This window comes from Glycine max, chromosome 9, assembly GCF_000004515.6.
Source record: "Glycine max cultivar Williams 82 chromosome 9, Glycine_max_v4.0, whole genome shotgun sequence".
NCBI classification, from domain to species: domain Eukaryota; kingdom Viridiplantae; phylum Streptophyta; class Magnoliopsida; order Fabales; family Fabaceae; genus Glycine; species Glycine max.
Genome location: NC_038245.2, coordinates 37,213,117 through 37,285,205, shown reverse-complemented (window position 1 = coordinate 37,285,205; position 72,089 = coordinate 37,213,117). Strand labels below are relative to the sequence as shown.

At 30.5% G+C, this 72,089-nt stretch overlaps 3 protein-coding genes across 3 annotated transcripts; all 3 read right to left on the bottom strand.

The window, feature by feature from the left end:
• Positions 1 to 26,164: 26,164 nt before the first annotated feature.
• LOC102660692 (protein MAIN-LIKE 2-like) lies at positions 26,165 to 26,969 on the bottom strand. The gene is made up of 4 exons (XM_006588179.1): positions 26,898 to 26,969; positions 26,633 to 26,816; positions 26,278 to 26,537; positions 26,165 to 26,197 (listed from the first exon to the last, which is right to left on the bottom strand). The coding sequence occupies exons 1-4, from the start codon at positions 26,967 to 26,969 to the stop codon at positions 26,165 to 26,167; spliced, it is 549 nt and encodes a 182-aa protein (XP_006588242.1).
• Positions 26,970 to 33,833: 6,864 nt separating this feature from the next.
• Positions 33,834 to 36,108, bottom strand: LOC100790513 (BAG family molecular chaperone regulator-like protein). Its single transcript, NM_001255910.2, has 4 exons — positions 35,591 to 36,108; positions 34,978 to 35,234; positions 34,692 to 34,838; positions 33,834 to 34,576 (listed from the first exon to the last, which is right to left on the bottom strand). The coding sequence occupies exons 1-4, from the start codon at positions 35,817 to 35,819 to the stop codon at positions 34,148 to 34,150; spliced, it is 1,062 nt and encodes a 353-aa protein (NP_001242839.2). The 5' UTR covers positions 35,820 to 36,108; the 3' UTR covers positions 33,834 to 34,147.
• Positions 36,109 to 49,956: 13,848 nt separating this feature from the next.
• LOC100786421 (BAG family molecular chaperone regulator 3) lies at positions 49,957 to 52,612 on the bottom strand. Its single transcript, XM_003533181.4, has 4 exons — positions 51,718 to 52,612; positions 50,953 to 51,209; positions 50,666 to 50,812; positions 49,957 to 50,569 (listed from the first exon to the last, which is right to left on the bottom strand). Exons 1-4 carry the CDS (start codon positions 51,977 to 51,979, stop codon positions 50,213 to 50,215), a joined length of 1,023 nt encoding a protein of 340 aa, XP_003533229.2. The 5' UTR covers positions 51,980 to 52,612; the 3' UTR covers positions 49,957 to 50,212.
• Positions 52,613 to 72,089: the final 19,477 nt, after the last annotated feature.

Here is a 72,089-nt window from a genome sequence, read left to right as displayed (position 1 = left end):
GTGTAGAAAAAAAAAACAGTTTTCTTACATTGCTATTAGTTGAGATTTTTTAATTGAGTGTTAAGTACTTTTTAGAAGAAAAAAATGTTCCATTTTAATTATTATTAAAAAAAATTAAGATAATATTAATTATTATTTAATTAATATATAGTTATTTTTACCTAATTTTTAACTATTTTAAGTATTTATAGTGAAATAAAAATAAAGCATAATAAATGATAGATAAATTAATTAATAAGATAAACAAAGGGGTAGAAAATATTAGATAAAAAGTTATTTTAAAAATATATCATATTATATATATAGGATATGAAGGTAATATTTAATATCGTTTTATATTTTAAGTCAACATTACTTATTTTAAACAACATTGACTTAATTGGTCCACTCCAAGTAAAGACACAAAACATCAACACAGAGAAAAGATGTATGAAACAAGATGCAAGAGGACGGATTTAGGATAGAAGAAGTTATAAGAAAAACATTTGTCATATTGATTAGATAATTTTACTCTTTCACTTATATTAGCGAATAACCAACTCCTTCAATTATGATTATGGTGGGATCTCATCTTCCATTTCACTCCACCGCACTGAATGTTGTAACGCCTTATGGAAATTGGGATTTCAATACTCTTGAGTTTAGATCACATCAATATTAATTTTTTTATCACAATTGCCTAATGTCCTGTGTTCATTAAAAAAAAATGCCTAATGTCCTGTGAATGATCATTATATAAGATTACGAGAAAAACTATATTTCCTAGTTAATTAGCATGTCTGATGATCTTCATAAATTGCTTGCATGTGATGTTACTTGAACTTAAGTAAGCAACTTCATATTTTTATTTCAATATTAGTCCATTAATAGTCAAATGCAGAGAATTTTTTAATACAAATATCACAAAAAAATTAATTAATACGAACAACTATTACTAAAAAAAATTATAAAATGTGAAAAACAATGTAAAAGTACTAGATGATGTTGATTTAGATTTAGGCAGAAATAATTAATGAATATAACGTTGCACAGATCTATGACATTGCCACATAATTCAATTTTTATTATACCCATTTTAGTACGTGTCTATTTGCTGGTTCATCTAAATATTTAATTTTTTTCTAAAATTATTAGTTTTATATTAATAAGGAAATCAAACTCATCACCTCTTTTCGCAAGATTCATTTAAGAATGAAACAACTAAAATTTGTGTTTTAGGTCCACCAATAAAAAAATATTTATTATTGACTTTTATAAAATAAAAAAAGTCACACATATTGATAAAAAGATTCAACATATAACTCTTTCTTTTAAAATAAATAATTTTCTTTAAATTTATTTTAGACTCCTCTCATTGTTAGAGTAACTCTTTCTTCTCTTATTCTCTTTAATACCATCAAACTAACCTTATAATGCTTGAATATTTATTTAGTTATAACTGACAAATATTTTTTGGAAAAATTGGTTAAACAAGGTGCAGCCCACGAGCTCATTTCTTTAACCACGACCTACAGTTAGGACATGATATTTTATATGCCTATTTTAACCTATGTTTAAAATTCATCTGTGTAGAATCCATTTAGAGTGTACTAGTATTTTAATGTGTAATGCACATGGTATATATATATTTATTTAATATAATTAAAATTTATAATACATAATGTTTTTAAATATGTAAAATATATTTTAAATTTATAATAAATCATTTACATTGTGATACAAGTTTATTTTTAATAATAGATATTTTTTAAAACAAAATATTGAAATTTAATTTAGAAATAAAGATACTAGTAATGCTTAATTACATGTTTTATATAAGATTCGTAAATGATACACCCCTTTTTTTATTAATTTCAGTAAATCATACTTTACTCATGAGTTGCATAGGTGCAGAATCCAAGTTACAACTTACAAGCAATAAAGGGAGATGCCAGTCTTCTCCATCCCATCAATGTTCAAAATTTTCAAAGAGGTTGAAATGTTTCAATAACACTGACTATAATGCAAGGAAAACTCATAAAGCGCACGTTCAATGATTCAAACTAAGAACACTCTATAAACAAGTAATAGTAGGTTGGAAATAAAATGGATAAAAATAAGTGAGAATAAGAGTTGAAATTATAAATGTTTGGTTTAAGAAAAATAAAAAATAAAGAAAAGATATGAATAAATTAAAAAATGTAAAATAAATGGAATAAAAAATATAACTAATAAGTTTTAGAACTTTTTAGTTCTATCGTCTCCCATTTTCCCTCTACTGATTAAATAGTAAATACAGTCACATTTCTATTTTTGACCTATTTTTTTTTTCTCTACCCTATTTCTTTTATTCTTCAGACTAAACAAAGGGTACATGACAAAGTAGACACGATTGATAGCCGACGGCATGACAGTGTTTGTTGGGCACCGACGTACCACATAATTCGTGCATGGATGTCTCCGCTTTCCTTGCTGTTTCCATTTTATACTCAAATAGAGTTTGGAAAATGTTTTTCTATTTTAAAAGAAATAAATAAAAGGAGATAGTTTTGACTAGAATTACTTGTCATACTAACCTTTTAACATTATATAAAAATTTCATTATTAGTATGGATATATAAAATATTAATTAATTAGTATGACACATTGCACGTACCACTAGTATAAATTCATAAAATTTATATTAATAGTTTAATTTTTTATTAAAGGATATCCCATCACCAAAACATTTTCTGTCTGTTTCTAAATGAATTTCTTTTTGGTGTATTTTGTTGTCTCATTTTAATTTTGGGGGAATAATTATGAAATACATGTTGGAGAAAATATACAAAATAAGTGTATGATATATATATATATATATTCAATTAATTATTTAATATTCAAATAATATATACAACTGCTGTTATATGAGTATTTTACAAAACTCATACACCAAAAAAAGAGAGATAATGAATAAAAAACTCAATTGTTAATTTATGAGGTGTGATGAATATTCATTCAACTAGTATAGAGAACTAATTACATATAAAAAAATATAAGAAACCACAAATAAATAGTTATATATTAATTAGTATATTTCAACAAATATTACAAATATATTTAGAAATTAGATATTTTGTATTAGGAGCAGGGTCGTGCAAGCTAGATGCAAGGCAAATTACGCATCAGTCTAAGGCCCAAAAAAAATATTTTTTTAGGTCCCTAAATTTTTTTTATTACTAACTATTAACAAATTTTAACTGATCAAAATAAAATAATTTAGAATCTCTCTTCCCTAAAAATTAGTCAATTTATATCATCTTTTTAAAAATTAACCAATATCACAATTAATGTCATTTAAAGTATTTTATTTATCCCAAAAAAGTAAATCTCTATTAACTTTCCTTTAATCCATCCCAATTTCCTAACTAACGTATCTCACACTCCAGACTCCGTTCTTCACGTTTTTTCATCTCCTCATCTTCTGTTCATAAAAAAAATAATCTATTTTTCTCCTTCCCTTGAATGAAACCTATTGTCTATTGATCAAACTTTGTCTTTGCGGCTCAACCTCTCTGGATTTGACATCGTCTGGATTCCGAACGCCTATAAACTGTATACATCCCGGCGTCCCGCGTAAGAAGCCTTTCATCTCCATCCCGGTGAATTTGTGGAACGATTCATTTTACGGGCATAACTCTGGATACGCAGCAATACAACACGTATCACATAGCACCCTTGTACCTGACACAACATCTAAACAACAAAATCTCTGTCTGTTTCCAATTTCAGGTTCTATCGTTCTGTTCATCGATCATCATTTTCTATATTTATTTTAGAGTTTATTTTAGAGTTTAGTTTATTTAGATTTCTTCAATATTTAGTTAATTTTTTTATTTTGATTATTTACAAAAGAAAATGTCAAATAGAAAGTATGAATCTGGTTATGAAAAATTGAAGAAAAAACAAAAAGTTGAAAAGCTAATTGAATGTCAACGTGGTGCCCTTGATAAATTTGTTATTATTCATAAAAATGACGCAGAAGAAAGTTCAATAGGTGAAAATGTGATAGAACAACCACTGATAGATCTTATTAACAACGAGGAAAATGTTATAGAACAACCACCTATAGATAATACTGACAACGGTGTAGAACAACCACCTAGAGATGATATTGACAATGGTGAAAACGTGATAGAACAACCACCTATAAATAATACTGACAACACAAATAGTCATAATTTCAATCAAGAACTAGAAGATAATATTTTAGAAATAGTAGTAGAAGGGAATGTTGAGCATAATAACACTTCTAGTGAAGTACCAACAAATATTTATGACCCAGGACTATGGAAAAATATTGATGGAAAATTTAGAGATTTAATGATAGAAAAGGATCCTATCAGACATGACAATTTTCAATATCCAAAAGATGAAAATAATAGATATTTCTATTCATCATGTTATCAATGAACACTGTCAAATGGAGAAAAACATGATAGAAGATGACTAGTTTATTCTAAAGATTTAGACAAAGTGTATTATTTTTGCTGTAAGTTATTTGGTTCAACAAATGTTAGTCAATTAGCAAATGAAGGGACTAAAGATTAGAAGAATCTTGGTTCCAAACTTAAGAGTCATGAAACAAATCGTGAGCATATAATTAATATGACCAAGTAGATTGAACTAGAAAAGAGATTGATAGCAAAACAAACAATTGATAAGCATATACAAGAACAAATTAACAAAGAAAAGGAACATTGGGAAAAGGTTCTACATAGGATTATAGCTATAGTCAAATATCTTTCTAAAAATAATCTTGCTTTTCATGGAACAAATGAAAAGATGTATGAAAAAGGTAATGGTAATTTTTTGAGTTTGATTGAGATACTTGCGGAATTTGATCCAATTATGCAAGAACATGTTAGGCAAATAAAAAGTAATGAAACTCGTAATCATTTCTTAAGTAATACGATACAAAACGAGCTTATAGAAATGATAGCCTTCCAAGTTAAAAATTCAATCATAGAGAAAGTTAAAGATGCAAAATATTTTTTTGTTATTCTTGATTGTACTCCTGATGTAAGTCATCAAGAACAAATGACTCTTATCTTGAGATGCGTTGATACTTCTAAATCTCCAATTAAAATTGAGGAGTATTTTTTAGAATTTTTAAAAGTTGATGACACATCAGGAAAAGGTCTTTTTAATGAGCTTGTTAATGTTTTAAAAAAAATATGACCTTAATATTGATGATATAAGGGGACAAGGTTATGATAATGGTTCCAACATAAAGGGTAAAAATCAAGGAGTGCAAAGAAGATTATTAAGCATAAATCCTAGAGCATTTTATACATTGTGTGGGTGTCATAACTTGAACTTAGTTTTATGTGATATGGCTAGTTCTTCTCCTAGAGCTATTTCTTTTTTTTTGGAGTTCTACAACATATTTATTCTTTGTTTGCTTCATCTACCAAACGGTGGAAAATTTTGCAAGATAATGTATCTAAATTTTCTGTTAAATCATTATCTCAAACTCATTGGGAAAGTAGAATAGAAAGTGTCAAAGCTATTAAGTTTCAAGCTTCAAAGGTAAGAGATGCTTTGACTTAATTATCAATAAATTGTGAAGATCTTAAATTAAAAAGTGAAGCCATGTCTTTAGCAACTCATGAACTTGAAGATTTTGAATTTTTATTAGGAATGAATATTTGGTATGATATTTTGTTTGCTGTCAATTCTGTTAGCAAGATTCTACAATCAAAAGATATGCATATAGATGTTGCTATAGATCATTTAAAAGGTCTTATCACTTATTTAAAACATTATAGGGAAAACGGGTTTGCATTGGCTTTAGAATCCACAGAAAAACAGTGGAAAATTTTGCAAGATAATGTATCTAAATTTTCTGTTAAATCATTATCTCAAACTCATTGGGAAAGTAGAATAGAAAGTGTCAAAGCTATTAAGTTTCAAGCTTCAAAGGTAAGAGATGCTTTGACTGAATTATCAATAAATTGTGAAGATCTTAAATTAAAAAGTGAAGCCATGTCTTTAGCAACTCATGAACTTGAAGATTTTGAATTTTTATTAGGAATGAATATTTGGTATGATATTTTGTTTGCTGTCAATTCTGTTAGCAAGATTTTACAATCAAAAGATATGCATATAGATGTTGCTATAGATCATATAAAAGGTCTTATCACTTATTTAAAACATTATAGGGAAAACGGGTTTGCATTGGCTTTAGAATCCACAGAAAAAATGGCTATCGAAATGGATATAGAGCCAAAATTTCGTGAAAAATATAAAATTCATAGAAAACCTCATTTTGATGAAAATATTAGTAATGAGATCACACATTCACCTGAAGAATCTTTTCCTATTGAGTATTTTTTATAAATATTAGATCAATCAATTAATTCTATTGAGACACGATTTGAACAATTTTTACAATATGAGACTATTTTTGGTTTTTTATTTGATTCCAAAAAAATTAAAGCTTTAGATGAGGATGAATTGAAAAAATATTGTATTAATCTTGAAAAGCTTTTAAGGTTTAATGAATACTCTGATATTGATGGTCTTGATTTATTTTCAGAATTGAAAGTACTAAGAGAAGTGTTAAGAGAAGAAATTAGCACACCAATAGAAGTATTGAGTTATATTAAAACTTTAGATTCTTTTCCAAATGTTTACATTGCATATATAATTTTATTGACAATTCCTGTAACAGTTGCTACTGCTGAAAGAAGTTTTTCAAAATTAAAATTGCTTAAATCATATCTAAAATCAACAATGTTACAAGATAGATTGAATGGGTTAGCTATTTTATCTAATGAAAGTGAAGTGTTAGAATTGCTTGATTATAAAACTCTGATAAATGATTTTGCAGCTAAAAAATCTAGAAGATTAATATAAAAATTGATATTTTATATAATATACTAAGTCTCTTTAAAATTCTTGTAAAAAAAAGACCCCTTTAACATTTTTTCCTTAGGCCCCAAAATGTCTGTACACGACCCTGATTAGGAGAATGTTTGAAAATGTGCGAAACAATAAAAGAATCAACCCCATCGCTCAACTGTTATTACAAGAAAATTCACCACCAGTGTTAACATAAAATTAACTATTCAGAAAAGGATAAAAAAAACATAAAATTAACTCTAAGTTACAAAAGTTGATGCTACATTTGATTTTCATGTGAGTCCAATGTCGACCTCATGTCTTATGCTTCTTTTGTTATAGCTATATATGTTTTAGTCATGGTTTGGTTTAAATAAAGAAGAAATAAGAGAAAATTATTAATTTGTTTATATGGATCCAACGCCTTTATTATACTGTTTTAATTTAAATATCTATTTTTATTTTTTATTTTATTTTACTCCACACAACCAAACTCACATTTAGTGTCGACATTGACTTTTGTGTTCACACACAAAAAAAATGTTTTAGTGTTAAGTACATAATGCAGTTGATGCTAAAATAGAAGCTAGACAAAGACAACACTAACATAATAATTAAAAATGTCCACACTAATTTTTACTATGTAAATTAGTGTTTTCCTAACTATATAATTTTTAATTATATTCGTAAGATGTTTTAAGCAATGTTGAGTAAACATCATATGAATAATCTTCTCATGACAAAAATCTCATCAAAGTTTATCTTGCACACAAATTAAAATGGTAATACCTAATTAGTACAAAAGTGTAATTACTTAGTCGTCAAATATTGATAATCTTCTCATGGCAAAAATCTCATGAAACTTTGTCTTACACACAAATTAAAATGGTAATACCAAGTTAGTACAAAAGTGTAATTACTTAGTCTTCAAATGATGATAATTAAATACACATAACTTAACTCCAAATTTAGCCCATAAATCCTTCCTAGATTTCTCATGGTGTTGGGATGGTAAGGCCCTAAAACTATGTCTTAATGGCATGCCGAATTGCCTTAATGGCCAAAAAGGCAAGAAACCACCTATAAAAAATAACAATCAATATCATAAATTAAAGAGTTTAATATTTTTTTAACTAAACCTTTTCAAAATTTTAGTTTTAGTCTATAATCAAAATTTTGACTAGACTTAGACTTTAAATTATTTCTGTTAATAATATTGGTGTATGCTATTAAGTATCATTGCTAAGTGATGATGTGACAATTATGTAAATTGTTGCATCATTAACTAGTTTGTCATAACATTCACGTGTAGTATTTTTTTTTTTTTGGTTAAACTATAGTCTTTTATCTTTTTCATGAAATTCATTCTTAGTTCCTTAACATTTTTTTTACCAGACTTAATTTAATCTTTCATTTTTTTATATAAAATTCACATTTAGCCCATTTAACCATTTTTTAACTTGTTTTAGTCCTTCACCTATGTTTGTCATTAATTATTTTTAGCCCCTCTTATCAAATATCATCATTAAATGATGACATGATAATCAAGTAACTTTTCATGACTACTAATTTAATATAATTGTGGTGAGTGACTCAAAATTACAAATGGCACAAGTGAGAAGGCTCTGAGAGGTGTTGTCATAACTGAATTCAGTTATGATAACTGAATTGGTTTTGGCACCAAAAGCATAGCTAGAGTGTACATATACTCTTGATCATGTAATGCAATAGGAGTGGCTTTGAGAGAGGCTGAAAAACAAAGCTGTTGCAGAAAAACAGAGAGTTCAATAGAGAAAGAGAGTTAGGAGATTGAGAGAGGTTTTGAAAAAGGGAAACCAAGAGAGATCAAAGCTAGCTGCTGCTTGTATTGAACTTGTAATGTTTCATGATCAATGTGATGATGATGAGCTGCATTTCCTGTGGATGTAGACACATTGCCAAACCACGTAAACTCATGGTGTAGACTTTTGCTTGTTTCTTTGCTGTGTTTTCTGTTTTTCTTTTGATCTTGCAGGTTCTTTTGGTAGTTGAACAAAGGATAAGAACCAACAAGTGGCGCCGTCTGTGGGAAGATCAAGATCAAGAAAAATGGAAACAACAAAGTACGATATTGAGAAGTTTTCAGGGAAAAATGACTTCGGGTTATGGAGAATCAAGATGGAAGCAATCTTGATTTAACATGGTTGTGCAAAAGCTCTTAAAAGAGAAGAAAGGATGTATGAATCTCTAAGCTCAAAGGAGAAATCGGAGATGATTGATAGAGTCAGAAGTGCAATCATTCTATGCCTTGGAGATAAAGCTTTAAGAGAAGTTGCAAGAGAAAAGACAGCAGCCTCAATGTGGTTGAAACTGGAGTCATTGTATATGACAAAGTCCCTTGCAAATCGGTTACGCTTGAAGCAACAACTATACACCTTCAAGATGACAGAGTCAAGAACAGCCACTATACAATTGGCTGATTTCAACAAGATTCTTGATGATTTGGAAAATATTGAAGTAAAGCTTGAAGAGGAGGATAAAGCTCCCTTGCTTCTGAATTCCTTACCAAAATCCTTTGAACATTTCAAGGATGCAATTCTTTATGGCAAAGATCAAGACATTACCCTAGAAGAAGTCTAGACCTCAATAAGGACCAAGGAGATGCAAAAATAGCAAGACTCCAAATCTGAGGATAATGGTGAAAGCCTGAATATTTCAAGGGGAATGAATGAAAAGAAGGGAACAAGAGGAATAAAGTCCAGATCAAGGTTAAGGGATTCAAAGAATGGCCAGAAAACAAAGTTCAAATGCTTTAATTGTCACAAAACTGGTCATTTCAAGAAAGACTGCCCAGACAAGATCAAGAAACGATCTTTGGACTCTGTTGACATAGTTGAAGCCTCTGAAGGTTATGAGAGTGCAGGTGTTTTAGTAGCTTCTAATACCAAAACACAAACAGAATGGATTGTGGATTCTGGATGCTCATATCACAGCAACCTGAGAAAGGACTATTTTGAGACCCTAGAACTGAAACTAGCAGGAGCTGTACTACTAGGAGACAACTACCCCTGCAAGGTACAAGGCATTGGAACTGTGAGACTAAGGATGTTTGATAACAGAGAGTATCTACTGAAAAATGTAAGGTACATTCCAGAACTCAAAAGAAATCTTATTTCCATAAACATGTTTGATGATCTAGGATATTCAACTAGAATTTTAAATGGTGATCTTAAGATTTCAAATGGATCTTTAATCATAGCTAAGGGTAACAAGAATAAAAGTAATGGCTTGTTTATTCTTGAAGGTTCTACGATTATTGGGCATGCATCGGTAGCTAGTAATACATTGATTGATAAAACAAAACTTTGGCATTTGAGATTAGGTCATGTTAGTGAAAGAGAATTACATGAACTTGAGAAACAAAATTCGTTAGGTGGTAATAAACTAGATAAACTTGAATTTTGTGATCATTGTGTGCTTGGTAAATCACATAGAATAAGCTTTGGCACGGGTATTCATGTTTCATCTAGGCCTTTTGAGTATGTGCATTCTGATTTATGGGGACCATCTAGAGTAAAAACTCATGGTGGAAGCTCATACTTTCTCACCATCATAGATGACTTCTCAAGAAGAGTATGACTGTATGTTTTAAAAAATAAGTCAAAATCTTTTCAAAAATTCAGAGAATGGCTTACTCTTATTAGAAATCAACTTGGTACAAAATTAAAAATTTTAAGGACTAACAATGGCCTGGAGTTTGTTTCAGAGCAGTTCAATGAGTTTTGCAGGAAAATAGACATCAAAAGGCACAAAACAATCCCTCACACACCACAGTAGAATGGTTTAGCAAAAAGGATGAATAGGAGCATTTTGGAAAGAGTGAGGTGCATGTTACTAAGTACAGGACTGCCAAAGACCTTTTGGGGAGAAGCTGCAAACACAAAAAACATATTTGATTAATAGATGCCCTTCATCAGCCTTAGGTTTCAAGACACCAATGGAAGCTTGGAGTGGTGAACCACCTGATTATTCAAGATTAAAGGTGTTTGGATCACTGACCTTTGCTCATGTTAAACAAGGAAGGCTAGATGCAAGGGCTGTAAAGTGTGTGTTCATTGGCTATCTTGAAGGAGATAAAGGGTACAAGCTGTGGAAATTGGAACCTATTGAGACAAGATGCATCATCTGCAGGGATGTAACCTTTGATGAGAGCAAAATGGCAATGCTAAGTAAGGAGCAGAAGGATAACAACTCAAGTACTGAGAACCCCAATTTCGAGGTGGAGCATTCTGAGATTTCAGATCATGACAGTTGAGATGTTATTGATCACTCTGATCAAGGAGAAGCTGGAGATAATTAAGAGTTGGTTATTTAGCATTACTTGTCCAATTATCAATTGGCTAGAGATAGAGAAAAAAGAGTGATAAAGCCTCCAAAGAGGTATGGTCATGCTGATATTATCTGCTTTGCCTTGAGTGTTGCTAAGGAGATTCAAAATTCAGAACCAAAGACTTAGAGGGAAGCAATTGAAAGTGAAGACAGCCAGCTGTGGCTTCAGGCAATGAAGGAAGAAATGGAATCCTTAAGAAAGAATAAGACCTGGATACTTGTGGATCAATCCAAGAAGCAGAAGTTTGTTGGATGTAAGTGGATTTTCAAGAAGAAAGAAGGCATTCCAGGAGTAGAAAGCCTAGATTCAAGGCAAGATTGGTAGCAAAAGGCTTTACACAGGTTGAAGGAATTGATTACAATGAGATTTTTTCACCAGTTGTGAAGCATTGTTTAATTAAAATCATACTTGGTCTGGTAAATCAGTATGATTTGGAACTTGAACAGCTAGATGTTAAAACAGCTTTTCTCCATGGAAATCTGAAGGACTTGTTGCTAGCAAAGCAATTACCTCAAGAAAGTGGTGGAAAGGTTTAGAATGCATCAAAGCAAACCTGTTAGCACACCACTTGGCCATCATACAAAGCTATCTGTCACTCAAGCACCAGAAACAGCTAAAGAAAGGTCTAAAATGAATCAAACACCCTATGCCAGTGGTGTTGGAAGTGTAATGTATGGAATGGTTTGCAGCAAACCTGACTTGGCTCATGATGTAAGTATTATAAGCAGATTCATGGGAGATCCTAGTAGTGCACACTGGGAAGCTGTGAAGTGGACACTAAGGTATCTAAATGGATCTTTGAAAGCTGGATTAAGGTACAAGAAGACAACACATGAGGCAGCAATCACAGGCTATGTAGATGCAGATTTTGCAGGAAATGTAGATACAAGAAAGTCCTTAACTAGATATGTGTTTACTTTGTTTTGTACAACAATCAGTTGGAAAGCAAATCAATAATCAGTTGTTGCTCTTTCAACTACTGAAGCAGGATACATGGCCCTAGCTGAAGGAGTGAAGGAAGCAATCTGGCTTAAAGGCATGGTAAATGAACTTGGAATAGCACAGTCATGTGTCACAATTCACTGTGACAGTCAAAGTGCAATCCACTTAGCAAATCACCAAATGTACCATGAGAGGACAAAGCACATAGATGTGAAACTACACTTCATTAGAGATGTGATTGAATATGAGAAGGTGAAGGTGGAGAAGGTTTCAACAGAAGAAAACCCGACTGATATGTTCACAAAGTCCCTATCTAGTGTCAAGTTCAAGCACTACCTGGACTTGATAAATTTTTGAAGATGCCTAAAGCAGATTGGTAGAAGTGCAACCCTGAATCACAAGATAGACACTTGCTGATTTGGAGTCAAGGTGGAGATCTGTGGTGAGTGACTCAAAATCACAAATGGCACAAGTGAGAAGGCTCTGAGAGGTGTTGTCATAATTGAATTCAGTTATGATAACTGAATTGGTTTTGGAACCAAAAGCATAGCTAGAGTGTATATATACTCTTGATCATGTAATGCAATAGGAGTGGATTTGAGAGAGGCTAAAAAACAAAGCTGTTGCAAAAAAATAGAGAGTTCAATAAAGAAAAAGAGTTAGGAGATTGAGAGAGGTTTTATAAAAGGGAAACCAAGAGAGATCAAAGCTAGCTGCTACTTGTATTGAACTTGTAATGTTTCATGATCAATGTGATGATGATGAGTAGAATTTCTCGTGGATGTAGGCACATTGCCGAACCACGTAAACTCATGATGTAGACTCTTACTTGTTACTTTGCTGTATTTTCTATTTTTCTTTTGATCTTGCAGGTTCTTTTGGTAGCTGAACAAAAGATAAGAACCAACAATAATAATCACTCATAAAATATGACTTATGTGAAATATTTTATAATGATAAAAGATAAGAGATTACAAATATAGTTAATAAAAAAATTTACACGTGATTTATCACAATAATTTCATTGATAACATGATAAGTCTCTGACTATCATACATCATCAATCTATTTGTCAATAATAAATAAAATTGTTAATAAAGACAAAAAAATATAGGAGAGATTACACTAAAAATTTTGTTTAAGAATTAAAAATAAATTTTAAAAAATATTAAGGGAAAAAACATAATTAATTCTTTATTAAGAAGTATATTCATTTAATTAACTTAATTTTTCTTAATTTTTCTCTTAAAAGTGTTTATTTAGAAATATATATATTTATGCAATACTGGTCATCGAAAGAGCCTGAGAAAAATAAAGATTAGAAAAAAAAAATAACAAATGTGATCGTTGAAGATTTTTATATGTATAAATTATAACAGTGCATTGACAACTTATCAGTGTGGTTTTGCTTCAAAACTATGACACGTGCTACGTGGTAGGAGCCTAAGCCTATGTATACGATTATTACGAGATAATAACATATAAATGGGGATTGTGGTTGAAATTAATTCCTCATGCATTAATGCAATACTATAATGATTATGATATGATATAGATAAAACTAAAGCTGCATGGATCTGCGTCCTGTGTTAGCTCACCCTACAAAACAAGCAATATATGCGCATCGATCTTTGTATAAACATAATCTAACTTATCTTATATAGGAATTTTATAGTTCTTAATTAATTAATTAACATGAATTATATATTATAATATTTATATTAATAATTTATATTTTTTTATGGGTTAAGTGATTTAATTTAGTGAATTTATTAGATTATTAACAAAAAATTGATATCAACTTAATGACTAAAATTTAATTTGATTCATTAGGGAATAATGAAATCATAATAAATTTAAAATTTAAGACAATGTTATTGTCTCCAACACACCAAATTAAAAAATAATTTTTTCTCCTTTTCTCATCTAAAGAGAAAGCAAGCAACTGTTCTATGACAAATAAGATGATTTGATCGAGAAAGATCATTAAACTAATTGTTCATAATTATTACCTAAATTTCAATATATTTATTTAATCAATCACTATAAATTCAAATTCAAGTATTTTTCATAATATTTCTTAACAATCTAACATAATATATTTTTAATAATTATTAATATTTTATAAAAAATTCTCTAAAATTTCAACATTAGTCCCTAATAACATATTCCTGCAAACCAGTAATATATGGTTGTTCTCCGGGAGCGAGGGTTGGACCACTAAACCCAAGTTAACCTAAAAAGTATATGAACTTTCAAAGTATAGTTAAATATATCAACGGTTGTCATCATTTCATAGGAGAAATTAATGTTAGTTTATTACATCATTTTGCACTAAATATTATATTATATTTATATATATAGATTTCTGTGAAAGCCTGACTTGTGTGTAGATAGATGCCTACCTCATTTACAAATTTAATTATATAGTAATAGTAGTATCAAAGTTGATCATCATCTTGATCATCAAATGTCACTATTGTTTTCATAGTCATCTCACTATAAAAAGATAAAATTAAAATCAACTATCAATATGATGGTGATTTTCGTAATCATCTCTCACTATTAAACTGGTCAGGGGGGAAAAGTGATCCATTACGGGGTGAGTGGCAACAAATAACATAGGTAATGGCTCCCTCTAGTGTAGACATATATTTATCTAAGGAAAATTAAGTATATAGTATATATCTTGAGGGTTGGGCATCAAAGGTTATTAATTGGTCAACAATCAATGTTTGGAAGAGAAAGAAGGGTTCAAGTTCAACATCTAAGTTTGATCGCCACTGAATGTGAGACAGCTGCTTTTTCAGGGTTTTCTTTGGTAACCCACGTTTCCTTGTCAACTTGGATGTTCTAAGTACTACTTCTGAAAGTGACATACACTGTTCCTTGATGGCTTACATATGCAGCCTTTGCCACCACTGCATTGCACCTATTGAAAAGGGGACCCAACTAAACATTTTATTTTTACTTTCTTTTCTCCGTATTGAAAAATAATAGTAACTTAAGGAATTTATAATATGATATAATTAGTTGATAATCTTATTTATTAAATATATGATAAGAAATTTAATTTTTAATTTATGTGTATGAAAAAATATGTTAAAATAATTAACATTTTAAATAATTTTTTTTAATATCTTAAAAAATTAATCATTGATTCTCTATCGAAGAATATTTGAATTAAAAAAAAAGAAATTTAATTTGTCACGAGGATGAATATATAATATATCAATATAGATCTGAATATGATAGTTGATAAAATAATTATGTTTCTTAGATAGTTAAATATATGGTTAGAAATTTCATCTTCAGGTTATGGTGAGAAGAGTTAACTTCTTAAATCAAGTTTCGTATCTTGAAAAATTAATCTTTAGTTTTCAACTAAAAGAAACCTTAGGCAACCAAATAAAAAAGGAAATTTAAATATAGACTTTTTTTAAATAAGAAAAAAGAATATGTTAATGAAAAGCACGAACAGTGCCTCAATAGTACTGTTCTTGTTGCTAGTTCCTCAACTGTTTCAATGACAACAAAGTAGCCTCATAATCCTACAAAGTTATTTCATCAACCCAAACCTTAAGACACATACCCCTCTAGAATCTTACCTATTATACACTTTTTAAAATAAAATAAAATACTAAAGCTAATATAGACGTATTTGTGTAAAATATTTTAATTTAGATTAATGATAAATGTTGCTATTTTTTATTTTTTATATATACTTTTACTTTAAAAGAGACAAATTCAAATTTAAGATTGCTGTTTTGGCTTTTTGTTAAAAATGATATTTATTATAATGGGATACAAATTTGAATCCACTATTAAATATTGTTCATCAACAGTGTCTAATACCTTTTTTTATCATCATGGATTGCATAAGATTGTTAACTGTAATTGAACTTAATTAGTGCAATTTGTTCATACCATGACATGAAAATGTAGTGGAGTCTAAATTTAATTAGTGCAATTTGAACTTAATTAGTGCAATTTGAATCCACTATTAAATATTGTTCATCAACGGTGTCTAATACCTTTTGTATCATCATGGATTACATAAGATTGTTAACTGTAATTTAGCTTAATTAGTGCAATTTGTTCATACCATAACATGGAAAATAGTGGAGTCTGAATCAACTAAATCACTAATCTCGCATCTTGACTGTGTCAAGGAAGAAATAAATTCAATTTTATTAATTTTCTGATCAAGACACGATATGATTAATTTTATTCCTTTCTTGTTATTATGAAAATATGTTTCTTGTTAGAAAAACATTGAACAATGCATTTGAAAAGCTTCGGCTGTAAAGTAAGACCCTAAATATAAGTCATTATTGACTTCTGTTTAGATTCATTTGGTTTCAAAGCATGACTAATTAAAGAATTCACCATTTGCTTAATATCTAAGAAAATAATACCTATAGTGATTCTGAGAATATTCTGCTTAAGAAAATTCAATTTCAAATGTCGGGACGACTTAAGAGGGATCAAGAGAATTTGTAGAATGACTAGGTTACCTACCCCTACGTTGTGGGTAGGCTTCATTGAAGAAACTCTAAAATCCTAATTATTTATGTTAAAAATATCCACTTAAAAATTAATAGTAATTAGCATAAAATTATTAAACTGATCACTTGCAGTATTTAGTTCAACAAGTCCCAAGATTAAGGGTGTATTTAGAAGAATTTATCTAGAGTTTAAATTACCTTACGACATGCGTACTTGTGTGAGCATTTGGGATAACTTATAAAAGGAACTCATAATATGACTTTAAGTTGTTTACAGTTTACCCTAAAACAAAAATTGTTTACAGTTTATTTCAATAAACTATTTGGGATGCTTATGAAAAATAACTTGTATGGAAACAGTTTATCATTTCCTCTTTAATTATATTTTTTTTATGTATAAGTAGTTATAGATAACCACTTATATCATCTTAATATATATATATATATATATATATATATATATATATATATATATATATATATATTAACATCTAATTGTATAGAATATTATATGTGGTTAGATTATATTATTGAGTTTTCTAATTATTACTTTATGATGATTTTTTATTAGTTGGCAATATAAACTTTTTATAACAATGTATGAAAATTAATCTCTAATAAATATCTTAAGGAATATAAAATGAGAAATGGAGAAAAATGAATATTCCACTTCTGACATTTAATAAATATCTTAAGGAAGAGGAGGAAATGGGAAATCAAATGGGTTCACTTGCACAACTCAGCATGCAGCAGCCGCACGCAGAAAACTTTTAATATCAACTATGCCTGCGGTCACAAATGACTAGGGTTTCAATTTCAAAGTGTGACCAGTATTGTTGCACGTTTTTATGTATTGCATGCAATTAGTTTATATGATTTTGGTTTTGAATATTTTAAAAAATGAAATAAGACTGAATTATTGGTAATAAAAAAGAAAATTGAAGAACATTTCATAATCAATTACGTATTTCACCCATACACTTACATACAAATCCAATATATTTAAACAACAAATATGTATATCTCTGCACCCTTTTAAAAGTTATGGATCAGTAGCAGTACTATTAATTCTTAGGAGTGGTGATTTTGGATAAGGAAGTGGCGATGACGGCTTCAATTGTTTCCATTTCTCTCTTTGTGCACACAAATGTACAGTATTATAGAAAGAGTAGAATAGTTTTGTGAACAGTGTGCAAATTTGTCGACTATAGGTATAATAATAATAAGTACGCCATCATCATAAAGATCGTGACGATTGAAAAGAATGCTGACTATTCCCTATATAGGGAAAGTCACCTAACTATTTTGCTGCCTGATATATATGCATGCACCCTTTGCCCTTTACACGTTAGAGGTATAATTAAAATAGAAAGTTCCTTTCCATAGTCTATTAAGGTTTTTGAGCTGTTCGATGACGATTACCTGCATTAAATAAAATAAGGAGTTGAAGGATGGCGCAGTTCTTAACTTCTTATCGAAAAATTCAAAGTTTTTTTTTTCACATTTTACTTTATTAGTACATGAAAAAAAAAATCAGGATGAAAGTTTTTTGTAAGTGGTTTTCAATCCCTATGATTTGAGGTATTTGGCTTAATTATATTTTTATGTAACCTGATATTATAATTGTATGATTTTAATATCTAGGTTTCAATTGCGTTAATTGAATTTTTTTTTCATGTTTTTTTCTCGTTTATAATTGAGTGGTTTCTCTATATTGATTTTATTCAATATTTGAATCATTAATTTGCTAAAAAAAAAGGGCATTCCTTTTGTTATTCATTGTTATCACACAAATAATAATTTACTCACAAAATTACCTAGAAAACAATTAATTAAGTCAATATAATCACAAAACATTTTTAGGCTATTAAGTTCAAATATTCTGTATTAATTTAGATGGTGCTTTGTGTTTCTTCATTATCGTCATGTCATGTTCAATTTGTCACATAAGCTAATTTCATTAAATACCTGATAGAATCAAAATGGAGAGACATAATTGTAAATATGCCAAAAGTTGATGGGACTCAATTGGCCCAATTAGGGGCTATGAGACTTAAATATAATATTAAGTTAGGAAAAAAAATCTATATATATTACTTTATTTTCAAATATTATAAAAAAATATAACTTTAACCATTTTTAAAAATCTGAAAAATAAAAATAAATAATATACATATTAATAGTGTAAACATTATACACAAATATTCAATTATAAATTGTTACGTATGATAAATTTATTGATCGACTTTTATAATTATTATTTAAAATTTTATGCTAAAGTTAATTTTTAATTTTTTTTATTGATTGATAGTATGAAATATTTTATACTGATAATACATATATCTATTAAATTCAATCAGAAAACATGACAGGAATATTGAGAATATTTTTATAATTTTAATAAAAGCACATAAAAAAGAAATTAAAAACAAATAGCCTCTTTCGACTTTCATATTCCTAGTGATTTGACTGAAGGCTTTAAATTATAGAGTAACCAATACGATTAGATGTTAGCAATACTAGAGGCAGAAGGTATATATGCTTAACGGGAAAGAAAGAGAGTTCCATTCTCTGAGAATCAAATTTTGAACCACCAACTTGTTATATGTTTTTAAATTTGTCAACCGTTTAATGTAAGAATAAAGCCAACATGGATTTTTAAAAAAAATAAAAATCAAAGGACTTAAAATTCGAATCGAACGTCACAGTGAGGAATACATGGAGACTCTTCAAAGAGTGCACGTGTGTTTGCTCCTTTTTTACAGAAGATGGAAATTAATTGTGGAAAAGTAAGATATTTTTAATAATAAAAGAGCATATATGCTTAACGGAAATGCTAAACATCACGAATTTTTTTAATAAATCTCATTTGAGTTCAACTTGGAGTGCATTTATATATTAAAGAGAATTTTCTTTATCCTTGTCACTCATCAACCCCCACCTCACAGTGATTGGTAAACAAAGCTTCCGTAACACTTTTGTGAAATAGAATTTTACACACACACACAAAAAGTTCTATCCGTAACACTTTGGTTGCTAAGATAAATTTTAATTATAAATCGTTCGCCTATCGTGTTTGAATTCAATATATTTGAATTTGGTATTTTATTTATAAAAACGAACGGGTGGAATGTAGATATAATAATCTAATGATTCCAGCCATAGTGATATGCTTCTAATGGGTTTTTTATTCTTTGTGAAAAAAGTAGTTAAGATAAAGTTACATCAATATTAGTGAGAATTCTAGGGTTTAGATCGCGGGGGAGTCAAACCCACCTAGATCTCTCTTTTTTCCTTAATGATGATCATGAGTTCCATTATGTACGTAAAAAAAATAGAGATCGCATATGTGATATTGTATTAATTATTTTTTTTATTTTTTTATAAATTTTAATATACATACCCTCAAAAATTAAAAGAGACAATTTTTTATTGCCTATTTATCGTTCATGAAACAATTTTCTTTGATCATATATCTTATTCAACGAATCATTTTTTTTCATCCAAAGTTACTTAATTGCATTGTTAACACACTTTTTAGCATATGTTTTATAATTAGATGAAATTCACATAATATTTATCAGTGCGTCTCATCACCCAATCTTATTCATTAATTAATGAATTTCATATAAAGTTCAACCAATAAAAAAATATTAAAATGTCTCAAAAACTATGTTGCTAGTATTTATACTCAAACCCACACATTTAGCCATCTTTAAAAGAACAATGTTTCTCTTAAAAAAAATAAAAATAATGTTATAAGTAATTTATGGGGTGTATTGCATTAAGATTTTAAAAGATTATTTTAATAAAAAAAATTGTGGATTTTAAAAATTATGAATGAATGTTATAACTTATCAGTTTTTTTTTACAAGACATTTATGATAATTTGAATTTTAATAAATTTTTATCGTAAGAATTTGAAGGATTTGAATAGACTTTACAAATTTGTAAGATTTAAAAGAATTGTGTGAGTTTTTAAAAACATATCCAAAATTACAAGAATTAGTGAAAAAAGTAATAAGAAATGATGAGGTATGGATAAAAAAGTAAAACCAATATAATTTTTATAAACTCTTAATAACTAAATTGATTCTAGTTTTAGGTCCCCCTATACTAATCATTCTTGTAATAACATTTTCTCATTCTCCCTTTTGGATTTGAACAATATATTTAAAATTATATACTATTTTTTTGATTTTTTTGTAATTATTACAATTATTTAATGATAAATCCAATGACATGTTTAAATGAGGTGCAACGATCAACATATACAAGAAGTGAGTGATGAGAGTGAAAAATTTATAGGATGGTTACTAAATTATGGAAAGGACAAAATTAAAGAAGATAATTACAAAAACCTTACGTCGAGTAAGTGATGAACATAGTCAGTATAAAAAAAATATTATTAGCCTTGACACATAAAATAAAAATTAATTTAATTTAAATAAACAAATAGAAAAGTGCATATGAGAGGAGCATATTTGATATTTTTTGTTCCAAAAGAATAAGAGAAACATATATGATTTACACATCTTGAATAATATTATTTTTTTGTTAGGTGTTTGATACATCTTTCAATTGAATGGATCTCATTTTTGTGTTGGGTATTGAAGAGAGAAGAAAGTATGTGTGATGAGAGAAAAGAAAGTCTCATAATCAATAGAAAAAAAAATTAAAGAGTCTAACAAAATCTCAAGGATTTAAGTGAGATGGTTTGATAAATGTTTTATACAATATTTTTTAATACCAAAATATTTTTTTTAAAGTTATAAAAAAATTTAATTGAATGTTATCAGATTTTGGTATACCCTTAAAAAATCTTAAAAATTTAATTGAATAACAGAAGACTTATTTAAAATTTTTTAAAATTTTAATCCAATACACCTCCTTTAAGACCACATTATGCCATCATGATTTTGTGGAGTAAAATTGATTCTTATGTGTTATCCAAACACAATAGATGAGTTCTTTTTTGCTCTTCAATATGAACAAAGCACGTAATTTGTTCCTTGGAAGTTGTAAGTTTCCATAGAGTTCCACTTTTTTTTATAAAAAAAAAGTTTCTACAGAGAGGAGAACACATTTTTTATTTATTTCTTAATTCCTTTATTATTCACAATTTTTATGTGGAGAGATTTATTTATTTATTTTCCATTGGTTTTTTCGAACAAATTTCTTAGTTTTATGTTGGATATATAACGAGGTATTATAAATGGACTATGAATAGAGGACCCAAGATGCGTTTTATTTTTTCTCCATGAGAACCCCGAGACACTTATGAGATGGATCCATGTTTTAATAGGACTTTTTGGTGAAAATGCTTTTTCTTTTCAACATGGGCTGAAAGGAGAGTTCACAGAATCGTGCAAAAGCGGAAGGGAATTGCTAGGGGCACCCAGCAACATTGCTGGTGCACCCAACAATTTTTTAAAAACCCAAAAATGCCCCTGTACGTTTTCCTTTTATAAAAATCTGTTTTTTTTTCATTCTTCCTTTTTGCTTTCTCTCTCCTGCGTTTCCTCCATTCCGGTGCGCGTTTTCTCCATTCTGGTGCGTTTTCTCCGTTCTGGTGCTTGTGCTGTGCGATTTTTGTCGGTGCTGGTTGTGCTTGTGCTCTGCTTTGGTGTGATATTTGTCAACTAAGGTACGTAGCTGCTTTTGTGTGGTTGATGGTTTATTTTTGGTAGTAGAATGGTGTAAGCGTTTCAGATTCGACGCAAAAAAATTTCTTCCGGGGAAGACATTACAATTGCGGAAGAAAAAAACTTGTTCCGTGGAATCTCACGGAAGACGTCTTCCGCAAGACTCCACGGAAGAAGCTGTCTTCCGCAGTTGACATTACAACTGTGAAAGACTGCTTCTTCCGTGGAGTAATTCATTTTATGATTTTTTTGTTTTAAGATTATTTTGAATGTTATTTTGGTTAATTCTATTTGTAATTTATGTGAAACATAAAAATATATTTGTTGGTTGAATTGTTGATTTTTTTGCTTAGGTTGAGGTATTCTTTGGTTAAATGAGCTTTGTAGGTTATAATTTAGGATTTATGTAATTAAAAGTTGAATTTGGTTATGTATATGTAGATTAAATATTTGTGAGGTTGTCAAATGTTGAATTAGTTTGATATTGATAGTTTGTAAATTTTTTATGGTTGTTGTATTGTTCAAATTATTTAGTTGAATGTTGAATCAGGTGGTAGTTATACTTTGAATTAAGATGGACGAAGATCAATGGGCATATTACAGTGTGATGTCTGAAGAAGTTGATATGGATTTTCAAAATGAAGAAGATTGTGGTGTGAATGAAACACATGTTGATTGTTCAGATGCTTTTAATACTTCTCAGGTAATCATGTTGATCAGTTTTAATTGTTTGGTCTAATGTATGATTTGTGTAAAAATTAATATGTCGTGGTTGTGTCCTAGGTCTTTGAAACCCGAGAAGATGTTTTGAAGTGGGCTCGAACGGTTGCCCATGAAAATGGTTTTGTTGCAGTAATTGTGAGGTCTGATACATATACTGGCAGCAGAGGAAGAACTTCATTTGTCTTAATTGGGTGTGAAAGGAGCGGTAAGTACAAGGGTAGGAAGAAAGAATTTGTTAGAAGAGACACAAGTACTAGAAAATGTGGTTGTCCATTTAAGATTCGTGGAAAACCAGTTCATGGAGGTGAAGGTTGGGCGGTGAAGCTGATATGTGGGATTCACAACCATGAATTGGCGAAGACCTTAGTTGGACATCCATATGCTGGGAGATTGACAGATGATGAGAAGAATATCATTGTTGATATGACGAAGTCGAATGTGAAACCAAGAAACATCCTGCTAACGTTGAAGGAGCACAACAGCAGCAGTTGCACCACAATCAAACAAATCTACAATGCAAGAAGTGCATACCGTTCTTCAATCAGAGGAGATGACAGTGAAACGCAACACCTAATGAGGCTCCTTGAACGTGACCAATACATTCATTGGCATAGATTGAAGGATGAAGATGTGGTGCGTGATTTGTTTTGGTGTCACCCAGATGCAGTTAAGTTATGTAACGCATGTCATCTTGTTTTTTTGATAGACAGTACCTACAAAACAAATAGGTACAGGCTCCCATTGCATGACATTGTGGGGGTGACACCAACTGGGATGACTTTCTCTGCTGGGTTTGCGTATCTGGAGGGTGAGCGCGTGAACAATCTTGTATGGGCATTGGAACGGTTTCGAGGCCTTTTTTTAAGAAACGATCGTCTTCCTGTTGTTATTGTCACAGACAGAGACCTAGCCCTGGTGAATGCTGTGAAAGTTGTGTTTCCGGAGTGTAAGAATTTGTTGTGTAGGTTTCACATAGACAAGAATGTGAAGGCAAAGAGTAAATCGCTTGTTGGTCAGAAGAATGCTTGGGACTACGTAATGGATAGCTGGGGTAACCTGGTAGATTGTCCTTCGGAACAGGAGTTCCCTAAGCACCTTCAAAGGTTTCAAGTAGCGTGTTCCCCGTGGCCAATGTTCACTGACTATGTATGTGAGACATGGATTGTCCCACACAAGGAGAAATTTATCTTGGCCTGGACGAATAAGGTGATGCACCTAGGCAACACAACAACAAATAGGTATTTAAATGTTTTATTATATTAGTCAAGTTTCTTTTAATGATTGTTTGGAACATTATTGTTATTAATTTGTCTTCTCTGTTGTGTGTTTTAAATGTAGGGTTGAATCTGCTCATTGGTCTTTGAAGAGGATATTACAGAATAGCGTTGAAGACCTCTGTAGTGTTTGGGATGCAATGAACAACATGATGACGCTGAAGCACACTGAAATTAGAGCATCATTCGAAACAAGTATGCATGTCGGTTCAAAACAACAACACCTCAGTCAGACCCAGTGCATCATCTTTTGCACCACCGAAGCCAGCAAGGATGATCCCCATGTTGGATCAATTTCCACCATTTATGCATGATTTCATTGAGGATGTTGTTGATGTGAAAGTGAATGGTAATTGTGGATATCGGTCAGTTTCCGTTTTGTTAGGTATGGGAGAAGAGTGTTGGGCCATGATGCGTAATGAATTGATTAAAGAACTTGGCAAATGGTCGCAAGACTACATAAAGATCTTTGGTGGCACTGAGAGATATGAATAGCTGAGGTTGTCCCTACACGTGAATGGGTTATCCAAGGTATGTGTTTTATGCTTTTTATTTACATAAGTAATGTTTACATGACTGACACGTGTATTTGTTATGCGATTTAGGTTAGTATGGACAAATGGATGGATATAACGGATATGGGATATGTAATTGCGTCAAGATATAATGTAATCCTTGTATCATTGTCACGGCAACAGAGCCTCACATTTTTTCCTCTCAGAAGTCGACCACCGGCCGATTCTGCTACGCACCGCATAATATGCGTCGGTCATGTGTATGGCAGTCATTTTGTTCAGGTCCATTGAAAATTCGTTTACTTAAATAATTTCAATTATTGAATGTGTTGGTTTGTTTATTTAACTTATTATTGTAATTTCACTTACAACAGGTTTTTCTGAAAGATCGTTCTCCCTTACCGCCTATAGCGTTGTTGTGGTCAAGCAATGCGTATCCGGAGGCAAAACAATGGCCAACTACATATGTAGGTAGAATGCAGCAATACTTAAGCCTAATGACAATTAATACAACGCATGTAGACCTAAGCGGACACTGAACTTGTAATATTTATGTATGTATATGTACATTGGATTTATGTTCATGTAATTAATCAATTGTTCCGTGAACAAGTGTTACTGTGTCAAATTGTTATATTTGTGTTGAACTGAATGCTAGTTATATGTTTCTAATAGGCCGAAAACCAACTTTTTTTATTTTTGGTGCCTCCGTTTGAGGTGCGATTCGATGGAACGGGGCACTGCTTTTATTTTTTTTGGGTTCCTTAACATGCAAACATTCCAAATAGCGGCCCTGGACAGTCTCAAGCGGCTCCCACATAATTTTAAAAAAAGCCCGAACAGGGATACTTAGGCATGTTTCTAAAAGGCACAAAACCAATTTTTTTTATTCTTTAGTGTACGTATATATATGGTTAAAATATATAATTTCAGAATAGTTATAAATGTTAACATTTAAATTACAAATTATTTTATCTTCTTTATTTTATATATTCAAATGCCATTATAAATGTGACTCATGTGTGTGGTTTATATTTAAATTTCAAACCATATATTTATAGAGAGACAAACAAAAATCATAAATAATGTAAGTAAATGTGTTTTATGACATACATAAACAAATACAAAAATTAATAATTTAAGTACAATAAAAATATAAATCCTAATCTATGCGGCGTCTCTGGCGCGGCCTAAGACTTTCATATGCGGTGTCACCTCTAGCTCTCCTCAGACAACGAGTCATGATGTCATGTAAGTCAGTGCCCTCAATGACCATCCTGAGGTTGATGACCCGCTCCAAATCCTCAGCAATCGCTCCTAAATCCTAAGCCATCCCCTGACATCCTTCCCAGTGAACCTGTCACAGTCAAAATAACAAAGTCATTATCACATTTTAAAAAAATTTAAATTATGAAAAACTACAGAAGTTATGCTTACCACTGAATGCGTAGGGAGATTGATCGCGACTAAAACCTCGGGGATGGGTGGCTCGACGAACTCCTCATGATGAGGGGGAGGCGGATGTCTCGGTGTAGCAGTCTCCTCGGTCCACGTGATGAATGGGTGCGATATCCGAAAAAACCACTTCATGTAGTCTGGCGCCACCTGTCCAGGAACTACACAGAGCTCCCCTGAAGGCACCAAATGGTCTGAAAAATGCAGCCACCGGTCATCTATATCATCACCCGTCAAAGAACCTGCTCAGGTTGAACGTACACCACAATTTGACCTTATCTGAGCTGGCCGGTGTACGACGATATCAAGTCAAAGGCCCTGACTCCCCGGTGCTCACCATAGGGCATCCAGCACACGTCAGTCACATTCAGGGCATCCAAACGTCTCCGATACGGAACTCCCTTGATCCCCGTCATATGAGCCTTACCCGTAAGCCACCTGCAGGCCCGTGGGCTCCCGTCATCATAAGCATCATGGACGACGGATGTATGCACTATAGGAAAGTGCTCGTATATCCAGCACTACAAACACATAGTCAGCATCATTACAAAAAAATTAGATTCAATGCTACTTCAATTTAAATTATCAGTGATAATACGTACCTGGAGAAGTGTAATATAACCGCCCAGCTGTCGTGTAGAGGCCTGCGACGCGTCATTCAGATGGTCGTACATGTGGACTAATGTAGTCGCTCCCCAGGCAAATCCCCTTGCCTGGGCCAGGTCCCTGAAAGCCTTCAGGTGCACGACATGTACATGGGTTGAACTCTTGTTGGCGAAAAGAGTACAGCCCACCAAGTGGAGCAGATACGTGCAAGCTGCAACAACCCATCGTCTGGTCCTGCACTGGCTTTGATACAAGTCCCGAAGCCACCCCAACCGGACATGAGGCCCACTAGCCTGTCAGGTCTCAAATGTAGCCTCCTCATGACTGACCTCAAGAAGCTCCGTCAGTAGACCAATGGCGTCTGAAGTAACAAGCGGCTCGAACGTATGTAGCGCGCCAGTGATGGGAAGGTGTAGGAGTGACGCCACATCATCCAACGTGATCGTCAACTCGCCTACTGGCAAGTGGAACGTGCTAGTCTCGCAATGTCACCTCTCGACGAAGGCGGATATGAGTCCAGGATCAGTGGTGATAACAGAACACCTGATCAGTGGACTCAATCCGGTGCCAGCAATCAACCCTTCGATCTCAGGCGCTGGTCTCCCAATTTTATCTACTTTTCTACCGTGGGAGACCAACTTCAGATCGGGTCGTTCCTAAATTGAATAACAATTTATAATAACGTGTATATAAAAAACAATCCAACTACAAATAATTTTTATGTAATTAGTCAACATTAAAAACTTCGTACCTGTCCACTCCAGATGTTGTGTGCGACATGCTCGGCAAAATCGGTCAAAATCGATGGGTCGCGTGGTCCACCGAGGAAACCCTCATCTGCAGCAGGTGACCCCAAGCTCCCATCAGTAGCCACTCCCTCTGTCTGAACAGCATCGGCGGCGCCTGTCATCTCTTGGGTGGCATCAGACACATGAGGAACATCCTCATGCAACTGAGGCACATCCTCATGTCTCTCTGTCACGTCCTCACGCAGACGAACCCGTTGCCTACGTGCTGAAGCAGTAAGTCTGCGATGCAGAGGAACATCAACCTCATGCGTATCCTCACTAATGCCTCTACCTCTACCAGCTCCTAACGCACGACCTAAACCTCGTGTTCTAACCATGATCTGAAATCATGAAGAACATTTATTTTTTTCGGTCAAATTAAATATTCAAATAATTGGTAACAAAGCTTTGTCATTACAAATTTGTTCAAACACATGTTTTGTATGTTTCTTACTAATTTGCTCAAATTAAGTTTTCAATGTTTCTTGGACATGATGTTCTCATGATATATGTGACATTCTCATTTAGGATATCTGTGACATTATGCTTCATTATGAGGGACATGTAGAATCAAGGCATGCTTTTTGTTTTTTGGTTTAGTATTTTGAAAATAGGACAAAGAATTTAGGAGACACAATTCTCCTAAAAGCTGAAATTGAATAATGAAATTGTTTGCTTCCAAGGGAATAATCAAATCAAACATTATAAGATTTACTTCCAAGGGAAATATAATAGGCAGAATTTTTGGTTTTTGTTTGGATCATGTTTAAATTCTTTTTACAGCTCAAACATGATTAACACTTACCCTTATCTCATTAGTAACACAAAGCCCAAGATGAATGATGAGTGGTTCAAATCATGAGCGGATCCGAAGGGGGGGAAAAACGGCCTAGAGGATCACTTAAAAAAATCCCCGCTGTTTTATCTATACCTAACACATTTATTGTTTTCAATGAACAAGTTTGAGTTCCATATTGCTGTTGGTCTAACAATCAGAGATTGGATTTAAGTTGTCTTAATTTATATGATATTGTGGAGCGCGTGCATGTTCAGAAGGAATTCCAAAGTAAAGAAAAAAGCTCATGGCACTTTCTAGGTTTCTTTAGATCAGGGAAATGTGTATTTTGTATGTTTCTATTCTTTGGTTTTGTATTTTCAAGATTGCTATCTTGTTAGCATTCAGTGTGCATGCGTGCTTGATTGTAGAACTCTCATCAGCATCAACTATGCTTGTGTAAGTGCCGTTATACATTTTTAGTGAATGATCAATTGATCTTTTGACAAAAAAAGAAAAAAAAAAAAAAGAGGAAGCATTTACATAAAAGAGATGGAGAGCAGCAAATTGATGCTTTCAATTGCCAAGCTTATAACATTGCTTAGATTGTGTAGGTATCAGATTAGACAAATTTGTTTTCAATATCAAAAGAATTCCCATTGTAATTGACAGGTTGCAGGCTATTAGATTAGATTAGAAAAATTTCTTTTCAATATCAAAATAAATTTAGAAACAGAGTAACACAGGAACTTTGTTTTATTGTCTCATATTTTTTCTTAATTACAAGTCTAACAATGGTCTAATAGTTGAATATTAGTATCCTAACTTACCTTTTTTTTTTTCTTAACCCTCTCATTCATCAGGGAAAAAGAATCCTAACTAATCCACATAATTTATGCAGTGTATACAGTCATTTATACATCCTAACCAAATGACTGCAAATAACAATTCAATTTAGACATCCTAACCAAATGAAAGCAAAATACAATAGGTGATGTATCAAAATTAGGGAGTTTGTGTAAGTTAAATAACATATACACTTTGTAATAGCAAATAAATTAAAAATAATAATTACTAATATCAATAAATTGGTGGTTCAAACAAAATTTTCAAGAAAAATAACCAAAAAACACCAAAACATGCTCCGCGGAAGAAGTTTCGAATGTTCTTCTGCGAGAAGGATAGGTAGCCTGCGGAAGAAGGTTCCACAAGTTCTTCCGCGACCTCCCGCCGGAACCCGCAGAAGAACCTTCTCCCCTTTCTTTCGCAGGTTCCCGCGAAAGAACTCCTTCTTCCGCTTCAATATCCAACTGCCCCTTCCACATGCGCGGAAGAAGGTTCTTCTCGCGGAAGAACCTTCGTCTTCAACCTCAGCCACCACACATCACTCATGTCGTCTATCCTACGGCCATTAACGCTTCCAAATGAAGACACGAGGTTAGAACACTAACCTGGATGGCGGAAGAAACGAACAAAGCTATTCAATGGAGGATGCCAATGCCTGTGGAGGAAAAGAAGGGAACCAAATTTCAAAGCGCGGAAGAAGAAGCTTGCCATTGTATACACAGAAGACGAAGGAAGAAGACAAACCTTTTTGGAAGGAAGGAGAAGAACGAAACCAAGGAAGAAGAAGCTTGCAGGGAGGTTGCTGGGTGCACGGGAGAAGAAGGAAAGCGCAGAAGAAAACGTTTTTTAAAACGGAAGAAGAAGAAAATGTTTTTTTTTAAAATATATTAACTTTTATTTTTTAAATGAAGGGTATTTTAGGAAGTTCATTCAATTGCTGGGTGCACCAGCAATTTTGCTGGGTGCACCTAGCAACAGCCAAAGCGGAAACCCATCTAACATATGCTTCATCCAAACAAAGCACATTTTATTAATTGGGCTATTGCTTCCTGCACCTCCTTTATGGCTTCCAGAAGGTAAAAAAAATAATTCCAGAAAGGGTGCAAGAAGTAACATCCTATTAAATGCTATTTTCCCAAAACTAAATTCAAAAATAAAAAAGGACGTAAGTAGTGTTGATGAAGTTCAGGCCTGGCTGATAAGAGGCATATTTTTGTGTGTTTGACTTGGGAGTTATACTTCCAGCACCTAAAAAATTGATTCTTGAAAAGGCGAAATGTAATTTCATATTTTGGATTGATACTAGAAGCAATTCATGGGGGTGAAGGAAGCATTGATTTTCTTTATGTGAAACGCTTGATCACCATTTTTTAAAAGCTTAGAGACATGTAAGGAAGAATTGAAATCAGGAAAAAAATTCTTCCAATGTAAAGTTAAGATCCCCAATCTCAAGGAAGATTTATAATAAAATTATATTACTTACCAAGAAATTGATGTGAAACTGAACTCAAGTCCTAACTTTCAAGCATAGTTTTAAAACCCGGTTGGGTCCAGCCAAAATGGCCCCCTGGGGCCGGGGGTTGGTTTTTTAATTCTAATTTTAATAATATATAATACAATATTTTAATGTTAAATTAATTATTTTATTTAAAGACTTTGATTATAAAAATAATTTTATTTAAATATTAGTTATCTATTTTATTCTATTTCTTGACAAAATGTTTTATTTCCTTTTTTATAGTATTTATTGTAAAATTAATGACATTTTTTCTTCTTTTAGACATATATATATATATATATATATATATATATATATATATATATATATATATATATATATATATATATATATAAATATGATTTTTCTTTTTATAGTCTTCATCATTGAATTAATTACGTTTTTCATCTTTTTAAATGAAATATTTGATGTTATTTATTTTCTTTATTAATATTTTTTCTTTTTATAATGTATTATTGTTATTTTAAAGATTTTAAATATTTACATTTGTAACCAAATGAATTTATTATCCTTTTCTTTATACTTATTTGGTTATAATTAATTTGAGAAATTAAATGATATTTATAATTAATCTTTGTCTATGAGAAAAATTCACCGTGAATAAAAAATTGATAACCTTAATTTTAACACATACTAATAATTATTTTTTCTCTTATCTCATTGTTCTTCTCGTCAATGTTAACTCCAATCTCATTTCAATTTCAAATTTAATAAACTAAACATCATTATATCAACTTTGGAAAAATGAACTAAAATATTAACTTGTATCAGACATGGGTCGAAACTTACTTTAATAAATTTTGAGCTTTTTATAGAATAAATAATTAATTTAATTTTTTTATTATAAAACTATCTAAGTTATATATTAGTCCCCCTTACTTCTTATATTAGCTCTGCTCCTTATTTTAGTCTTCTTAAATTATGTTTGTTTTATTCTTTTATCTTTAAAGCGATTTAGATAATGTTTTAAACAGAAAAAAAAAACTATTATCTAAATCACTTAACAAACGGAAAATAAAACAAGAAAATTTATAAGAACAAAAAAAATTACAAAACCTAAAAACATATTTAAACATATAATCCACTAATTGAATCAGACTCAGTGATCCGTGCTTCAACCAACCGACCGGTCCAAGTTTTAAAACTTCACTTTGACGGAACAGTCCGGTGTCATGTGAAGAAACCACCCTTAGCACCAACCTTGTACTTTGTTATTTGAAGTTCATACAAGATTGTCTTTTGCAGATGTCATTCCCGGGGAGGATTGCTTTCTTCCACATTTGTGTATCACGATCATTACCTACAAAAAAAGTTGATGATTCTATAGGCTTATTAGGACCAATATGTTGATGCCCTCTACTACGTAATCATTGCATGAATTGTTGTTAGTTTAAATTAAATTGCAGTGCATCAAGCTCACGGCCTTATTCTTCACTCCACCGTTCTCATTGCCTTTGCTTGAGGTCAACCAAGGAAAGTTTCTAATTATGGAATAGCCTCTGTAGAGAGTGTAGCATTTGGAAAATTTTCTGATTTATTAATAGTAAATTTCTAATCAACAGTTATCATTTCATCTTCTCTGCTTTCAAAACACTTTTTCGTGACTTGGCTTCCTATCATTGGAAGGATTAGTAAAAAAGCCTTTCATAGATACGAGTCTTTTGGCCAGATATGTATGCGCCAAAAAATTGTTATTATGTCATCCACCAATGTTGCTTCACCAAAAAATAACACAAAAACCTATAGCAATCATGCATAGAGATGGAAAGAAAGCAAAGGCATGCTTTAAATGGGATTTTTGAATTCTGAAATACTCCTTTCCTTAAGATGCGGTTAACATGGCTACTACAAATGTTCTATGAAACACAAACACACCAGTTGAACAACGTCTTGGGATATGTCTGACACGTTTTCGATTCTAACACGCTACGAGCACGTTTTTGCAGTGTTTAGTTTATTTTATTGGCTTTGACACGGCGATAACACTGCCTGGACACACTTTTTTTTTTAATCAAAAGTTTAAAAAACTCAACCTAAACATTAAATTAATATTATCAAGTTGTTTTTTTTTTTGGAATTTTTTAATGATGGTTTCTCTTACTATTTTTTTCTGTGAGACTCTTTTTTAAAGAACTTAACAAATTGTTTTCTTAGATTCTTTTTGTAATGAGGGTTCTTGCATTGAGGAATATGATGACTCTTAATACTTTCTTGTGAGACTTATTATTATATGATAATTATAAAGCTTAACAAATTGTTTTAAGATTGTGTGTATGTGTAATTTAAATTAATCTGAAAACATTTTTATCACCCAAACTAATAGAGCCTATCGTCACCAGTAGGTTGCTTGGAGAAAGAGTTGGGGTATATGACTAATTTTTCAATTTGTAATTTTCAGTTTTTCTGAGTTGGATATGAAAATTTCAATAACAGGATCCAACCCTAAGTAGCTTGGAAAGTCAAAGTGTCAATTGGTCGAGAAGTTTAAAACTTCCCCACCTTATAGATTGACCCTTGTGATGGAATTATTTTACTTACAAAAGTTGTTGTAAAATCTAACTCGAGCCCCAACTTTGAAGGAATTGAAGTCCGATCACCTAATTACCATTAACATGAGCCTTGTACTTTGTTATTTCTAGTCCGTGCATGATTATTTTCCAGTAATCATTCCCGGGGAGGATTGCTTTCTTCCACATTTGTATATTACGATCATTACCCACATAAAAGTTGATGATTTTGTAGGCTTACTAGGACAAATGTCAATGCCACTACTATGTAATCATTGCATGAATTATCATAAGCAGTTTAAATTGCACTGCAGAAAGCTAAGAAAACTGAAACAGGCTTATTGTTCACTCCACCATTTCATTCTCACGGCCTTTGCTTGAGGCCAAAGAAGGGAAAGTTTCTAAATGTGTAATAGCTTGTGTCCAGAAACGGAACATTATCATTTTTTTTATTTGTTAATAGTAATTTTTAATCCATTGTTATCATTTAAATTTCTCTGCTTTTAAAACACCTTTTGCACTTGGCTTCCTACCATTGGATGGATTAATAACATAGTTACATATATCCATCAAAAATAGGCCCATACATTTGGTAAATGAATTCGGCGGACACAAAAATCACAGAAATGTAACTTTTTTTTTTTATGATAATCACTATCATAGCAACCCCATTTATTCTCAAGTAAATGACAGATTATAAGGGGGTTGCTAAACAAATCTAAATACAGAAAAGAATGTAAAACATATAACACTCCAAGTTGAAGACAAACCCAAATCACATCCACACAAGTAAAAACACGTGGTATGGTACTTAGTCGAAGAATTCCCAATTGAACTTGGGAGGACCTGAATTATTGGTCACTGAGGAGGGTGGGGGTGGTGATGTGGCTTGCACAGGGATTAATGGTGGGACAGAATCAAACAACTCCCAATTTGTGGTAACTACAACTCCTGAGGTGGAATTCCTTGAGGGTTGTTCTTGTTGCTCTTGATATAGTGCTAGAGAATTCTCACTTGAGTTCCTTGGTTGTTCTTGTTGCTGCTCCTGAATTGGTGCTAAGGCTAATCTATGACGTCCATTTGAATGCTTTTGTTGTTGCTCTTGAATTGGTCCCTTCCTTTGACCATTTGAATGCTTCTGATGGGGCTTCACTGGGGCTTGGTCTCCATTGCTACTAGGCATAGAATTCTTAACTTTCAGCACATCAAGAGTTTCAACATACTTTTGAACTCTTCTTACCTTCAAAATTAATGTTCCACTGCCATTAGAACCATGAGTGCATAACAAAATGCAATTTGAGATGTAATGATAACACAAAAAATGAGCAAAATGCATCTAAGTCTCTATCATTTACCTGCATTTTCCTCTGTAGTTTCACATCCCCATCAGCCATTATACCATCCAATTTAAGCAATTGATTCATCAATAACTCAATCAGATTAAGCACATCTGTTTCCACAACTTTCCCACCTTTGCTAATAATTGACTCAAAGGCTGATACCTAACCAATTCCAATCACTTATCATCTTCCAACTACTCAAGCATTTAATACAATCCTACCTCATTCATAATTAAGTGTTTGAAAATGAAAAGGAAATAATAATAATAATAGTAATATCAACAGCAACCATAATACATACCCTCCCTGCAAGCCTATCTACTTCCAAGCTGATTTCTGAGATCGACTTTGCAGCTTTCTCCATCTTAGCATTCTTCCTTCTCTCTAACAACCTCTTTTCTTGACTAATAGGGTCTTCCACTAGCACTATCTTGGATTTGTCCTTCACCCCAACTATGTCAAGAAAAGCCTTTGAATCCCTCTCCTTGTCTTTGTAAAACAGCTTTTGGTCTTCATGGTGTAAACCAGTTAGCCCTGACAGCATTTTCTTCAACTCCCCTGCAACTCCAGAAATTAATCACACACACACAATAACCGATATAACGAAAACAAGAAAGGACAAAACTTAGACAGTTCTTTGAGTGTTTTTGGTATTGTTCTCCAATCAGAATCGGAGTTTAACCTCAGTAATCTATGTTAGTCATTTAAATTTAATGCGAACCTTTATTACACAAATTACCTGAAGAAACTCTAATTTTGATCAAAGAACAACAATAGAACCAAAAAACACCTAAACATATATATCTAAGTTTTGTCAATCATGAAAAAGGCAAACAAAACCAAGAGAGAAACATAAGAGGCAAATAAATATAAATAACATTAAAACTTCAAAAAATATAAATGAGAAGAGTTACCAAATGTAGCTTGGGAACTAATGTTGACTTCATGGTAAATTGAACCAAACTTGACCTTTACTCTAATTGTTGGCAAAAGTGCTGGGTTCCGACCCGAATCAGCAGTTCTCATCTGAACCAACATTCCACCTGGCCTCATCTCCCATTCCTTTGAACCCGGCTCAGATCTACAACCAACTGAACCACCTCCATTCATGATGCTACTACTAATATTCTTCATCCTCATCATCTTCTCTCACTCTTTCACTTTCACAACTATGCCACAACAAAAAGGGTGTGTGTGATGAACAAAACACCAGAGAGAGGCTTAGATCTCTGAGGACTCAGATTCTCTACCACCTATGACAGAAACCAGTGACCCAATTCAACAAAAGTCTGCTAGAACATGTCTCAGAAGTCTCTGACCCCAGCATTCCACAAGTCCACAGCAAGAGAGAGAAAGACTCGGGGGGAAAACAACAAAAACTTTGAACTTTAGAGAGAGAGAGAGAGAGGGGAAAAAAAAGAAAAAAGAAAAATTTGGACTATTCAGTGGCTTATGAGGAAGAAAAACTCCAACCCTTTTGAAAGCTGAAACTGCCAAGGGTCAAGGCACGGATCTTTAGACCAAAATGTGGCTGAACTGAAACTGTGAGTTTGAGAATTTTACAGCATAATATTGAACAAGGAAAAAAAATGAAGAGCTAGAATAATCTGAAGCTATGGTTTCTATTTTATTTTTTTCTGAAGGGTATAGAAGAGAAGAGGTTGGAAGAAAGATAGATGAGAATCTAGAGAGTGAAAGATGAGAATTGCAGCGATGAGGAATTGATTCTCCCTTGCTGTTCTGGAGAAATCGGAGGGAGAAGAAAGTGGTGAAATGGAAAAACAAAATAATAATAATAACAATAATAATATAAAAACAAGTGGCCAGCTAACTATGCTGACACCCTGTGATATTCATATATACTATGCATTTAATTAACTAATTTTAAATAGTTAAGTTTCTAATAATTGTCCTTAAAAAAATATATCATATGATCAATTATTCTTTTGTTTCTTGTGCCCGACTAATAAAAATGAAGATGAAGCATCTCATGAGCCGCGGTGATCAAATTGTAATTATTTTTGTTCTTCTTTACTTTTTAGATCATTTTGACTTTTTGCAAGTCTGAATTAATTTGTTTTGGAAATAATTAACAGTAAGCATGCGCTTAATTTTAATTTTCAATTCCCTTGTGTTAATTAATATGTACCATGTGCAAAGTAACCTATTCTACACTTTAGAAAAAGCATCCATAGTAGCATAAAAATAAGAATTCGAATTTAATTTAACTGAACTCAAATTTTTATCTTACTTTTTAAATATTTTTTATTGTCCTTATTAATATTCTTAGAGTATATAAAGTGAGAGGCCTAACTTAACTCCAAAAGCTAGCTCAAGGGATGAGGGAAAAATTATTTTTTTTCTCCCCTTTTAAGCATCATTAGCTTATATAAAGAATTACAAGCTTAAAGATAAACTAAGAATAATGATAGAATATCTTATTTTATATTCTGATAATATATTCTATCAAATATAAACTGATTAGTTAGGCTAACAATACTGATAAAATATCTTATCATATATAAATTCTATCACACTCCCGCAGTCGAAGCGAGAGGTCGATGAACACGAACACTAGGACTGTCTCGAACTGGACCCGGGACCATGGCCACTAATTTTTTATTTTTTTCAGAATTCTTGTAATATCCAGACGGCTTCCCCCGTTGTTGTTGGTCTGAATGAGAGAAATTTGAGTCATAAATGGATTATGAGGTAGCCACCATTGCCGATCCGGCTTCCTCAAGTATGAGCATCAACCGAGCCTGATAAAACGAAGGTTGATGATCACTCTGCTGAATTAACATCCCTACACCTCGATATGCACTTGTGAGACCCGAAACAAGTTGAATGACGAGGCAGCTCTTCGACAAACATTCTCCATTTGAAGAGTGATGGAGATATGGTTCCTTATATTGGAAACTGCAAGAGACGAATGGAAAGAACTCTTATTGTCCGTCATGGCAGTGAGAAGAAGAAGAAATAAGAGGTGGAGGGAAGGTAAGGTAAGGGAAGTGATTTGAGAGAGATAAGGTAAGAGAAGAGATTTGAGAGAGATAGCGAGCAAAAAGGCTTACCGGGGTTTGAAAAGTTCAGCCCATGTCATGTATTGGACATTTTCCATCTCAAGAATGATTGAAACATGATTCTTGATGTTGGAGACAACAAGAGCAGTGTGAAAGATAGAGTTTGAGTGAGACATGGTGATGGAGAAGAAAAAGAAAGGGACTGAACGACGCTAGGGCCTATGTGCGAAAGTCAAAGGAAGGCGCTATGGCTCTGATACCATCTTAGAGTGTATGATATGAGAGACCTAACTCAATCCCAAAAGCTAGCTCAAGGGATGTGGGAAAGATTATTTTTCTCTCCCCTTTCGTTAAGCATGATTAACTTATATAAAGGATTACAAGCTTAAAGATAAACTAAGAATAATGATAGAATATCTTATCTTATATCTTGATAATATATTCTATCAAATACAAACTGATTAGCTAGGCTAAGAATACCGATAGAATATCTTATCATATATTTTGATAATATATTCTATCAAATATAAACTGATTAGCTAGGTTAAGAATACCGATAGAATATCTTATCATATATTTTGATAATATATTCTATGAAATACAGACTGATTAGTTAAGCTAACAATACTAATAAGATATCTTATCATATATTTTATCATTAGCTAGGCTAAGAATACAGATAGAATATCTTATCATATATTTTGATAATATATTTTATCAAATACAAACTGATTAGTTAGACTAACAATATTGATAAAATATCTTATCATATATTCTATCAAACATATTCATATACTATTTGATGGAATTTAATTTCACTCGAGACATGCTTTCAATTAGTTGACGATAACCACAGTAAAAAATCATCTATTTTTTATAGGTAATTTGTATTTATTAACAATTTCTTTAATCCATAATAATTTAAAAAAAAGATGAAGAATTGAGTCGTATATAAATGAAAAGAAAATAAAAATGGTTGTTGGAAAGAAAGAGAAGGAGAGAAGCAAAGCCGGCAAAGCAATCTTAATTTCTTCATAAATGGTTAAGAAAACCGACGGAGAGAAGTGAATTATGCTATGTTAGAGTTTTGGTGCTGTTTGGTTCAGCATAAACATGTTGTGACCCTTGCTATCTGGATGCCACGTGTCACTGTAGGGGTAGTAAGGGAATTTAGGGATAGACCAATCAATGTTGTTGGACAGTGGAGAGTTATAGTGCATAGTGCATTGTCTTTGCAGTTTAATTTTGATGAGGGGAGTTGTTCAAACAGTCAAGTTTTACCCGCCAAAGCTTCTTATTGGTCACTCGCACGTGTTCTGTCCCTCCTTGCAAAAGGACCAAGTGGGAAGGGTAATTTTTAACCCTTGGTGAAAACTTGAAAGTGAAACCATCAAGAGTTGATTAGTTGCTTCTAGGGTTTTTTTATTAGGTGCATACACGTGCTGTTTCCTTCTTTCGTGCCTTTTTTTTGTAACAATCAATAATTTAAGAATCAAAACTTTGCTTTTGATCCAATTAAATAGTAAGTCATACTCCTACTTTTCATGCTTTAAAATTACAATAGGGAAAATTAACCATTGACCCGTTTGTTTCATGTATTTAAAAATTAATTTTTGTTTTTTAAAATTAAAAAAAAGTAGTACGTAATTCTTGAAAATTATTTGTAAAATCAATATGTCTTTCTTTTAGTTTTAAAACCCCAAAACCATAATATTACTTATAAAATTGTTTTTTGTTCCATTTTCAGTTTTCTATTATTATATTCTTTCTTGAACTTTTATATATTTTTCTCTCATTTTCTAAAAATCAGTTTTTGAAATTTTTTTATAAAATAATGTTTAAAAAATAATATAAAAAACACAATGAAATTAACACACCTAGATTTATCAGTTCTTAATTTATTGTGCTTAGAATAGTTTATAAAAAAATATTTTCTTTGACAATAATCAACAGCAAACACACTATGATACTCAATGAGAACTAAGATCTATTACTTTGGGAAAATCTTGCTTTTGTTAGAAATGTATAGTTTGAACAAAAGAGAATGATCAGATCAGTCAAAACTTATGTTATTATATATTAGAATACTACATGAGATCACCCACGCATTATTTTCTTTAATTATATAATACTTGGAACAAGCTAGAATGAAGGGAAGAATTCAAAAATGGAGGCCAAGCACTTTGGTCCCTTTCGATTCGGGTAAAATTTCGTTTTTGATGGTATTGCCAATAGCTATCATTTAATGGAAACATTTGGTTAGCTTGTCTTTTCCTCTATTAAACAGACAATTACGATATCTGTCCCTTTTTTACCATTTTATAGTATTTTCAAAATCTCTGTAAACTAAACTACTTGTTAATAGTGTCTTTCTCCATCGTCGGTTAATGGTACAATTGATTTTATTTGGACTAGTTAGCTTTGTCGTTAAGTCCAATACTTGATCCTCATCAATGCTCAATCTAATTGTGAGCAATGCAAATTTGTCCATAGAGTAGAAAAAACAAGAAAGGGTGTTTATATATATAATTGCATGTTATTTTTATTAAAATTCTCACAATATTTTTATAATAAGAAAAGGATAAAAAGTAATGGGAAAATATAAAATAATTAAGATGTGTGTCGTGATTAAAAATATATATATATTATAAAAAATTGAAATGAAAATAATATAATTTTATCAATTTCTTGTTTAATTTCTTATGATGAAAACAGGGACTAGACATTATCATTTATTATTTATAGAACTCAACAAGTTTCGGTGTTTAAAAGCGAAATCGAAATGACAGGTCTTATAGATAAAATAGACGAGCACTATATGTCTTTTTGTTTCTTCATATATATTTATATTTTTATGTTATAAACAAAAATAAAATAATTTTCTTTCTGTAATTGAAGCGTAAACTCTGGTAGAATACATAGAATTATTTTCCAATGCAACCTAACCAGCAAGCTATTGGCTTTTGCTTTTTTCTTTCTGAATCAAAGATCTTTTTTTCACAGCTTTCAAAGATCTAAGTCTTCATGTAAGTAGAAAAAAAAAAAAGCAGCCTTAATGAAATTCAAATTTAAAACTAAGGTATTCTTCATTTTTGTGACATTTGTTAAGGTTTTTAAGCAAGCTCTTGAAATATCTAGTACTGAAGGTTTCTTATATAGATATAAAAGATTGTTAGTTATAATTAAGAAATGTTTTAAAATCATGTGAAAGAATATCTCAAGTGTGAGGGTATTTTTACAATACAATAGGTATGAATTCGTTGGAAAACTAACAAGTCTTTAATAATTAATAATTTGATACAGCTAATTGTTAAAAAAAAAAAGTATACATAATGTTAACTGTCATTAGTAAATGGGAAAACAGAAACTTTGAAATTCAAATTCAGGATTATTATAACCAAAAAACAGAGCACAAACTTAAAATATTGTAGGAAATTGCAATTGACTCCAAGTCGTCAAGATTTTAATTATTACCCTCATTGAAAACATATACCAAACTAAAATTGAGAGACAAGAAAAAGAAGATTCTAAGGACATCAAGGAATGCGGGTACACGTGGCGCGCATCGGAGGCGTGACTAAGATACGAAAAGATAAGCAAACTACATCTTTCTCGACATATTGTCACTGCTCAAATTCAAAGGATGTCTCCTCCATTTACGATCCACCGACAGTTTTGGCACGCGCGAGGTTCGTCGCACGTGAGAAAGTGCTACGGGGTTGTGTTCCTGTGCGTACGTATTACGACGGTGACGGTTCTACCTACTGTGGTTGTTGGCTAACTATGCAATTGCAAATTAAACAGGATATTCTTTTTTTTAGTCTTCCATATTTTTAATTTATATAATAACTAATACTTTGGCAGCCCATATAAAAAAAACAATAAAAATAAATTAATAAATACTAATATTTTAGCTTTTTTATTGTATATAATAATAATAATAATAATAATAATAATAATAATAATAATAATAATAATAATAATAATAATAATAATAATAATAATAATATAATTTGAACTTAAGAACTCGTATAAACTATTCAAGCTTTTATTATTAAGTCGACTCTAATAAATTTTACTATTTTAACTTATGCATTGCATAAGTCAAATATTTATTTTTTATATAACTAAAATTTTAGTGAATAAATATTTTAAATATCTGGTAACAAATATTTTAAATATACAAATTGTATTATTATTAAAATTTATAACAAAATAACTATGTTTTATATAAATTATATTTTAAATTTACAATAAATAATTTAAATTATGATATAAATTTATTTTTGGAAAGAGATAAAAAAAAACATTAGATTGAATGGGATCGGCAATTAAAAAGATTAAATATATAAATAAAGATAAAATGTAGTTGGAGAAAATTGATCAAGATACTTTGTTTTCTTTTGTTGATTGTAGGGATGGTGTGCTAAATGCAAGTTCCAATAAAAGAAGAACAAAAAAATCTAATTAAGTAAAAAAAAAAAGTGATAGTCTCCCTCTATGAGTTGTATGTTATAGTTTAAAATATTGTGTTTACAGTTGTTCATTTTACAATAATTATACTATGAGTAAAATTTATGACTTTCATGCATATTATTCAAACCTCTCAACATTATGTTATTAAGTTATATTTAAGAAAGTTAAAAAGATAAAATTGAAAAAAAAAATATGAACACCAAAATAATTATCACCAGTATACGTTTATATATTGTTATTATAGATTACAGTAAACACGAAAAGTATTATTATTATAGATTACAATACATAATGACACCGCAAAATAAAGATGTCGGTGTATTTCAACAAAAATCTTTTTTTATCAACAAAAAGATATATCTTTTTAATTTCTTATATTAGCATATGAAGTACAAGGGATAGGTATATTCGGTCAAAAAATGATAGGTATGCAACTTAAGAATATTATATATATATATATATATATATATATATATATATATATATGTATATATCATTATTTTAATACGTCTCTGAGTATTAATGGAGATTAGATATATGCTTTTTTTAAGCATCCATGGGAATTAGTTTAAAATATAGAATCGTTGTTTATGGGATTGGGCAGTTGACAATGAGACATCTGATGGCGGACAAGGTACCGACCAATAGCAAATAAGTAAAGACTTATACACGATTTTTTATGAAAAAATATACAAAATTGATTTTCTTAACATAATTATCCAACAAGTTGTTGGTTTTAATAATTTTCGACTCGATTTGTTTAAATAATAAATAATTCATATTTGAGTATAAAAAAAGTTAAATTATTCACTTATTAATAAGAGTATATTTTTAATGGAAGGAATTAACCTCTCAAGTTCTAAAAAAAAAAAAAAAAGAAAACCTAAAAACAAAAGTGAAATGACTTATTTTTTAAATATACTATTAATCCTTGTAATTTAACATTTTTTTCATTTTTATTGCTGTAAAAAATATTTTAGTCTTTATAAAATATATTTGTTTTATTTTTTGTCCTTAACATGTTTTAGATAATGCTTTAAATAATAAAAAAATGTTTTAAATAATAAAACATTATCTAAAATACTCTAAAGACAAAAAAATATATTTTAAAATGACTAAAACAAAAAAAAATTACAAAAATAAAATGAAAAAAAATACTAAATTACAACACCAAAAATGTGTTTAAGCCTATAAATTATTATTACTTTGATACACGATTTCCTTTTTCTTTTTTCCTGCCTAGATAACTGATGATAGTGTAGTTTATAAAACATTAATTAACATCACAAATATTATGGACTTGGTGTAAATTTTCTACTTTAATCGTTCGAATATTTTTAAATATTATCAACTTTATTTTAGTTTTATAGATTATGAAAAGAAAATTATATTTTGTGAAACAATCGTTTTACATTGACCCTACTGACTCTCCGTGATCGTCACCATATTATTTAGGAAGAACTAGACTGTCACAAGTCAAATTAAATTATTATATCATGGCCAATAACTAAATTCATTTTTTATTATTGAAATAATTAGTTTATTATTGAGATAATAAAGGTATATAAGGAGATGGGATTCTCTAACATTCTTTTCCCCTACATTATTTCTCTTATTAAGTGAAATTTATATAGGACTCAGTAATTTGGAAATGAGATTTAGCAACAAGAGAATAAGATCCACAAATCCATTGGAATTCACATAAATTTCATCTAGTGGGAGAGTATATATATATAATGTGTTATTAACATTTCTCATAAAAAATCATAATTATTTTATTTTTAAAATTATATATAATATATATAGTATGTGATTGAAAAAATAATTAAGTAGTTTATAAGTTTTTTAACTAGTTTATTTGATAAAAAATTAAGTTATCAGAAGTATATGATTAGAGAGCATTACAAAAAATAAAAAAACTACTTTCCAATTTGGAATGTTCCGTAGATAATAATAGTATGCAACTTAATAAGCTAAGTATTGTTGTCAGATATTAAACTTGGTACTAAATGTGATTTTCAAGTTCAGATTTTGACGTTGAATGTTACGAAAGAATGTTCACGTTCATGTGTCATGTTCTGATTGGACGATGAAAATATTATTATTTTTAACGTCCGATCAAAACGTAATACATGTGAGTCAATGTTCATTTGTAATAATCAATGTCTAAATTTGAAAACTTGAAGACCACATTTATCGAATTAGATATAATTGGAGGACTAAATTCGTGAATAAATTTAAATAAGGATTAAAATTGAAATTAAAGATAACTAGAGGAGAAAAATACAATTTTATCTTTTTTTTAATTGACAAACAAGTTATTTATACCCTACTAATACAGCAATATCATTTGAAGATAGCTAGCTTTTTTTTTACTGCAAAAAAAAAAAACTACCTATATTTTTTTGTTGTTAGAGTAACGGTACCGCCATAAAGCTTTATTTAATAATGAATATCCAAGCATTCAACATAATATACGTATTTCATCTAGGCAGAAACAATAGAGTTACAAAATATATGTTGGTCTAACTCCACTTTCATAGCTAGTTCAATAGTTTTGATTTGATAAGTTAATAAAAATAGGGAATGATTTATAAGTTAAAAGCTATGTGAGATTTTTTTCTTCCTATATTCTCCCCTTATTATTATTTTTTTAAAAAAAAGAAGAATGTTTTCCTTCTATCAATTAATATAATTATTTTCAACATATTATATATACATACTTAGTTATTTCACCTCTAATTTTTATGAAATATACATTTCCTAATAATAACAACAATAATTTTATATAAATTATTATTTTTTATTACTATACAAGTATATGTAAATAAATATACCATCTTACATCATTTTATATTATTAACTTGTTTAATTAATTAATCTTAGCAACTCCAGTTTCAACTTTCAAGACTTAAGTTTTCAGTTATCAATATCTTTTAGCTTTTAATTATTTTTTTTAGATACTAAAGGAATTTAAATACACTAAGCAAGGATAACTAGAATATTAAACAGGTCAAATTAATTTTTTATATTTATGATAAATCATTAAATTCATTTTTAATTATTGAAATAATTAAGATGTATGAGCTGAGGGTACTTTTGGTTAGATATTTCGAAGAAAAAAAAGTGCATAAAAATAAATGATTGTAAAAGCAACTGTTGTTTGAATAACTAGATTTTGAACTTGAATTTGGTTTAGTACTATTGTAAAATATAACTAATTTTCAAGCGTGACATAAAAATTTAATTATTATAACATACGCGTTATATAAAATGGGTCCCATATGGAAGATATACATAAATTAAAAAAAATGTGGCAAATGCTTCTTATTACATAGACAAAGGGACTTAGTTCCATTCGATTACCAGGGCATATAGTTCCATGCGGAAGAAATGTGCCATACACACACATAAAAAGGTTAGGAAAAATGAGAGAGAAAAATGAAAATTAAAGAAGACCTAAGAGAAAAATAGAGAAACTGCTTTATGGGACAATACTGATAAAGATAATAATAAGTTAGGTAGAACTAGAATGTTTGTATAGCTTTTGTGCTAGCGTATGGTTAGTGTCGAAGCCATATGCATGTGTGAGCATGTGGAGTGGGGTGGACTGTGGAGTGTGGTCAAAGGGAAAACCAGAAACAACAAGTCTTATAATTTAAGGGAATAACAAGGAAACCTCTGCACGATGCAGAGGTCAGTGTATGCATGTTGGTGGTGTTGTTGTTGTTGTTGTAAGGTGTGTTACTGTTACTGTAAGTGATTGTTGCTTGTTTTCTGATTCACTATCACGACAACTATACAAAACTTGGAAACCTCTGCACTCACTTTCTAAAAACCATTATCAGTGTCCAAGGCAACATCACGGACATGTCTAGGTCTTCAGTCTACTTTGTCCATTCTTCCCCCCTTAATTGTATGATTATTAGTCTGGGTATGTGAGTAACAGTTTATTGATTGTCTATATCGTTCGTTATAACACATATCACATGCTCAAATTTGTTTATTCATATACATATCGGTTCTCTCCCTACCAATTAGAAAATAATAGGGAAAATTTTATTTTGATTCTAAACTATAACATAATTGGCTAGCAAAAGAAAGTCGGTATAGTTGACAAGAATAAGACTATCCCACAAATAAGGTTGAACAGAACTGTTTTTATAAAGTGATTCAATTTAATTTTTTCTTAAAATGATTCAAGTTTTGTGGGTTGATTCGATTTATTTTCGTTTTTATATCTATGCATGGTTCGATTTGAATCATTTTATGTAAATAATTTGCATAAAATTTGGTTGAATCTTTTTTATAAAGTGACTTGGTTCAATTTTTTTTTAAATCAATTGATTTTTATGATTTGATTCGATTTTTAAACCGTCCAATATAATTAATTTTTTACACACTCCTACCTATCCTATGAGGATGTAGTTTTAAATTAAATTTCATTACCAAATACCAATATGAGAATTTTATAGGAAGTAATCTATAAACATATTTATATATGTAATTACTATTTGAGGTGTGTAACTTATCCTAACTTTAAGAAACCTCCAAAAATTTAACTCACCTTTACTTTCACATACGAAAAATAATAATTGGTTGAAAATAGCATGTTAAACATTTCACATAATGTATATATAGCTTTGGGGTGGAAATTAAGCTACATTTTCTAGAGTATTTTAACAAAATTTATCTTACGATACAAAACAGAGTGTTATACATTTTGGAAAGACAACTTTTCCTCTTCATTAGTGAATGATTATTTGTGCTAAGTTTGATTAATTCGATATACACTTCGATCGGCTAAAAAATGTTAAATTAAAGCGTTGTGAAGCTAAAGATATGGTAGGGTGTCTATGTACTTGCAAGTAGTACTGTCACATTTGAAAAGAAGAATCTAAAAACTTTTTTTTAACGAAATATGAAGACATAAAAAAACAAAAGTAGAAAATCACCGAAAATAACATTATAATATAACAATAATCATAAAATAAGAAAGAAACAGAGTATACAGACTCATTATCATCTTTTTTTGCTGAATGACTCATTTTCATCTCTGTGTCGCCTAGGGAAACTTGGGTTAAATAAAAAACTGTCGGCAGAGAAAATTCCAAAAAAAAAAAAAAACACAAGACCAAGAAGGGGGGAAAATAAAGAAGAAATCCTTCACTTTCACAAAGGAAAAAGAGATGTTTGATTTCAGTGGACAATTCCTTTCTTTGTGATGCAGAAACTAATGACTGTGTATATGTAATTTGCAAACATTCAAAACGATGCAGGTCCAAGTGGGTACTTTTCAGATAGCTTCAATGATCATGAGTTACAATGACGTTTCTAATAAACTTGGAAATTTAAATTTTTTCACCAAAAATGGTTCTTAATTGCTATGTATAACCAAAACCCAGCTGCTATGAAAATGATAGAACACCATGCAATTGCGAGGCTAAGATGCTTCCTTCCCATAAAGGCATGCCCTATCCTTATGCCATTATGAATACGCAATTGGCATCATATTATTATTATTATTAAGTCAAACACCCACCGGATTTGATACTCACTTCCATTTTGCAAAAAAATGACATATTAATATTTTTCGGTCACAAATTGACACATCCACAAACAACAAAGCTCTTTCATCTACCATCACCATAAGCAAATAATGCATATGGATCACACTTTTGGTTCATGCATGCTCCTTATTCTTTAAAATGTAATATGCGTGACAATTTCTAGCTAGTCCCATCTTAAGTAGGCACACATACGCGTTACTTATATATCTTATCGCTTATTACCTAAAAAGAAAAGAGTTTTTTTTTTTGTTAATGAAGAAATGAAGTTTGAATTTAAGGTGTCGGTTTATGACTAGCTTGCACTAAATTTCAATTTGGTTATAAATGAAAGTTGCATAAAAAATACTTAAGCTCTCGGCCATAGACTCGTAAACATTCTGATAACATAAATGACCAAGTAACATAAAAATTAAAGTTCTCAGAAGCAGATGAATCATAAACGTTTTCATATTTTCAACAACTTTGAAATTAATTTTCAAATTCTATAAAAAAGGAATTAATAAACATATCAATTACTAACATGATATCCTTTAAGTATAAACATATAGTGAGGATTGATCTCGGATATGTGCATATGTGCATATTAAAAAATATCTTTTAAAAGAGACTTACATCTTAAATAAATTTTCTTATTTAATTTCGAAAAATTATTCATTGACTCCCGATTGAGAAATACTTCAGATTCATATCCAAAAATAATAATAAATATATCTATTACATCTCAATAATATAATAAAGTGTAATTATTTGGGTATTATGCAATTGTAGAAGGGACATTGTGAAAACTTATGTTATTTTCATATCAAGTTTTCAAAAGCAATCTATAAAATGCGTTATTAAGTGTTTAACTTTTTTTCTGAATTATTAAGTGTTTAACTGCACATGTAACACATTATTAGTTTGACATTAATTTTAATATTTTTTGTTATCGTTAAGGCTTTTTTAAAAGTTGAATGATTGATACGTCTATAGTTACAATACAACAATAAAGTTTACTCCAATGTGATGATTTTTTTTTAAGATTTGTTAAGAATATATTATTAATACAAACATATCATTTTTTTAGTGATTTTTTTTTTTGCAATATATATAATATATAGAGATCCTCACTTCCCCTGGTATATATAATTTTATTGCAATCATTAAAATTTTACGATTGCGTCATTTTTTACTCAACAAGAAGTGACATGGATGTGAGATCATTAGTAATGCAATTGGATGCTTAAAATGTTTACTCTTGCACTTTCTTTTTAAAAAATAAAAGTATAAATTATAGAGAAAAATTCTTCCCATGTAAAGTTAAGAAAGGTCGGTTTCAACGAAGATTTAAGATGAAATTTTTTTACTTACTAACAAGAAACAAGTTTTCGTAAAATCTAACTCGAGTCCTAACTTAATTTGTATGAATAGCAGTAGGATCATGTAACTACCATAAGCATGAGCCTTGTACTTTGTCATATCAGGTCCATACATGATCATTTATGCAGTTGTAAATTACTATCATTACCTACAAAAAAGTTGAGTATTTTGTGGGTTTGCTAGGACAAATGTCAATGCCTCTACTACGTAATCATTACATGAATTATCATAAGCAGTTTAAATTGCACTGCAGAAAGCTAAGCAAACTGAAACAGGCTTATTGTTCACTCCTCCATTCTCATGGGCTTTTCTTGAGGCCAAAGAAGGGAAAGTTTCTAAATGTGGAATAGCCTGTGTCCAGAAACACTAATATTAGCAATCTTTTTTATTTATTAGTAGTAATTTCTAATACATAGTTATCATTTCATCTTCTCTGCTTTTAAAACACTTTTTGGACTTGGCTTCCTATCATTGGATGAATTAGTAAAATCCTTTAATAGATGCTAGTCTTTTTGTCACTTGTAGCCCCCACAAGAAGCTAAGATAATGAATTAAAGTTATTATGTCATCAACCAATGGTCCAATGCTGCTTCACCAAGAAATACAACCTAGAGATTTTTTTTTATCATCAAAAATTAGTTGTTAGTATTATTAATTTTTATTGATAGTGAGATTCAAATCTATGACTTTTCTTCCCTTCCTTTCTCTTTTCACCACTAAACAAACCTTATATCTCCTCAAAACCTAGATTAATAATGGAAATGAAAAGAAAGCAAAATCATTCTTTAAATGGGATTTTAGACTAAGAAATATACATGTTCTTTAAGATGTTTCTAATAACAAAGTTACAAATGCTAATAATAATATTATATATATCCATAAAAAAAATAGGCCCATACATTTGGTAAATGAATTCGGTGGACACCAAAATCACAGAAATGTAACTTTTTTCTATGATAATCACTATCATAGCAACCCCATTTATTTCTGAAGTAAATGACAGATTATAGGGGGTTGCTAAACAAATCTAAATACAGAAAAGAATGCAAAACATATAACACTCCAAGTGGAAGACAAACCCAAATCATATCCACACATGGTAGGGTACTTAGTTGAAGAATTCCCAATTGAACTTGGGAGGACCTGATTTATTGGTCTCCGAGGGATGTGGGGATGGGGATGTGGATGGCACAGGGATTAATGGTGGGACAGAATCAAACAATTCCCAGTTTGTGGTAACTACAACTCCTGAGGTGGAATTCCTTGGGGGTTGTTCTTGTTCTTGTTGCTGCTCTTGAATTGGTGCTAAGGCTGATCTATGATGTCCATTTGAATGCTTTTGTTGTTGCCCATTTGAATGCTTCTGTTGAAGCTGCACTGTGGCATGGTCTCCATTGCTACTAGACATAGAATTCTTAACCTTCAGCACATCAAGTGTTTCAACATACTTTTGAATTCTTTTTACCTTCAAAATTAATGTTTCACTACCATTAGCAAATGCAATTGAAGATTGTACTAATAACACAAAATGAGCAAAATGCATCTAAGCCTCTATCATTACCTGCATTTTCCTCTGTAGTTTCACATCCCCATCAGCCACTATACCATCCAATTTAAGCAATTGATTCATCAATAACTCAATCAGATTAAGCAAATCTGTTTCCACAACTCTCCCACCTTTGCTAATAATGGACTCAAAGGCTGATACCTAACCAATTCCAATCACTTATCAGCTTCCAACTACTCAAGCATTTAATACAATCCCACCTCACTCATAATTAAGTGCTTGGAAATTATAAGGAAAAATTCAAAAAAACATTAAAACATATTAAGAACCATAATACATACCCGTCCTGCAAGCCTATCTACTTCCAAGCTGATTGCTGAGATTGACTTTGCAGCTTTCTCCATCTTAGCATTCTTCCTTCTCTCTAACAACCTCTTCTCTTGACTAATAGGGTCTTCCACTAGCACTATCTTGGATTTGTCCTTCACCCCAACCATGTCAAGAAAAGCCTTTGAATCCCTCTCCTTGTCTTTGTAAAACAGCTTTTGGTCTTCATGGTGTAACCCAGTTGGCCCAGACAGCATTTTTTTCAACTCCCCTGCAACCCCAGTAGTTAAAAGTTAAAACACACAATAATCAATGTAACCAAAACAATAAAAAAGGACAAAACTTAGATACAGTTATTGTTTGCTTTTAATGTTGTTACACTGTCAAAATAGATGTTTCACCTCAACAATCTAGGTTGACATAACAATATTACATATTTGCACAGATTACCAGGTACCTCTAATTCTGATAGAAGAATTGTTGGGATTTTGATGGGAGTATTAAATCACTCAAGTAACAATAGTACATAACATGGACTTATGTAATAATTGGGTAACTAATAGTAAAATTATATACTCTGAGAATTGAATAATTAAGAGTAACTAAATTTAAATAACAATTTGCATAAAGATAAAGAAATTAGGAGTAAGAAAATAGTGATTCCATGTTAAATTCGTATCCATGTTTTGTCCAACAAGAAAAAGGTAAAGACAACCGACAGAAGAGAGAACATAAAGGGAAATAAATAACAAAAAAAACTGAAAAAAGTGAAGAATTACCAAATGTAGCTTGTGAACTAATATTGACTTCATGGTAAATTGAACCAAACTTGATCCTAACTCTAATTGTTGGCACAAGTGCTGGGTTCCGATCCGAATCAGCAGTTCTCATCTGAACCAACATTCCACCTGGCCTCATCTCCCATTCCTTTGAACCTGGCTCAGCTCTGTTACCATCTGAACCTCCATTGTTCATGATGGAAGAATGACCATTTGTCTTATTATTGTTATTACTACTACTAATATTCCTCATTCCCATCATCTTCTCTCACTCTTTCACTTTCACAACTATGGCACAACAAAAGGGTGTGTGCTGAACAAAACACCAGAGAGGCTTAGATCTCTGAGGACTCAGATTCTCTTCTACTCATGACAGAAACCACAGTGATCCAATTCACCAAAAGTCTGCTAGAACATGTCTCAGAAATCTCTGACCCCAGCATTCCACAAGTCCACCAAAGAGACAGAAAGAAAAAAAACAAAATTTTGAACTTGAGAGAGAGAAAAGAGAAACTTGGAATAATCAATGGCTTATGTGGAAGAACAACTCCAACCCCTCCAAAAGCTGAACCTGCCAAGGGTCAACGCACAGATCTTTAGGCTAAAATTTGCCTGAAACTGTGAGTTTCAGAATTTTAAAGCATAACCTTGATTGAACAAGAGAAAATGAAGAGCTAGATATATAATATGAAGCTGTGGTTTTTTTGTTTTTTTTTTTCTGAAGGAGATAGAAGAGAGGAAAGATGAGAATCTAGAGAGGGAAGAATTGCAACGATGAGGAATTGATTCTCCCTTGCTGTTCTGGAGAAATCGAAGGGAGAAGAAAATAATGAAATGATATAAAAACGAGTGGCCAGCTAACTATGCTGACCCCCCCCCCCCACTGTGATATTCATGTATACTAAGCATTTAATTAATTTACCTTTAAAAATATCATATGATCAACTATTCTTTTGTTTCTTTGTGCCTGACTAATAAAATGAAGCATTTCATGAGCCAATGATCAAACTGTAATTTGATATAAAATAAATTACTTTATAAATATTTACACTTAAAAATGCCGTTGTAAAATTTTATAATTATTATATTATTAGTTTTCATAACATACTTAACATGATTTCTTGTTATTGACAATATAAAAATATACCTATATCATTTGAGAAAAAACAATTTTGCTCAGGTCATGCTTTCAATTAGTTAATGATTACCCAAATGAAAAATCATCTACCTCTTGATTAACAATTTGTTTAATCCTCAATGAGATAAAAGAAAGAAAATGAAATTGAGAAGAAGAAAAAAACGAAAATGGTGGGTGGAAAGGAAGAGAAGGAGACAAGCCGGCAAAGCAATCTTAATTTTTTCATGAATGGTTAAGAAACCGACGGAGAGAAGTGAACTGTGTGGTGTTAGAGTTTTGGTGCTTTTTGATTCATCATAGAGATGTTGTGTCCCTTGTTTTCTGTATGCCACGTGTCATTGTAGGGGCAGTAAGGGAATTTAGGGATAGACAAATCGTTGTTGTTGGCCAGTGGAGAGTTATTGTGCGTTGTCTTTGCAGTTTAATTTTGATGAGGGGAGTTGTTCAAACAGTCAAGTTTTACCCGCCAAAGCTTCTTATTGGTCACTCGCACGTGTGCTGTCCCTCCTTGCAAAAGGACCAAGTACGGAGGGTAATTTTTAACCCTTTGTGAAGCTGTCGAAGTGAAATTGAGATGAATCCAACAAGTGTTTGATTCTTTGATTACTTGTTTCTAGGGTTTTTTAGTAGTGCATATACACGTGATGTTTCCTTCTTTTGTGCCTTTATGTAAGAATTTATAATTTAAGAATCAAAACTTTGCTTTTGATCCAATTAAATTGTTAGGCACTCTCCTACATTTCATGTTTTTGAACTACAATAGGGTTCTCTAAAAAACTACAATAGGGAAAATTAACCATTGACCTATATGTTTCGTATATTTAAGAATTATCATAGTCAACCTAACATTAAAAGAAAGAATTATAATATCCGACGTGGGTTTAATTTTCATTATTATAAATATTCTTTGAGCTTTTAAGTCATCCTCAGTTTTGTTAAACTCCCTAAAATCCAATTTAAACTTTTTATGTTAGAAAAAAAAAAGAATTATATGTTGAGTTTTTTTTTTTATCATTATACGAGAGTTATTTTGCTTTATAAAAGCTAAAGCTTCAATTTTACTAGCCTTACTATTTTTTTTTTGGTTGAATAGAAAACATAGACAAAACTACCAGAACGTTAAATCAAGCTCAAGAAGAGCTAGAGCTACTCGCCTAACTATTAGACTATCCCAAAAAATTATTTTTGTTGCTGAAAAAATATTTGAAAAAAAAGTGGTTTTTTAAAATCTATAATCTATAACAATTATAACGAAGATTTCTCATTTTAGTTTTTTTTAGGTCCAATACAAAATTGCTAGTAAATAAATTATAATTAATTTATTAATGAAGGTAAGTGTTTGATAACACTTTTTAACATTCAGATAAAAAGAAATAATAGTTTTTACCTTCAAGAATCGATAGAAGAATAATATAATATTTCATTCTATTATTTACATGTCTAAGTTAACTCTATAGTATGGTATTGTTATCAAATTCAAATAAATTAGCATATGACTTCAAAAATTATTTTCTTGTTTCATTCAATTGTCATGTCCAAGGTATTAGAAGAGCTCAAACTCATTACCTATAATCAATGGATTTTTCTTGATTAACCATTAACTTCATAGATATTTAATCATATCAAATGTTCATTCAACTAACGTCTTAAAACATTAGGAGTCTAAAATTAAAATACAATAAATAACTTATCTATTACTATGATAATATCGATCCAAAGAAAATTATTATGTTTATTCTTGAAAATTTCCTATTAACAATTTAAGATAATACTAACCATTAAGAATTATCAGTCTAGTTAGCTCAACAATCAGATTCATCAAGTGGATTATCTATATATATAATTTAATAAATGAAATTTATTAATCTATATTCAATAAAGACCACTGCATATATATTGATTTATCTGAATTATAGATATCCTACTCACAACAATTCTTTATCAAGAATAATTTATATTACAATTATAAAGGACTTGTTTCTCGTTATCATAATCTCTATTATGATAATAAGTCTATAATTTTAAGCAAGAACCTTATCAAATCAAGCATTTTATAGTAGAATATGATAATGAAACTCTAACAATACTTTTTTATTAGAACACAAATTGGTTATATGATAGATTGAATCTTGGGCTTATACATTTATTCCTAACATGTGTTATGTTAAGTAAGCCCTGAGGGACAACATGTTTAGGTTTTCGAGGAAAAATAAAGTATAGCAGGACTAGTAAGGGTGCTCGATGAGAAATAACAAAGGAGGAAACGACAATTAAGGGGTTTGATTTATTAAAGAAACAAAGATGGAGGGTTTCTACGACGATGCAAACTCATATGGGGGTAAGAAGGTCAATTTTGCACAGGGATGAGGGAGGACGATTGAATGAACTGAAACATAGGAATTCAATGGCAGAGATGATGCTCTTTCAGATGTGAGGAATATCTGATGGGGTTCGAATAGAGACAAAACACTTTTAGATGTGAGAAAGAGAGTGACTTCAGGGTGTTGTGTCTACAAGGAGGAGGATGATTGAAGCAATTGGAACGGGGTGGCAACATTATGTAGAAGCCAAATTAAGGAGCTTCCCAAAATAACAATGTTGAGAAGGAAGCCAAGCATGCATAGGAGAGATGGAAGTTGTTGTTGTGTATCATTAATCCGCTATTCATAAAACAAATGGTGTTAAAAATATTTTTCTTAATATACAAAATGATGTGCCAAGTAATGTATTTTCATTGAGGGTCTTATGCCTGTAGAATTCTGAATCTTAGTTTCGAGGACTAAGGGCCTCCGAATTAGAAAGGTAAGAGAGAAAGGCTTATAATTCTTTTTTCATCTCATTCAAGCTGCAGCTACATACATATATATAGTAATTTTTAGGCACTAAAAGATAAAAATTAAGCAACAATAACAACCCTATGCCACTATAGGCAGCACTACTTTATAATAGAATTGCTAATAGGCAACACTACTAACAAAATATCAGACAAGATATTCTTCCTAATTGGTGCTAATCAATCCTAGTAGGCCAGCACATTGTTCCTTTAACCAAAATACAGTTTGCTTTAGACATAATCTTTTAGATATTTGGGAGGATTAGTCCTTCTTATAGGCCTACTTCTTGTGTCTTCCAGGTCTGGGTCTTTTGGCCTATCATCCGCCACCCCTTTAAACAACACCTTGTCCTTAAGGTGGTAAGTATCTTTCAAACTCTTCCATTCTTCCCATGATGTATCATCTGGATGCAACCTTTTCCACTACACCAACACCATGAGTTGCTGACCAAATTCTATGTTGTCCCAACAAGTGTCAATTATTGCTAGAGGAGTAATTAATGGTTTGTGGTCCACATCCATTGCTGGTAACTTTGCTGGTCCTATTGCAAATGAGGAAGCTTGATGAAAAAGTTTAAGTAAAGAATGAAAAATTGGATGTATGTGTGAGTCTTTATGCAATTGTAACTTATAAGCAACCTTGCCAATTTTAGCCACAATCTGGAAGGACCCCATAAAATCGCTTTGTTAGTTTTGAATAAGCAGTGCCAGTAGCAGATGTTTGTCTAAGCGGACATAACTTAACCAGGACCCAATCACCTACTGCAAAGTTCACTTCGCGTATGCGTATCTGTTATTTATTTCATATGTTCCTGGGACTTCAAAAGTTTTTTTCTCAGACCAACAAGGATAGATTCCCTATCAGTGAACATATCTTCAATAGCTGCAATTTAGAAGTTCCTGATAAATATTGTGGAAAGCTTGGAGGTTTCCTTCCGAAAGTAACTTCGAAAAGGGAGATTCCCATACTCAAATTGACTGAAGTATTATAGGACCACTCTGTCCACATCAACCACTTCCCCCAAGTGGATGGTTTACTGTGCACAAAAGCTCTCGGATATTGTTCTACAACCCTATTCAAGACTTTAGTTTGTCCATCCGATTGCGGATGATAGGTTGAACTCATTTGCAACATATTGTTGCTTAACCTGAATAATTCTTGCCAGAATTTGCTAATGAATAAGGGATCTTTGTTTGAGACTAGACTTTGAGGCATCCCATGATGTTTACCAACAATCTCCATAAAGATAAGTGCGGCCACATGTGCTATATAGTTTGTTGGTAGCATACCCAAATGTATCCTTTTTGAAAATCGATCAACCACTACCAGAATTGTAGTGTTGCCTTGATAGACTGGAAAGCCCACTATAAAGTCTAATGAAAGGTCCTTCCATGGATGGAAAGGTACTAAAAGTGGACACAATAGACTTGCAGGTTTGCGTGTTTCATATTTCGTATGTTGACAATCACTGCAAGAAGCAATGAATAGTCGAACATTCTCTCTAATGCTGGACCAAGTGAAATTTTCACCCAATCTTGCTAATGTTTTCTTAATACACATATGACCACCCATAGGGTAATGTGAAATTCTTCCAACAACACCTTGATGAAGGTCAAACCACTTGGTAGCCAGATACGACCTTTGTGTAGAATTAAGTTTTGGGTTAACATGTAATTAGGGTGGTCTAGAGGATTATCTCGGATGTGTCTTTGCAGGGCAGTGTATTCTGGATTAGTTGAAAACTCGCTCTTGAGTTGTTCCAGAAATCTAACGTGAGGTACTGATAGCAACAAGAAGGATCCTTGTTGGTTCTTCTTGTGTGAGCTTGAACAGAGTGCTTGTGGGATCTTCATAATGGGAAAGGGCAAAGCGCACCTCCAAGGCCTAAAGGAGACCGGGCCAAGAGGTGATTTGGTCGTTGCGCATCGTCCATTGATACCACATGAGGGTCAGCCTATCCATGTAAAAAGAGGCTATCGTCAAGTGTTCCAAGTCCGGCGTTGTGTGATACTCGAAAAATTGGGTGATCTTGAAGATCCACCCCATAAGATCGGAACCATCAAATTGTGGCACCTCCAACTTCATACGATGCGGCATAGAGGACTATGAGGAAGTGTGCGGGTTTGCTATGGACGAAGTTAGAGAGTGGGGGTTGGCTTCCATTTATAGGAATTTCTAAAGTAGGTCTTCCATTTTGATGGACATGGAGTTATGGGAGGAGGTGAGTTTGGCAATGGCTTATTCCATATGATCCATATTGGACTTCGACCGTGTAGATTCCACCATCAACTCAATGAAAACACCAAGTTGTTATGCCTACAGAATTCTGAATCTTAGTTTCGAGGACTAAGGGCCTCCAAATTAGAAAGGTAAGAGAGAAAAGCTAATAATTCTTGTTTCATCTCATTAGGCACGTATGCTACATACATATATATAGTAATCTTTAGGCACTAAAAGATAAAAATCAAGCAACAATAACAACCCTATGTCACTATAGGCAGCATTACTCTATAACATAATTGCTAACAGATAACACTACTAACAAAATATCATACAAGATATTCTGTAGGCCAGCACATTATTCCCTTAAACCGAAATGCAACTTGCTTTAGACATAATCTTTTAAATATTTGGGAGGATTAGTCCTTCTTATGGCTTGTTTCTTGTGTCTTCCAGGTCTAGGTCTTTTGGCCTATTAGAAGGACAAGAGATGGCACAAAAGACTTCCATCCCTCTTTCTGGGAGGCCATATGTTTAAATTGAATAGAATTATTATGAGCACCAAAATTCAACATCTAAATATAAGACAAAATCATTCTAATAAGATGGGCTTGATTGTTTAAGTTTATAATAGGATTTTGGTTCTCCAAATATTGGCCTATATAAATTGTAGTCTTTCGAAAATTATTTCATTGCATTTAGTTGCTAAATTTTTTTAAAAATTTCTTTTTAAGTCCTTTATTTAGCTCTCTTAATATTTTTTGTTAAAATTATAAGCTACCTCCACTTGTTGTAGACAATGCAACTAAGCTTAAATTATTACGGTTAATGCATCTACGGATGCCTGTTCCCATAATTAGGTTTTACCAACAACAAAAGGTAATATGTTAATTTAATTGTATGTGTTTGTTTGGGAAAAATAAATTTGAAAACTTTTTTTTTGTTCTTGCAAAGCACCCTAAATGATAATGTTGAATATCAAATTCTAATGTTGGAACAATTGTTCTAGTAAATTTTTAATTGAAAATTAATGGTATTAAATAAAGGATTTAAAAGGAGAATTTTGAAAATTTGAAAGATCAAATACAATTAAATTGTAGGATTAAAACTAATATAAATCAAAATTTGGAGGACTAAATATATATTTGAATTTTTTAAAATAAAATAAGCAGTTTTCAATGATTTGATGTGTTTTTATAAACTATTGTTTTTTAAAAGTGTTTTTTTCAAGAAGTAATTTTTTATCCTCTTCTTAAAAAAATCATTTTTTTTGGATTTTTTTTAAATTAAACAAATTGGCCCAATAAATGACCTATTAACAAAAAAGGTTTCTTGGGTGCATAATTAATTAGTTTGTTTAAATTTAAAATAAGTTATTTTAAAAAACACTTTAAAAAAAATATTTTTTTAAGAAATAGATAAGATTTATTTCTTTTAAAAAAACATATAACTAAAAATATAATTTAGACAAATACATCATAAAACTCAAAAATTACTTATTTTATTAAAAAACATTTTTTTACAAGATAAGTTTAAACAAACAAATCCATTATTTTCGTTTTCGTATTTTCAACAATTTGAAATTAATTTTCATATAAAAAATGGTGAATTAACAAATATATCTATTACATCTAAAAAAATATAATAAGGTGTTATCATTTGAGTATTATTAATGGTAGAAGGGACAATATGATTGGAGGTGGGATTGCCTTGTGTCACTTTTGGATTTGTTGCACTTTATAGTCATTAATGTGTAAGATGATGATATCATTTCAGGTCTGAATTAAGCTATTTTGTATCGCGATGGACATTAAGCACGTTGTGCACCAACTCATCCCCAAGGAGAGATATGATGGATTTTTTTAATCAGCCCTCCTTAAAAAACCTAAACTAAAAGCCTTTCTCTTCCCTTTTTTTTTTTCCTGTTTATTATTATGGTGTGTCGCACATTTGCACGTATAGGTTTATTGTTATATATGCTTCAACGAGGACTTATAGATTCGAGCACAAATAAGTTGAATTTTTTATTCGTAGAAATAAATAAAAATAAGTACTAGATAATTATAATAATCGACTAGTTAGACTCTGTTAGTGCACAAATAAGTTGAATAAAACAAGTCTAGGTTTAACTATTTTTTAGAAAAAAGTGTAAATTCCAGAATAATAATGGTTAAAATAATAAAATAAACAGTGTAATCTAAAGTAAAATAAGTTTATTATCTAGCATGTCAAACATGGAAAATGTTAAATTTTCACCCCATTTTAGGCTGAGTTGGGGTGAAGATTTTCTTTTTATTTTTTTGACTAAGGAAGAAAAAAAAAAGGAAAGATTGTGAGTTTACTTCCTTCATTAATAAAAATTAATAATTAACATTGACCAATAAAAAAAAGGTAAATATGATATGAAGGAAAAAATAAATACAAAATAAACATATAAAAAAAAGTGAATTGTAAAAAAATAAAATATAGGAATATCATAACTCATCAAACATAGTCTTAATATTTAAAATTTTCATTTTATTATATATATATATATATATATATATATATATATATATATATATATATATATATATATAAAACAAAACAAAGAACAGGTCAATCCATCCCACAGCCTAGCCTATACACGGGCTTTGACAATTTCACACCAAGCCTTTATTTAGCTCAAATTTTTTATAGATAAATTAAAAATTTAATAAAGTTGATACTACTTTAAAATTATTAGAAAATTAAAAAAAAAAGTCATCCATTTTGAACAAAAAGTGATTAATCAAATCTTACAACCAGTTTTACAATAAGCCTTGCAGGGAATTATAGGAATTCTAAATAGTTGATCTAACGAGTTAGATTTACATGCTGGCAGTGTTATTAATATTGGCTTGTTTAGGGGAAAATGTCTAAATTTTTTTTCCAATAGTTCAGTGTGTTCACCAATTTTTTTCCCAATTAATGTTGTATTTTAAATAAATCAGACAACTAACAAATTCGATTCATATGTCTAATCTTTTTTCTTCACTACTGGAAATATGACATACAACGTCGGTTATCAACTATATACGACGACGGTTTATACTCGTCTTAGAAACCAACGTCGTTGAAAGTTAACACTTTCAATGACGGTTACAACAAACTCGTCTTAAAAAATACGCATTTTTTTTAAGACGGTGTTTAACAAATGACCGTCTTACTTTACCGTCTTAGGCGGAAATCCTAGCAATTTCTTTCTGTGATCTCATTACTTTTTTTTTTTTATCTATATTTGCCATGTCTAGTGATCTTGTATGGAGGGTTTTAGGATGCTAAATGGAAAGCATGTAAATTATTTTTATCAAGATAAAGGGTGTTCAATTTTTTTAGTTGACCAATAGTATGAGGAATCAAACCATTTATAGAGTTTTCTGAAAGATCCAGAAGTTCTAGGTTTACAAGCTGCACCAACCATGCTGGGAAACGATCAAGTTCATTGTTAATCAAATCCAATTGTTGTATATCATACCTAATGCATCCGGATTGTATATTCCCCCCAAGTGCATCTCCTTGAATCTTGTTTCTTGACATAATCAATGATTGAAGATGATAACAGTTTCCCATAATAGATGCTAGAGATCCCTCAATATGACTTATTTTATTTCCCGAAAGACCAAGGTATTGAAGACCCTTTAACCCGCCTAACCATGATGGAAAAAAATCAAAATTGTTTTCTGCAAGTAAAACTTCAGTGAACAAGCTAAGATTTTGAAAAGCAGAAGGAAATGAGCCATGAAAAGCATTACTTGCAAAAAATACAAAGACAATTTTGTTACAACTACTCAACCAGAATGGAGTGGAATTTAAGTTGTTATGAGAAAGGTCAATCTTTGTAATGAAAGTCATGTTATGAAAAGCATAAAAAATTTGAGCTTCAAGTCCATTTTCTGCAAGGTCAGGTACTTGCACTCTGGAAACGTTTGTGACTCTAACAAGTTGATCAGCATGCAACTCGTTTAAATTGCAACTCACCGGCTCTATATTTGACAAAGAAGGAAGCATGCTGAGTACCTTAACCAAGTTTTGTGCCTTACCAAGATACACATAACTCATGTAAAGGTATTGGAGTGATGAAAGTTGAGAAATCCAATTAGAGCCATCAGCATAGAGATGATAATTGAAGCTAAGATCAAGAAAGTTCAATTTTGTGAGGTTTCCAAAAATGTGTGGGATCCTCCCAAAAAATTGAGAGTCAGATAGAGAAAGGACTTGTAGATCTCCAAAGATTGGATGAACATTGGTATGGAGCTATTATGAAAGTTAATTCTACTCAAGTCTTAAAAAGTGAGATATTTAAGCTGTAGTATAGAAGGATGAACATGTTGAGCTTCAAGCTCATTTTCGTAAAAGGAATAGTTTGGTTAAAAGTATCCTTGGTCCCTTAGTGGATAGCAAGGATTCGTAAGATCAAGCTTGACAACGTGTCCTGTAACATTGTTGCAATCTACACCTTTCCATTGGCAACAATCACTTCCTTCCTAAGAGGAAAGCCTTGAAGATGGATCTTTGAAGCTTTCTTTCATATTGACAAGTGCTTGCCTCTCTTCTTCATTGCAGTCAAGAGAGAAGTAGCAACTGGAAGTGGAAGACAACAATTCAAATGCAATTAGAAGGATAGCAAAGCTTAAGTAGGTTGAGCTTTGCATGTTTGTTGTTGGTGTATCTAAATCAAAAAATTTGCTGCCTGTGATGATTATAGGAATATGATGATATGGCCTTTTTGAGCTAAAAAGGATCAGTAAAGTGGGAGATATATAGGCATCACTAGTTTTTCAATAAATTTTTTATAGTGAAAATTTTTATCCTTTCACTCATAACATTTTTTACTCTTTTTCTTTTATTTTTTTTTCTTATTCTCTCTTCTTCCTCCAACACCTAACAAATTAAGTGAAGAACAACATTTTTTTCTTCTTTAAATTGTCATTTTTTAATCAAGTGATAGAATACTAGTGATTATTATGTTGAAGTTAATGTTGAATTTTGCCAAAAACCTTTAATTTTTTTATATTATATTAGTGGATTTTGGCATCTACTAATGCCAGTACAATAGTACTTCACAATTATTTATTAGCATGGACACTAACCTTTTGGTCCTATATATACTTATATACTCACTGTTAAGAAGTCTTAAATGCAGTTAAGACCTTAAAAAATCCAAATAAACTTTACTACACATGACCAAAGGAATTATGACAGTATGCATATAAGAATTATTATATTGCATCCTATTCTGACATTAGCATGAAAAAGATTTTGTTAGGAGAAGCATAATTTATTTCAGTGATCTCTACATCTCAAGGATTAATCTCATGACTTCGGACTATGGGAATACAACCCTTCAAACATCAAATTTAGAAAAAGTAGCTTTGTTTGCTGAATAAGATCCACGGTCAAAATCAAATAATAATATCCAAATGTAAATGGATCGGAAATGTACGTGGTAACTAATACTACTAGTTGTGTTAGCAATACATGTAGATGTGGGTCTGGGGAGGAAGACTTAGCTACACGAGTTTTCTTATACAGTTTTGACTATATGCATTGCACGACTCCGAATATTGATATGTGGCAGAGTGCTTTGTTGTGAACGTGAAGAAGTTAAGATGGTTTATCTGAATTGCCACCCACTAGGGGCACCTAGCTCACCACCACCATCACTATTTGATAGTTAGCATTGTGCAATAACTACTTGATCGTGATATATATTTGCATCGTCAATTATTTACATTCTATTACTCCAATTTCTAGATAGTGATGAAAACATACATTCGACAATTATTAGATAGTGATGAAAACATACATTCGACAACGGCGTTGTTACACGGCAGCACAACAACTTTCCACCACCACGGCGGCACATGCAATGTCAGATGACTGACGGAAGAAGGTGAGCTCAGTGAAATCTCAATATCTGAATGACTAAGGCTAGGGCACAAGCATAGGGTCTGTGAGTCTCTTCAGGCACACGAGGTTAGTCATTTAAGTGACTACACATACCACGACGGTCTTAATTGAAAAATGATGTGGATTTCTCATTTCAACGACGGTCATAGCTGGACCTGTCGTTGTAAGATCCATATGAAGACGGGTTTTGCACCACCGTCTTTGTTTAGTAGAACATAATTACAAATTTGCCACCGTATACTTTTCTAAAACGGTTTCGAAGAACCGGTGTAGAATGTATGTTGTAAAATAAGGTTTTTGTAGTAGTGTTTTTTAATCATTGCTCTTAATTTCATCCGAACCACTCAACCTAATTTGGTTACGACAAATTTCTAATGATCCACACTTTGTTCGGCCTTCATAAAAAAATGGGGCAAATTATCTCAAATTTATCTTCAATATTAGCATGTAACCATATCCACTGCTACATCTATCTATATCTTAGTAATAAAACAACGACCAACAAGCATATTTGTTGCTTCCACAAATTTTTGGCTATTAAATAATACACCCTTCACAAAACATTTTTTTTCCTTTCGACAATCCATACACTCCCATTTTGTGCTTCTGTCCATTTTTTTCAAAATTTTTCAAAATCTAGAATTTATGCTTTCTTCTTCTTCTCACGCTACCTACCTACACTGCTTCTACAACTTTAAGCTACCAAACCTATGAGGTCACGTCGCCGTGCTAGGAAGCTTCTCAACCTATTGATCACCCTTATCTAGCAACTTCACCTTATTTCTCTGTCTCCTTTATTCACTAGCTCATTTATTATCATCAATAATTTTGTGCTCAACCTGGTGATGGTTCTGACTCTTTCGTGGTTCATTTTGTCAAGATTCTTTAGAGGTTTCAGGTTCAGTTGCGAAGCAAAGAAGGTGACGCTTAACGATTTCAATATCGAAAAGCCTCTTGGAAGGGGAAAATTCGGTCACATCTATTTGGCCAGAGAGAAGACTGTGAGTTTTCAATTATTTTTGAATTTTCTCTCTCAAATAACAATTATTTGGCATTGTGTTATAGGTGGGTGGGTGCTAGGGACTATGTTTATTGTATATTGTTGCTTTGCTTGTGCTTTTTATAATATTCATTTTGTTGGAAAAAACACATTTTTTTGTGCAAGTGTTTTCCTAGCAAATGAATACTAGAAGGGGAGGTTTGCAATATCCTTTATTAGGTTGGATTCTTAATTCCAAAGCTTACATAGGGATGTCTAGATGAGATAATGGTTTGAAGAGTGATATTTTTTTTGTTCAAGCAAGGTATCAAATGGTTGGTGGGCATGGATGTTTATTGAAGGAGTTTGTGTTTGTGGGAATTAGGTTACTAAAATATAAAGAAGTCACAGAATTTTAGCAAAGACAACATGGTATAAGATTCAATTTTGAGTATTTCCAAGCTATTGCAAGATAAAGTTAGTGTTAGGCTCTTTTAGCATACTTCCTGTCGTGAAAAAGTGTGTGGGAGTATTCATTTTACTTGAAGAAAGCTTCAAAATTAATGATCTGAAGTCGATATCTTAGTGGTCCAAATATAGAATATTGTTTAGAGGGGTGTGATCAAAATTTTTCATGTATAGGATTCATAACTATATATGTTGGCATGATGGGGTATTTTGATTTTTGAGGGTGATATGATGATGTGTTTCTTAGCTGTAAGGTGTAGGTGTTGTTATGATTTAGGTCGATCTATAAATTTTTACATGTCATATGATTTTTGAGACACAATGTGTTTTTTTCTCTTCTCCCAAATGATGTTATCCAATGACGTGTTAAAGTGAAATATATAAAATTATCATATAAGATATTGAAATATTTATATATATATATATATATATATTATTTAGTTAAATTATCATGTAATTTTGTTAATAAGTTTTTATTAATTAAATATTTTTATTATTTTTGGAATTAAATATTTAGAATATGTATAATTCCTTTGTTAAGATCATTGATATTTAAACACTATGAATATATAATTATTTTAAATGTAATTACTTATAAGATTATAATATTTGATAAATTTTTATTCTAACATTTTAATAGAATTGCATTTTTAAGGATTTAAATTTTAAATATCTTATTAAATAAAATAGATTTCATTAATTAATTTGTTTACTCAATAGTAAATATTAATGCACTAATATAATATGGTTAAATACTTAAAAGAAAAATTTTAAAGTAATTTGTTATGTAGTAAATTTAAATCACTGAGTGCATGAATTAATTGATATGACATAGAACTATTGTTGAATCCCTTGATTTCAAGTTCGAGTCCTAAGAATGTCATTGTGTTAATTACTTAAAGAAAGTTTTGTTATCTATAATGATCATACTTGATTCAATTTAAGAATGATTGTTTGCCCGTAAAGGATATTCTTTACAAAAAAATTAATTTAATTAAATCTAAAATTTTATTTAAAATGATATTACACTTAATTTTTGTAATTAACTTATAAAATGATATATTGTTTTATAAGATTTATGAATTAGACATATAAGTATTATTTTGAAAATTTTGTTTCGTTTTCAATCATGTTAATTTTTTAAAATTTTAAAAATATAAGATGTGTTTCTATAGTTTGATTTTGATCAAAATGTTTTAGTTCTATCTCATATTTAATTATTTATTTTTATTTCAATTCAAGTACTATTTCCAGTCACCAAACTCTACAAGTTTTAAATATCACTAATATATAACTTTAATTCAAGTCTTGACATATATAAACTCGTGCAATTCGGATATGACTAGTGTTATTTGTAAGTTGACAATTCAGATATGACTAAGATTAAGTTGTACCATGCAATTTGGAGATGACAATTCACCAATAATAATGTTACCCTTCAAATTCTGACTTATTTATAACTTGATTTGCTTTAGCCCCTTAAAATGTAATTAAAGAGAATTTTGTAATTTTAAATGATATATTCTTATTTTAAAGCATCAATCGGGTATACCAAGCTTCTTATCTCTCCCCCTCTCTTTTTTCATTTTGAAACTTTCTTTCTTAATCCAATCAAAGCATAAAGTTCAATTGATACACATGATTTAAGATCAAATTTAACATGGTGTTTTATCTCAATAGTTTATTCTCACGTATAGAAATATGTCTATATTATTGTAGTAAAAAATCAAATAGAAATAAAAATTAAATTTTATTACGTAAAAATTTATTATAAAAGTGTTGTTATTGTAATTTTGATAACAAAAATTATGTTATAATATGTCTATGTATTAGAGTTGACATTAGCTGTGGAAAAAAATAATTTAAATTTAATTTTATCAAGATATTTAAATTAAAATGTAATATTTTTTTTATCATATCTATAACTTGATATATGAAAAATTTATTAAATAATGTGTAGTTGTGTTCGAAAGAAATGATAATTTAAAATGAAAATCATATTTAAATTAATTAAAAATATATTCTTTTATTCAATATATTCTTGATCAAATAAATTAACATATTTTATTTTTTCTTTAGTTTTATTTCTTAAATCCATTTTTAGAATGAATTACTGCACCCAAAAAAGGTAAAATAAAAAACATAAATAGTATATAATATTGGTCATGTTATATAGATGTACTTAACAGAGTGGTTGTATGTGTTGAAAAAAACAAAGTGGATGTGCAAAAAGAAATATGAGATTTGTGATAAAGAAAAATAAAAAAAGTAGCTAAAAATAAGATTAATTTAGTAACTTTTTTTAAAAAAATAAATAATTATTACAAGATGGTTTAATAAAAAAGAAGATAAAATTTAAGTATAATATTAAATTAAATATTATTTAATTATTTTAACATCTATTAGTAATAGAAAAGTTATTTAAAATTTTAATTATTGACTATACTTAAATTCAACATCAAGAAATTTAAATCAGTTAGGTAAATAATGTGTGTTATTTGTTATAAACTCTTTAACACCTAAGTTTGATTCTTATGATAATAAACAATGTTTTTTTAAAAAAAAATAGAAATATAAGTATATCTTTTATATGAAAACAATGTCATTTTGATATTTGGTTTCTACCAGAAACAATCTATATACATCAATTATCCTATTGTTCATTTCACTCTTTGGACTATTTTTAAGTATTAGGTTCAATCTCTTAATTCCTGATGTGACTTCGCGCATCATGAAATTCTACTTTGAATATGGAGATAGGCGTGTGCATGCTATGGAAGGAATGCTATGTAATATGAGACTACTTTGGTTTACTATTAAAATTGTTGAACATAAATTGCACTCACTGGACCTTACCATTACCGTCAAATTGCTGACCTAATCCCTCGTCTCTCTTCTTTCTCATTCTATGATCTGAGTAAACAATTCAAATTAAACACAAATGTTGATGAATTATTACATAAAATTTTTATTATTAAAGTGTTGTTATTATAATTTTACAAATAAAAATTTTACTATTTAATTTTTACGTAGTAGGGTTGATATTAGCTTTAGAAAAAATAATTTAGATTTAATTTGATCAAGATAATCAAATTAAAATATACTATTTTTTTTATCATATCTATAACTTGATATATTAAAAATTTATTAAATAATGTGTACTTGTGTAAGAAAGAAATGATAATTTGAAATAAAATTTATATTTAAATTAATTAAATATATATTATGTTATTCAATATATTCTTGATCAACTAAATTAACCTATTTTATTTTTTATTTAGTTTTATATCTTAAATCAATTTTTATAATGAATATCTGCACAAAAAAAAGTAAAATGAAAAATATAAATAGTATATAATATTGGTCATGCTATATAGATGTACTTAATGGAGTGGTTATATGTGATTAAAAAAAACGAAGTGGGTGTATGCAAAAAGAAATATGAGATTTATGATAAAAAAATAACAAAAGTAGCTAAAAATAAAATTAATATATTAACTTTTTAAAAGAAATAATATATAATTTTTTACAAGATGGATTAATAAAAAAGAAGATAAATTTTAAGTATAATATTAAATTCAATATTATTTAATTATTTTAACATCTATTAGTAATAGAAAAGTTATTTAAAATTTTATATTATTGACTATACTTAAACTCAACATCAAGGAATTTAAATCAGTTAGTTAAATAATATATTATTTGTTATAAATTCCTTAACACCTAAATTAGTAAGTTTGGTTCTTATGATAATAAACAATGTTTTAAAAAAAATAAATATAAGTAAATTTTATATAAAAAAATAATGTTATTTTGATATTTGGTTTATACTAGAAACGATCTATATACACCAATGTACACCAATTATTTTATTGTTCATTTCACTTTTGGGACTATTTTTAAGTATTAGGTCCAATCCTTCAATGCCACAAAGTCAGATGTTGCAAAATGTATTGATAATAAAATTTGTTTTCAAAAAGCTTGATACACTAGGTTGATATGACTCAACACTTCATGAAAAACTTATCCAGATTGTCTCCTACCAGATAAGATCCTGGTTGGCATGACTCAACACTTCATGCAAAGCTGCTTTCTGAAAATTACATATCTCATCGAAAACTTACAACAACTTCCAAAATAAAAGCTAAAAGAAAAAAGAGTAAGGGTATTACTGGAATAATATCCATAATTGGATTCAAGAAAGCGTAGGCTTGGACAATTTCGTCGAGAAAAACTACTTGAAAAAATGACAGAATAAATACAAATACAAACCAAATTAAAGATATTAAGCATAACAAACATTTTGTTCTTTAAGAAAATATAAATTATTTTTTTAATTAGAATTTTCATTTTTATTTTATATATATATATATATATATATATATATATATATATATAATACAATAAAAATCCTCATCAGGACGTGTCACAGGGGCGCGATGTGAATGCTATGAGAGGAATGATATGTAATGGAACTACTTTGGTTTACTATTAAAATTGTTGAACATAATTACAAGGACATTACAATTAATGTCAAATTGCATTGACCAGACCTAATCTCTCATCTCTCTTTCTCATCTTGTGATATGTGTATAAACAATTCAAATTAAACACAAATGTTGTCGAGAATTATGGACGAGAATGAAGATGATATTAGGGAATAAGAATAAGGAATAAAATACAATTTTGTGGTGCTTCATTGACATGCTTATCTTAACCATCATTCATATATATTTTTTAAAATAAATATATATAAACATAAGATTAAATACTTTTTATTTTTTGGGTTTAATTTTGTTTTCTAAATTTTAAAAAATACTTTGATTTGTTCTCATGTTTTTATTAAATCATTTATCATATGACATTGTCAAACTGATGCTCCAAATTAGTCTCGTAATTGTTCTTCAATATATTTATCATGAATGCATTTTAATATGTTGACAGTTTTAGATTTTTACTTCATAGTTTAGTCTTTTGTAAATAATATACTAACAACATATCTAACAACAATAACCTCAATAAAATTAAATATGTATTTCATTATTTATAAAATTTTAAATCATGAATAAGCATAGATATCATTGAAGCTAAATAGTAAGTGTTATTTTATAAAATATATTATATATTTCAATAATATTAGTTTTGGTTCTCATTGAATAAGTTCTACACAATTACAATTAAATATATACAATTATACTATACATTTAATTTTGCAGCTTACCCATGCATCCGCAGAGTATTGAACTAGTTTTTTGGATAAAGATATGTTGCAATAATTATCATTATCACTCTCATTGGTGTTTTAAAATTAGACTTAAATTTAATTTTAATAATCTATTTTTTGAAATATGTAATTTTTATATATGAGAAATATTGGGTTGCACTTTCTAACACACTATTTTAAAAATATCTTATTTTATTAGTTAAAATTTATTGAAAATCACAAAATTCAGTGAATTTTACATCTTATTTAATGACTCTATTGATTGTGTAGTTTTCAATGCATTTCAACCAATAAGAGAAAATGTGTATGAATAAATATGTTAAAGAGTGTGTTGTTAGCACTCCTTGTAGAGACATTTAGTCCTTTAATTTTTTTAAATTCCTTGATTTTAGTTTCCTATTTTAAATTAGAGACATTTAATCCTTCAATTTTTAAAAATCCTTAATTTTGATTCTTTTATCAAATTCAAAAAATGTTAATTGGTAAGGAATTAATTTAATTTGACCTAAATTTTGTGATGTAACACAAGATAATTTATTTTATTTATATCATAATCAATGTTAATCTTATAATAGTCAACCCTTGTTTAAGTGAAGGAAAAAATTGTAGCTTTTACAAAAGTAGGGAAATTAAATATCTCTATTTTTATATAAGAGATTAAAATTACAAATTTTAATAAATAAGAAAAATAAATATCTCTAGTTAAAACAAAAGACCAAAATTATAGATTATAAAAAACAACCAAAATTATATTTAAGCAGTCGAAATTAATTACAATAACAACAACACTATAAATTTCTTGTACTATAAATAAGAATATGCAATTTGAAGAATGTAACTCTTTTTTTAATCAAGCATTCTTACTACTATCTTTCTCTCTTTTCTTTAAATGTGCATTTCACATACATTGTTTCCGCAATTTATCTAAAAATATATATATCTCTCGTTCATCTCAAATGTAACAATCCTTCTTTTATGGAGAACATGAGTGATTCTAGAATTTTATTAGAATCAAAGGTGAGTTTCATAGTATAAAAATGCTTTATTCATTGTATCCACTCATCTATGTGATTCTAGAATTTTAGTAGAATCAAATGTGATTACATCCTCCATCAGTTGTCAGCATCTTCTATTAAAAGTGTAGTTGGTAAGAGTCACAAGTAGAGGTACGTAGGCAAGAATCAAGTTGGATCGAGTCAGGTTAAAGAGATATTTAGAATTTAGTTCCAATCTTATCAATATTAATCGGTCTGGGTTAATTTCAATTTAAACAGGTTACATTTGTCTTAGGTAGACGCAAAAGCAAAAATAGACCCAAATGACGAAAAAACATTTAATTAAATTCTAATCTCTTTGAAATACAAAAGAAAAAGTATGAACATTTTTAGAAGGTTTCAAAATTTTACTCAATGAAATCTCAAAGCTCAAGAGGAATGAAGATATCTTTCAAAAGATCTTGTTAACAAAAACTGTAAGACTCGTCCTTGTTGTATATGAAATTAAGACTCTCTTATAAGCACTTTTCAATTGATATATGATAGAGCCTTACACGAAGTTTAACTCCAATTTTGATTTTCA

Excerpts from the sequence above, each read along its gene's own strand:
- LOC102660692 (XM_006588179.1), bottom strand. The coding sequence starts at position 26,969 with ATGTACGACCATCTGAATGACGCGTCGCAGGCCTCTACACGACAGCTG. Across the intron at positions 26,817-26,897 it reads GTTATATTACACTTCTCCAG|TGCTGGATATACGAGCACTT; the intron begins GTACGTATTATC and ends ATGTGTTTGTAG. Across the intron at positions 26,198-26,277 it reads ATCTCCCTACGCATTCAGTG|GTTCACTGGGAAGGATGTCA; the intron begins GTAAGCATAACT and ends TGACTGTGACAG.
- LOC100790513 (NM_001255910.2), bottom strand. The coding sequence starts at position 35,819 with ATGATGAGGATGAAGAATATTAGTAGTAGCATCATGAATGGAGGTGGT. Across the intron at positions 35,235-35,590 it reads TAGTTCCCAAGCTACATTTG|GGGAGTTGAAGAAAATGCTG; the intron begins GTAACTCTTCTC and ends CTGGAGTTGCAG. Across the intron at positions 34,839-34,977 it reads TAGATAGGCTTGCAGGGAGG|GTATCAGCCTTTGAGTCAAT; the intron begins GTATGTATTATG and ends GGAATTGGTTAG.
- LOC100786421 (XM_003533181.4), bottom strand. The coding sequence starts at position 51,979 with ATGATGGGAATGAGGAATATTAGTAGTAGTAATAACAATAATAAGACA. Across the intron at positions 50,813-50,952 it reads TAGATAGGCTTGCAGGACGG|GTATCAGCCTTTGAGTCCAT; the intron begins GTATGTATTATG and ends GGAATTGGTTAG. Across the intron at positions 50,570-50,665 it reads AACTACAGAGGAAAATGCAG|GTAAAAAGAATTCAAAAGTA; the intron begins GTAATGATAGAG and ends TTAATTTTGAAG.